The 60,948-nt window shown below is 34.3% G+C and overlaps 7 protein-coding genes across 9 annotated transcripts; 3 read left to right on the forward strand and 4 right to left on the reverse strand.

The window, feature by feature from the left end:
- Window positions 1-12,234: 12,234 nt before the first annotated feature.
- LOC105764936 (WAT1-related protein At4g19185) lies at window positions 12,235-15,606 on the forward strand. The gene is made up of 7 exons (XM_012583752.2): window positions 12,235-12,668; window positions 13,076-13,138; window positions 13,241-13,357; window positions 13,473-13,758; window positions 14,418-14,573; window positions 15,036-15,187; window positions 15,289-15,606. The coding sequence occupies exons 1-7, from the start codon at window positions 12,478-12,480 to the stop codon at window positions 15,494-15,496; spliced, it is 1,173 nt and encodes a 390-aa protein (XP_012439206.1). The 5' UTR covers window positions 12,235-12,477; the 3' UTR covers window positions 15,497-15,606.
- Window positions 15,607-16,387: 781 nt separating this feature from the next.
- Window positions 16,388-21,272, forward strand: LOC105764937 (probable apyrase 7). Of its 2 annotated transcripts, none has more exons than XM_012583756.2 (5): window positions 16,388-16,687; window positions 17,036-17,209; window positions 17,299-19,292; window positions 20,329-20,652; window positions 20,952-21,272. In XM_012583756.2, exons 3-4 carry the CDS (start codon window positions 17,366-17,368, stop codon window positions 20,628-20,630), a joined length of 2,229 nt encoding a protein of 742 aa, XP_012439210.1. In that variant the 5' UTR covers window positions 16,388-16,687; window positions 17,036-17,209; window positions 17,299-17,365; the 3' UTR covers window positions 20,631-20,652; window positions 20,952-21,272. The 2 variants fall into 2 exon arrangements, with proteins under 2 accessions (XP_012439210.1, XP_012439209.1); XM_012583755.2 differs by having other exon boundaries at window positions 17,307-19,292.
- Window positions 21,273-38,103: 16,831 nt separating this feature from the next.
- Window positions 38,104-40,238, forward strand: LOC105764938 (probable carotenoid cleavage dioxygenase 4, chloroplastic). Its single transcript, XM_012583757.2, has one exon. The coding sequence runs from the start codon at window positions 38,177-38,179 to the stop codon at window positions 39,992-39,994; it is 1,818 nt and encodes a 605-aa protein (XP_012439211.1). The 5' UTR covers window positions 38,104-38,176; the 3' UTR covers window positions 39,995-40,238.
- A 1,112-nt stretch (window positions 40,239-41,350) lies between these two features.
- Window positions 41,351-45,982, reverse strand: LOC105764941 (uncharacterized). The gene is made up of 10 exons (XM_012583764.2): window positions 45,431-45,982; window positions 45,270-45,329; window positions 45,050-45,151; window positions 44,372-44,448; window positions 43,668-43,791; window positions 43,244-43,308; window positions 42,792-42,861; window positions 42,205-42,280; window positions 41,954-42,047; window positions 41,351-41,708 (listed from the first exon to the last, which is right to left on the reverse strand). Exons 1-10 carry the CDS (start codon window positions 45,480-45,482, stop codon window positions 41,586-41,588), a joined length of 843 nt encoding a protein of 280 aa, XP_012439218.1. The 5' UTR covers window positions 45,483-45,982; the 3' UTR covers window positions 41,351-41,585.
- Window positions 45,983-46,625: 643 nt separating this feature from the next.
- On the reverse strand, window positions 46,626-50,697 carry LOC105764940 (uncharacterized). 2 transcript variants are annotated; one of them, XM_052625327.1, is made up of 10 exons: window positions 49,969-50,697; window positions 49,601-49,739; window positions 49,398-49,475; window positions 48,876-49,239; window positions 48,624-48,736; window positions 48,222-48,386; window positions 47,933-48,072; window positions 47,746-47,781; window positions 47,176-47,268; window positions 46,626-47,090 (listed from the first exon to the last, which is right to left on the reverse strand). In XM_052625327.1, the coding sequence occupies exons 1-10, from the start codon at window positions 50,040-50,042 to the stop codon at window positions 46,931-46,933; spliced, it is 1,362 nt and encodes a 453-aa protein (XP_052481287.1). In that variant the 5' UTR covers window positions 50,043-50,697; the 3' UTR covers window positions 46,626-46,930. The 2 variants fall into 2 exon arrangements, with proteins under 2 accessions (XP_052481287.1, XP_012439213.1); XM_012583759.2 differs by lacking the exon at window positions 47,746-47,781 and having other exon boundaries at window positions 49,969-50,692.
- A 1,630-nt stretch (window positions 50,698-52,327) lies between these two features.
- On the reverse strand, window positions 52,328-52,870 carry LOC128035526 (uncharacterized). Its single transcript, XM_052625309.1, has one exon. It carries the CDS (start codon window positions 52,868-52,870, stop codon window positions 52,328-52,330), a length of 543 nt encoding a protein of 180 aa, XP_052481269.1.
- Window positions 52,871-56,727: 3,857 nt separating this feature from the next.
- LOC105762253 (uncharacterized protein At4g02000-like) lies at window positions 56,728-57,249 on the reverse strand. Its single transcript, XM_012580137.1, has one exon. It carries the CDS (start codon window positions 57,247-57,249, stop codon window positions 56,728-56,730), a length of 522 nt encoding a protein of 173 aa, XP_012435591.1.
- Between the last annotated feature and the right edge of the window lie 3,699 nt (window positions 57,250-60,948).

A 60,948-nucleotide genomic window follows, 5' to 3' on the forward strand; every position in this document is an offset into this window, starting at 1 on the left:
CATTGTTTGAATTTTTTACAGGGAGATAAGTAAATTTTAGTAAGGAGAGGTCAGAACTGTCAGGCAGTGAAACAGGGGAAGGTTTAAAGAATAAACTGTACTAATTGGATAAACCAAAAATTGTGAAAATTTTATGGTGGAAAGGTATATGAGTCTAGTTTTTGGAAAAATTTACGGAACTTAATTTTGAGCCCTGTAGCTCCAGATAAAAATAAATTGGTGACTGTGATGCAGAAAAACAGCTTGCTGAAAATTGAGCAAACAATGAAATTTATGTGTGATAAAAATTATGTCACTATGTAATCTTGTGAAAAATTTATTTACTTGTCATATGTTTACTTACTAAGCTATATGCTTACTCGTTTGTATTTTCCCTTGATTATAGTGATATCAGCCAGTTCGAAACTTGGACAAAGTCAGGAAATTACTAAGCTATATGCTTACTCATTTGTATTTTCCCTTGATTATAGTGACATCAGCCAGTTCGAAACTTGGACAAAGTCAGGAAATCATTCACACTATCATCAACTTTTTGGGTATTTTGGCAATCAACACTTTTGAAACATGGCATGTATAGATGACTTTATGTAATGTGGTATAAATATGTATATATAGTATTGTTCGGTTTAATAGGTTGGTGTTTATTAATGGATAAATTGTGTATACACATATATATCTGCAATTGGTTGAAATGTTGAAATCATTTGAAATTGTGTTTTGAAAACTTGCAGGGGGTTTTATGTAAAAATAAGCAGAAATGCTGCCGAAATTTTTTTATAAAAGAAAATTTAGTAATACCTCATACTCTATTGCGTTAAGGAATACGGGTAAGGGGTGTTACATCGATATAAACCAAAACCTGTTATTTCTTTTCCAACAAACCTTACTAAATATACACTTTATACTAACTCAAGTTTTTAACCATTCATCCATGACATAAATATATTTTATCCATTATTGTCGAATATAGATATGCTTCACAAATCATAATTCACCTCACATAGTAACCGAATTAATTTTTATCATTTGTCAAATAGATTAAAAATAAGTTATATAACAAAATATATAGATACATTTTAAACCACACAAATAAACAAATTTTCATGGCATTATATGATCATCACATATCAAAGACAAATGTTCTTGACATTTCTATCACATAAACTGAATTAATCAATGCAACCTGAATGATATAATCATCCATATATCATTATTTTCACACATATAAATATCATGACTAAATTTCTTAAACATTTGATCAATTGCTTTTCAATACCGCAATAGTCCTTCAAGATCAATACATATTTACCATTCAATTTAACATTTACCGATTATAATCGGGCATATGACCATTTATACACAATTCATTCATACATTTTATTATCCTCCTCCTCCTCTCCATTCCACATCCTTTATGTATAAAACATGCTTAATTAGCATTATACATAATTTCGCTATTCACTTATATTTAAATTCAAAACTGTCTATTTGAGTCAGAGTCACTAAATCATTTTTATCCGAAGCTATAGAGCTCCAAATTAAGTTCCATTAATTTTCTCCGAAACTAGACTCACATGTCTTCTTACCATAAAATTTTTAGAATTTTTGAGTAGGCCAATTAGTACCGTTTATTCTTTAAAGATTCCCCTGTTTCACTGCTCAACATCTCTGACCTCTCTTCACTAAAAATGAATTATCTCATTGTACAGATTTCAGATGATATTTCCGTTTGTTTCCTTTGAAAATAGGCTCATTAAGAATTCTAAGCATATAAATTATAACTCATAATTATTTTTGTACAATTTTGAATTATTTTCCAAATTCAAAATTGGGGATTCCAAAATCAATCTGACCCTATCCCACTAAAATTCAAATATCTCAAAATGTATAACTCTTTTGCTTGCTCTGCTTCTTTTATGTAAAAATAGACTCATTAAGATTTAATTCCATATCTAACTCTACCACTAACTCAATTTTTATAATTTTTGGTGATTTTTCAAACTAGCGTCACTGTCACTATCCAAATCTGTTCTGTTTCAAATTCACTCATTCACATAACACTATAACAATTTATTTTGTAAGCACGGTACAAAACTTCATCACTCCAGTGACTCTTTTGCAACTCATCGCGTTTCAATCACATATTCTTATTGGTTTGCAATTTCTCATATCCTGTTAAACATGTCAGTATAATAGCGAACATTCGGTGGTTTGCACATAGTACCACTCATTTAACTATTATCATTCGATACACGTAGTAGCATTCATATAGTACTACACACGTGATCAAACTTTCCGGTTCACGTAGTAGCCTGCACATAGTACTACACACGTGACCATTAATATCAGATACACGTAGCAGCCTGCACATAGTACTACACACGTGATCGAAGCTATCCGGTACGCATAGTAGCCTGCACATAGTACTGCATATGTGACCTTTCATTCCAGTACACGTAGTAACCTACACATAGTACTACACACGTGACCAACACTTTCACTTACACGTAGTGACCTACACACAGTCCATGTCACACATGTGATCATTTCTGTCACTTCATTTGTATCCTTTTTTATTCCGAATATTCAATCGGGAAATTTCTCACTTTTTCTCATTTTTTTCTTTTTCACCAATCAAAGTCAATTCCTTACCTTTCTTGACTTATAATAACACATTTAACTTATTTTACACTCAAATTATTCAATCCAGTCCAAAAATCACATTTTGGCAAAAATACATTTTTGCCCCTAAAGTTTTACAAAATTACGATTTTGCCCCTAGGCTCGGAAGTTAAATTTTATTCCTTTTTCTTATGTTTTATGACATGTTGAACAATTTTCCCTTCTATAGAAACATCAAATTCTTGTTCTAAAGTGCACTTATGAACAATAATAATTTTTAACAATTATATTGTTTCACTCGTTTTCGCTGAAAATCGTTTAACGTAATTCTAAACTTCATATTCTATCATGAAACATCAAAATTCACACTTTTCATCTATGGGTAATTTTTCAAACATAATTTCTAGCTCGAATTAATGATAGAAATAGCTTAAGCAAGTTACCGGGATTCTAAAAATATAAAGAATAAGAAAAACGGGGCTAGAACGAACTTACCATGAAGCTCGAAAGAATGAACAAACCCTAGCCATGGAGTCCACATGATATTCGGCCGGCACTCATGGAGAAGAAGATGATTTTGGCCTTATTTTGTCTTTTTAATTTGTTTTAATTACCAAATTACCAAAATACCCTTAACTTAAAAATGTCCTATTTCACCTATTTCATGTCCATTTTTGTCCATAACATAACCAATGGTCTAATTACCATTTAAGGACCTCCAATTTAAAATTTCATAGCAATTTGACACCTCTAGCTTCTAGAACTCAACTTTTGCACTTTTTACAATTTAGCCCTTTTGACTAAATTGAGTGCTCAAACGTCGAAATTTTCGAACGAAATTTTCACGAAATCTTTCCGTGAAATTGTAGACCATAAAAATATAATAAGAAATAAAACTTCCCTCATTGGATTTGTGGTCCCGAAACCACTATTCTGACTAGGCTTAAAATCGGGCTGTTACAGGAATAGAACATGGGTCAATGATAGAGGTAGGGGTGAGCAAAACTCGATTCGACTCGAAAAAATCAAAAAGAAATTCGAATTTTGAGTTAAACGAATCGAGTTATTCGAGTTAATCGAGTTATTCGAATCAACTCAAATTTTTTTTTCAATTCGAGTTCGAATCGAGTTGAGTTTTAATTGAATAACTCGAATAATTCGAATAATTCAAATATCAAACCATAATATTTTACATTTTTACCCTAAACTCCCAAACTTTTTTACTTTTCCCTCAAAAATTTTACTCCTTCCCACTTTCCCCCCAAAACTTTTACTCTCTTCCCCTCCCAACCCCCAATCTACCCAAAATCCATTTCCCACCAAAATTTTACTCTTCCATTTACTTTTTCTCAAAATTTTACTCCCAAAAACCCTCAAAACCTTTTATTTTCCCTCAAAATTTTTACTCCCTCCCACTTTCCCCCTAAAACTTTTATTCTCTTCCCATCCCACCTCCCATCTACCCCAAACCCTCCTCCCTCCAATTTTTTTTTAAATATTTTCCCTCCAAAATTTTACTCCCCCTATTTACTTTTCCTAAAACTTTTATTCCCCAAAACTTTTTATTTTCCCCCTAAACTTTTACTTCTCACCCTTTACCCTCAAATAAAAAATTAAAATTATCCAAAAAAATCACTAAACCTAAATAGTAATAATTTTATTTATATATACTATTTATATTATTAAATTAAATTTCATATTTTATATTATTTATATTATTGAATTGTTTAGTCATATTGAATATTTATATTAAAATTGAATTCTTAATTATGCCATAAAATATTCGTGTTAAAATTTTATATTGGTATCAATTTCACATTTTATTTTTAAAATAAATTTTATTAAAAATCATATTTTATATTTAACATATTTTTTAATTCCAAAATACATAGTGACAAGAATCAAGATAATTGAAACAACTAAGCAAACAAATAAGCTAACCAGTATATAAAAAATTAATAAATAAATTATGAGGTGATGAAAGTTAATAAAAAATTTGATTAAGGTGGACAAATTTTATTACGATGGGTGACAACAGTTACAAGGACCCAAAATTATTTTTTAAAATTTAACTCGAACAAATATATTCGATTCGATTCGATTCGAGAAAACTTCAAATAAAGTTAGGATGATAAAATGAGATTCGAAAACTCGATTAACTCGAAAATTTTCGATTCAATTCGATTCGATTCGATTCGATCGAATGCTCACCCCTAGATAGAGGTGGTCATGGGTTGGGTGGCCCGGTCCGGCCCGATGGCCTGCCCAAAATATGGGAGAGTTCAGGTAAAAATATAGGCCTGAAATATGGGTTTAAGCAAAAAAACGAGACCCGTTTAGAAAACGGGCCGGGCTCGAGCACCACTTTTTTGGCCCGGACCGAATATATAATAAATATTTTTTATTTTTTTATTTTAAAATATTTTTTTATTTTTTTATTTTTAAAATAAATTTTTGGTGTTTATTAAAAAAAATAGGCCGGGTCGGGCCGAGCCGGGTTCGGGCTTAGGAATTTTTTCGGGTCGAGCCTTGATAAAATTTTAAGTCCATATTTCCGAAATTTTTTTCTAAACCCGCCCAGCTCGATCCATGATCACCTCTAGTCAATGATAAAAATAACAAGATTTAACTATCAAACCAAAAGTTACAACATATTAACGTAAAGTCTTTACTATTTAAAAAATGTTTTTCAAAAGTGCGTTCAATAGGAAGTATTTTTGTGTTCACGCCAGTAAAATTAATTATTTTTTTATAAAATCGGAGTGATAATTTTGCCTAAAAATATCATAAAATTCAGAATAAATAAAAATAAAAAAATATAAAAAACTTAATAAATACAAGGCTCATATATGATCAAAATTAAGTTTTAAAAATCTAACTCAATATAATTTAAATTTGAATTAAAACCCCAAATTTGTAATTTCTCGTAATAATCTCGTACAGAAATTCTATTCACGCAGTCTTTACTAAAAGGACCCTAACTTATGCTCTCGAACCCAAAATAAGGTGTTTCAAAGTGTGTTTCAAAACTAAGAAATAGATCTTTCTTCGGCTAGAAGACATCTCAACTCAAAAATGTTTGTATCACACCTAAAAATGTATCGCAAGTCAACTAATTTTTCAAATTTAAAAATCAACTGCTGAATTTAATTTAATAAATCTCACCCATGTGTGTATATATAAAGTGTATTATTTAAAAAATGATTCTTACAATGTACTCAACTTTTAGATTTCACACCCATATGATACAAGACAAATAATAATATAGTTAGTATTTAATATATTATTAGTAGAATATTTTAATTCCACAAGCAAAGTCTAAATGATGTTATATGTTTGTTTGTTTTAAATTTCTAAATTTTAATTTTTAATATAGTCTAAATTGAATGTGTATAATCCTTAAAATCTTGTTTGTGGAGTCTAAAAATTCTACTAGTAACGCGTTGAATATTTTTTATAATAATATAAAAGAAACAATTTCATCGGGTTGTAGGAAGCAAAGTTACGTGTATTTCAAATGAGTTTTTATTTTTTTCTTTTACAATGTAAATCAGTTGAACTTAAGGTTTTAATGGTAACTAGGGTATCTACCATCGATAGTGCTTTCTAAAGAGATAAACGACTAACTATGAAATGTGTTTCATTCCAATTAGACCTGTCCATGGGCCGGGCGGCCCGGCCCGAAATATGAGAGGGTTCGGGTAAAAATATAGGCCCGAAATATGGGCTTGGGCAAAAAAATGAGGCCCGTTTAAAAAATGGGCCGGGCTCGGGCTCAACTTTTTGTCCTGGGCCCGGCCCGGCCCGAATATAATAAATATATATTTTTTATTTTTATTTTTTAATTTTAAAATACTTTAAAAATATTTTTATTTTTATTTTTTTAAATATTTTTTTTGTGTTTATTAAAAACCAGGCCGGGCCGGACTGGGCTCGGGCTTATTATTTTTTCCCGGGCCGGGCATGGGCAAAATTTTAGGCCCATATTTCGGGTCGGGCCGGGCCCGGGCCTGAGAGTCAGGCCAAAATTTTTTTCGGGCCCGGCCCGGCCCATGGACAGGTCTAATTCCAATGAACAACAAATAAATTACTAACCACATAATTAAATAATGAAATGAATAACCAACACACTACAACTCATAGTTGAAATTAATTACAGATGAAATGGAAAACTAAGAAGCTAAAATAAACTTTTAACTAAAAGCATAGATTCTCATATCCTCTACACTATGATTGAATACATTACATTCAGCTCCAGCCCACAGTAGAAAGCGTAGAGATACAAAGTACAAATCCATAGAAAGGTCAAAGGTCGGGTTTTTTACAAAAATAATATAAAAAAATAAAAAATTACCAAAATGTTATACATTTTTTTTATTTACCAAAAAATATATAATTTTTTTATTTACCAAAATATATCAAAAAAACAGAAAAAATACGGGTGATTTGACGGTTCCTCAGGTGAAGGAACATCATTGGCGGCACCAAACAAGGGAACCTTGTTGGCGGCACCAAACAAGGATTCCTCATATGGCACCACCTTAAATATTAAGGGTGGTCGGTTGGTGGGGGAAGAAGGAGAGGGAAGAAGAAGAAAGAAAGGAAAAAAGAAAAAGAAGGAAAAGGAAAGGAGAGGAAAGAAAGAAAAGAATGAAAGAAAATGAAAGGGAGGAAAGAAAGAAAAATAAGGAAAGAAAAGGAAAGGAGAAGAAAAAAAAAAAAAGAAAGAAGAAGAAGAGGGAAGGAAGGAAAAAAAAAAAATAAGGTAATTTTATTATTAATTTAAGATTTTTGTAACATTTGTGTGTTAAAAATAATGTTAAGTACATTTTACGTATTTTATTAATTTATTTAGGATATATAATTTTGAGATATATTTAGCATGAAAAATTCATGGTATGTACATTATATGTTGATTAGGAATTTTTTATGAAATTGACTTAGGATGTTGAAATTAGTTTTGTTAGGAAAATAACATTAAAAGTAAAATGATAAAGAAATATATTTAAGAAAACATAAAATACGAAAAGGAAAAACGAAAATTATATATTCACGAAAGTAAGAAAATGCGAAAAAATTATATCTTTAATAAATTTTAAACATAATGCACTGAAAAAGTATACAATTATAAAATTTAAAATGACAATATTTTTAAAATAATAAAATGCAGAGAGAAAAATACGAACAAATGGCCAAAATAATAGTGTATTACTAACTTTTAAAAATTGAGAAATAGTTAATACAAATATTTTAAAAAATGTCATGAAATAATATAAAGTAATAAAATAAAAAATAAAAATATTTTATTGAAAGTAATAAAATCGAGAAAAAATACGAGCAAATGGCGGGGATAAGGATTTTTTCTTACACCAAATAAAAATCCGTTTTAGTAATTTTTTATTTTGGTAAATAATATATATATATATAATATTTTGGTATTTTTAAATATTTTATTATTTTTGTAATGTTTTATTATGGGTTTTATAAAAAAATAATATAAAAAATAAAAAAATTACCAAAATATTATAACTTTTTTATTTACCAATATATATATAATTTTTTATTTACCAAAATATATCAAAAAAGTAAAAAACAAAAAGAATAAAAAGGAAAAAACACACTAAATTTATAAATTAAATTTACACTAAATACACTAAATAATACGAGTAAATGGCAGGGGATAATGGTTTTTTTACAGTAAATTAATTTTAAAAACACACTAAATTAATAAATTTAAAACATTATGTAAAATTATAAAATTAGAAATGAAGATATTTTTTAAAGTAATAAAATGCGGAGAAAAAAATACGAACAAATGGCCGAAGTAAGAGTTTTTTGCTAACTTTTTTTTTCAACTTGCAGGCATCGCAATGGCTTCATTGATTATAAAAAAAAGCCACATATCTGATGCGGTTAATAACACGGTATGAGTTATTATTTATTAATCACGGGTTCTATTTATTTAAAAAGGATATACGTACAAAGAAATAATGTTATCGTAAAATTTTTCTGTAATTTAACACTATCAGGACTCGTACCGAGTTTCAAGGGGCCGTGTGAGTGTTTTGAAGAATACTCCGGATGCACGGTTGATGCCGTACTTAGAGCTAGCCGGATTTGGGTCTATAGCACAGATCCGGTACACCGTATTGCGCTTTGATTTATTATCTGCGCTAGTGGAGCGGTGGCGCCCGGAGACCCACACTTTTCATTTTCCATGCGGGGAGTGCACGGTGACCTTGGAGGATGTAGCGTTGCAGCTTGGGCTCCCAATTGACGGGAGTCCCGTAACGGGAATATATGCATTTACCGATCCGGATGCACTTTGCTATCAGCTTCTAGGAGACTCACCAGGGGACGGTGAGTCATATTTTTCGGGCGTATCATTTACATGGCTGAAAGCCAAGTATGGACAATTATCAGCGACAGCCACTAAAGGCGAGTTGATGTGCGCTGCTTGAGCGTACATCATGCATATCGTAGGGGGAGAATTGATGCCTGGTGCAAGCAACGACAAGGTGCATTTGATGTACTTGTCCCTGTTACCTGACTTGTCCAGTGTTAGCTCCTATAGCTGGGGCTCAGCTGTGCTAGCAGTCTTGTATCAAGAGCTTTGTCGGGGGACAGATCCGAAAGTTCGCGACATTGGCGGATGCCTCTCACTGTTGCAGTCCTGGGCGCTGTATCGGATGCCATTTTTGTCATCGGTTAGACACCAACCGTATGTTTATCCACTGCTGAACAGGTGATAAAATATAACTTCTCGTTATTTGTAGTCATAATATATTGACTAATGTTACCAACCAACTCTAAACGCTATATTTGTTTTTTGTAGGTGGAGTGGTCGTTCGGGTATCGGGCAGTCGTACAATGTCCCGCTATACCGCCTCATGATTGAACAGTATGCCCGGGACGGGGTAAGATGCTATTCTAATATTCATGCTATACATCTTACTTTCTATATCTTACGCACACGTTATGGCTAATTATAACCGTGTTATTAATCATGCAGTTTATATGGACGCCGTACCGAACGCCAGAAATTACCGCCGTGGTACCCTCGTCTGCGTACTTGTATTCGTACATATGGTGTACTAACACACCAATTATAAATTTCAACATGGTCGAGTGGTATCACGGGGATCGGGTGCTACGGCAGTTTGGTGCAATCCAACCTATCCCGGATCCGCCGTGTGAGGTGGGAGAAGTGCACGGCAAGAATAAGAGAGGAAAATCGGTGATAGATTGGGGAATTAAGCACCGAAAATTTGTGGCACTGTGGAATGATCGATTTCATTGAAGACCTCAGATGGTTATGGCTACCGACTCGCAACCATCAGAAGAGTATATGCAATGGTACATTAGTTGCGGAATGTCATATTTATACGGAGGCCAGTCGGTTGTAATCCCCCAGTACATACAGCGACATGGGGGATCGTCCACAGCGGCCGAGCATGATGTAGATCCCATGGCATATTATTCTCCGGAACCACCGGAACCCGAGCAGGAGCCCCAGCCAGATCCGGAACAATCTGGATTTGTCAGTTCAGATAGCTATCATCCAGAATTGTCAGGCACTGACAATTTGCCGAGCTTCTCATGGCCAGAATATGCATACGACTTTGAACTATTCGGATCCTACTTCGCCCATATCCGCAAAGATATGGGACTCCCTCAGGTGCATCAAGTTCGTCGCTGCCGAATGAGGGACCTGCTCAAAATGATTTCCTCCCTGTTTTTACTACACCACCACCTGCGCCAAATGATAATGTCGGTCGTCGCGGGCACCCAGAACGTGACCGTCGACCTCCGAATAGGTATACCCCTAGGACTACACCATCGAACCATCAATTTTAGGGGTGTATGGCACATGTTTGTACATTAACACGTTTGTACTTTTTTGTATCAATTTAATTATTCTAATTTTTACTATCCTTCTCCCACAACGCCTTAAAATTTTTGCATTAATCATTGCCTTCATTTCATCAAACGAGACATTTCTATTAAATCTCATTGCTATTTGTTGCTGACATTCAAATACACATCCAACACTTGTTGTCAAGATGACTCCGTCGAAATAAACGCATACAAAAAACTTAGCATCCATCTTCAATATTTAATCATCAAAAATAAACAAAATCTCGTAAAACATCTTGCACGGATAATAAATAACTTAAAAAAAAACTAATGTTTCAATATACAATTTTGTACATGAAAGCCATTTAACCACTAATCCTAATAACTAACACAATAATAATATTAATAATTTTATATACAAAATAATACTAACTAAAATTATTAATAACTAACTACAAAAATAATACTAATTTTTACTAACAATAATACTAAGTAACATCTTAATAATAATAATAATACTAATACTAATAATAATAATAATACTATAAATTTTTATTTTTTGTAATATTTTGATAATAAAACCCTAACTAAAACTATTAATTTGAGTTTTATTGATTTTAATCTTAATAACTAAACTAAAACAAAAAAAAAAATACAAATTATACAAAACAATAACAATAGCATAATCAAATATTTTTAAAAAAATACCTGATTTTTCTCTTCTCTTTCTCTCTTTTTCTCTTTTTTTCCGCAGCACCTCTTCTTTCTTTCTTTTTTTTCTGATTTTTCTTGTTTCAGCTGGACAGAGTTCGTGTTTATAACACGAGTGGTGCCGCCAACAGGGAATCCTTGTTTGGTGCATAACATGTTCCTTCACCTGAGGAACTCCAAATCATCCGTGTTTTTTTTCTGTTTTTTGGTTTTTTTTATATATTTTGGTAAATAAAAAAAAGTTATATATATTTTGATAAATAAAAAAAATGTATAACATTTTGGTAATTTTTTTATTTTTTTATATTATTTTTGTAAAAAACCCGTCAAAAGGTCCCTCTTAGTCTTTGGTACATTCCTACCCAACACAGAAGCTGACGCCCCAACCACAACTTTTCCTCTATTTTTCTCAACATTTTATTTATTTATTATTATCCTACAAATCGTAGGGAGAAGAAATTATGTAATTAAGATTATATTAGTTAGTCAACGAATTATTGCCATTCAAAGAAGGATGATGAATTATATGAATGACTTTTCCTTAATAAAATGTTTGGATCTATAACTTGTTTAGGAGGCAAAGGAACCGATTTGTTATGCACGAATTATAGATTTAATTTTATACTCTAATTTCATCACTTTTAATTTTATTTTTATTTTTTACAATTTTACTATCAATACTAAGTTATGGGTTTAGTTTATAATCTTTAATTTGATTGCTTTTAATTATTGTACCTTTTAAATTTTAAATTTGACTCGAATAATAATCGCTAAATTTATTAATTAAAAAAATATTTTTTAGTATTATGTCATGATATTACATATATAATAAAGTATTTGTAGTATAAGATAATCGAAGAATATAGAATTTGAAAAGTATATAGAATAAATCTGTAACTCATGCATAATAGAGGGACTAATAGACAAAATTGACCTTTTATTTTCCTGCTCCAAAGGACGCTAATTATTTTTCATTTGAGAGTAGGACCCCTTTAAATTTGCAAAATTGCGAAAGGAAAGAACCAGACCAAAATCTTAGACAACTGGACAAAAAAAAAAAAAAAACAGGCGGCAAACCAAGCTCCAAGGGTAGCATTAGTTTATACAAAAAGATTTTGTTTCTTTTCAGACACCCTTATGTTTTACTACCTAACAGGAACCAAAAACCCAGTCATATACTGACGTAGTTATACAGCTTTCCCACTTTCATAATCCAACTCACCGGAATTCCTGATTTAATTATCCCTTTGCTGTGTGTTTGGAGTGAGAAGGAAGGATAAGGCAGGAATGAATGGAGGGTTCGAGAGAGAAGCATGGAAAGCTCATGCTTCCATGGCTTTGGTTCAACTCTTCAATGGAGGCTATCATGTAATTACCAAAGTAGCTCTCAATGTTGGCGTCAACCAGCTTGTCTTCTGCGTCTTCCGTGATCTTCTTGCTCTCTCCCTTCTTGCCCCCGTCGCCTATGTTCGTGAAAAGTATGATCTCTTTTTTCTTCCATCTCATTTTTCTGGGGTTGACTCTGCAATCCTTATTACTAATTAAGAAAAAGAAATTGGGTCCTTTATTTTCTCTCTTTGTTCTAACGTTTGGTTATGCATTGTTTAAACCACAATTTGATTTAATTATCTCTTCCAAGTTGTGATTGACCTAATATTTAGATCATTGATCGATCTGTTCCCATCTAGACCCACAGCTAATTTGATTGCCTTTAGTTGGGTTGTATTTGACTTTTGCAAATATTTCATGTTATTTTTAGTCAATTTTAATCTCGCATCTCTGCTGGGTACGTTTAGCAGCAACTCTTCATTTGTAAACATATTTTTATGGTTGCTTGGATCGAGAATCAAACTTCTGGATCCTGTTTGTTCAATTTTTCCTGCAGAAGGATTCGACCTCCTATGACTAAACGCCTCCTACTAACATTCTTCTTCCTTGGGTTAACTGGGTGAGTCTTACATATCTACTCCAATCCTATTTGATTTCATGGACTGTGCCCCATGAAACTTCCTTATATTCAACATTTTTTGGATTTGGTTAATTGGAATAGGATATTTGGGAACCAGCTTTTATTTCTCATTGGTCTAAGCTACACAAATCCAACTTATGCTGCTGCCATTCAACCTGCAATTCCAGTCTTTACATTTCTCTTAGCCGTAATGATGCGGTAACAGCACAACTTTATATGCTTTTCTTTTCTCTAAATTTTATTTGATTTCATATAATTTCTATATTTATATCTGTTACTTTTTTGCCATAATTTGTATGACATTCTACTACAGTACAGAAAGAGTGAATTTGCTCAAAACTGAAGGTCAAGCAAAGGTTGGAGGTACCCTAATCTGTGTTTCTGGTGCAATATTAATGGTTCTGTTTCGTGGTCCAGCTTTGCTTGGACAGTCGAATGGAGACTTTGCCGTGCAAAATGACATAAGTGCCAGGGGTCAACCAGAGCCTGCTGGATGGCTTATGACTAGTTTTCTCGAGTTTGGACTTGACCCTTGGCATATTGGAGTTATATGCTTGATAGGGAACTGTATATGCATGGCTGCTTTCCTGGCCATTCAGGTATGGCATATTTCCATGCAAAATGAATCAGAGCAAGTCTAGTTTTCCTGTTAATATTGTTCTTTGTTTGTGGTAGATGAATGTCATATCTTATTTGCCAGAGGGAACTCAGAAGAAATCTGTTTTGAGTAAAATAAAGAGGAAATAACCTCTGTGGTCTTGAATATGATTTGAGGTTTGTTTGCCACTCTTCGTTCCTTGACCTGTTTGATATATAACTCGTTAGGTTCTTAGTGATCCTGATCCAATCCCTTCCTCTAAGAGGCTTTAAGATTATACGATTATATCATCTTGTCTATAGCCAATATCTTCAGGAAGCTATTATTTAGCCTTGATCATACATCTGGCAGTGATTTCAATTTCAGCATTTCAAATGCTTTTGGGTCCATTTCAATGCTTTGTGATGGCTATTTTAATCATTTCCTGGAGTAACCATCTTTTATGCTTTCTGGCTGTCTTTCCTTGGTCAATTCTATCTTTTGCTTAATTGCTTCCACAAGTAGTATGGGAGTGGTTCTTACAAATTTTCATCATTAACAACTATATTAAACTTCATGAATAATAGTGCTGAATTGTAACTTAATATAAAACTTTGCCTGTGTATTTTGTTGTTATTAATACTTGTTTATCTGAAACTTCACTGTTTCTAACAATGCCAGGCTCCAGTTTTAGCCAAGTATCCTGCCAATATTTCTGTCACCGCGCTTTCCTATTTTTTTGGCGCTATATTGATGGTAGCAATAGCATTTTTTTTCACCAATGAGTCAACAGATTGGAATCTGACACGGTCTGAGATTTTTGCTGTTGTGTATGCTGTAAGTTTCTTGTGGATTTTATATTATCTCAAATCTTAAAAATTTGCAGGTCCATTTAGTAGTAGCCACTATCAAAGTTCTAGGTTTACCTGAGTTTGAAATGTTATTTGATATGTGCTGGGTCAATACTTGATACGCTAGTTTAATGACAAGGCTCTGTAAGTGTTAAGAAAAGTTACTATAAAAGGTGGTAAGGCACTTTCCCTGTAGAAGAGGGAAGTGCACGATTTCTCGGAGAAAGAAGTAGTTAGGAAATGTAGGCATAATTTCAATATGGAAAGTTCAAGAAAAATGATGGTAGAAGGGGTCTCCTTGGCATTTTTTTTTCTTTTTGCTATAGGTCTTTGGTTTTCTGTTCTTTTTTTCACTCCATTTTTTTTATAAAATGCAGAAGCACCATTAAATAATGCTTTAATTTCGTTAAACTGACTTGTGCTCTCATTGGATGTTTGGGTTTGGCAGGGAGTTGTAGCATCAGCTCTTAACTACGGGCTCCTGACGTGGTCGAATAAGATCTTGGGGCCTGCTTTAGTTGCTCTCTATAATCCACTTCAACCTGCAGCATCAGCCTTTCTGTCGAGAATTTTCCTCGGAAGTTCGATTTATTTGGGAAGGTTTTACTTCCGTCTCTTCTTTCCACTACAAATTAAAACTTAATCTCTCACCTTGTACAAAAAGAGTGCTTAAATTGGTTTTGTTTCGTATGTGGTGACAGTGTTATTGGGGGATTTCTAATAATTGCCGGTCTGTATACGGTCACTTGGGCATCCTACAGAGAAAGATGCGCAGAAGGAATGATGCCTCAGAATGTTCGGTCCTCCGAACCTCTCATTCACAAAGATGAATCAATTAACAAGAACCCGTACCAGAGAGCACGCGTTTTCTCCGAACCATCTGTTTTATCACCTAAATCCAGTGATTAACTCTGTAATGAAATGTGATGTAAAGTTGTATGATTCTCTTTTCCTCAGGTACATGGCAAAAGTGAGATTCATTAAATACATGTTCAACATGCAACTTAAGCTTACTCCTATATGCTGTCTAAATTTGTTGTGGGAAAACTTTCTTTTTTTGAATGGTTTATACACTTCAGTACAATAAATAGTCTTAAATGGATGTGAATTTCCCAAATTACTACTTACCGGAACTTAAAAAACTTAAATTCTCCAACACATAGACCTTTGGAAATCGACCTTTTTGGATATTCTTCAATATCCTGATTATTCGTAGAAGGTGAGAAGTGGATGAATAATCATTAGCTCCTGGAAGAAATCAAAGATATTTTTTGAGAGATCTGTTAGGGATTGGAAATTGTTGAAGAAAGAACAAAAAGAATAGTTAATTACATATCTACAAATGTCTTATCCATTTCATCATATATGGTTCTATTTGAACCATTCTTTTAGACCTAATATACATTCATGTGTGAACATTAACTTATCTAAAAAATCAAATTGAATTATAATTATTACAAACATAATTAGAAAATGAATCATCAAATCAAACTGTAGGTTGTAAGGTTTGGTAATGAAAGATTATAAAACTGAAACACTATATCTTTTAGAAAAAGTCCATTAGGTTTAATTTGTTATTAACAATCTTATCAATCAAAATTACTTATTTATCTATAAAAAACTATAGTATACAAGTAAAGGATAGAAAATGTTATCAATAAAGAAATAAAGGAGAGAAAATAGATGTGATGGAGAAATTGACTAACAACAACTTGAAGGGGTCAATGTGGAAAATATAGAAGAAGACAGAGTAACTAATGGAAATACAAAGAAACTAATTTCTTAGAAATTGAAAACTTACTAAACAAATAAAATTTAAAAAAAGTGGGAAAGGCAGAATAAATAAATAAAAGGCCGTAACCTTTTGCAATCTTGTTTCCTGATGAAATAAGGAGAAGAAGAAATAGTGAAATACAGAAACCAGAACGAAAATAAGGAAGAAGAGAGACCCAAAGGCCCAAAAGTCTTCTGTTTTCTATTGGATCTGAGATACTGAATCCCCAACTGACAGTTTGATTTTAAACGGTTTTGGTTTTTCTTTTTTATTGTGAAGACGAGGCAGAGATCTGAGGAACTGCCGCTATCAACGCTTGCCTGCAGGTATTCTTCAAACTCGGTTTTAGTCCCTTACTTAGAATTTTATTAAAGATCAATCTATCTTCGCGCACCTCAACATCGTGAATGTATTTTGCGATATGAACATGATTTTCGTTTTACATTTTCTTGTCGATTTGCAATTCCCATGTTTGTTTGTGTCTGAACAGCGCCACAGGCTTTTTGGGTTTGTTGTTTTAGATGTATCAAAATCATCAATTTTGTAGTTTTGGGACGAACCCCAGGATTTAATAAACATTGCTGCTTAATACGTTCTGCATTTGCCCTATTGATCAAGGTGTCAAACTTAGATGTCTTGGTTTGCTGACTTGTATCGTGTACGCCGCTGATTAGGTTTCTATCATTGGATTTTGGCCATTAAGATTCATGATCACTGCTGGGTTGTTACTTTGTGATACCTTCATCCAGTGACCTTTTTTCCCAATCAATGTAATCTTCGAATTCGATTCCAATGCGACTGCAAGTTTGATGTTGGCCGTCTTAGCTAGTATTCAAGCAGCACAGCAGGTAAATTACAAATTTCAACATTGACAAAATGTGCCCGGTAAAAAGTTGTTATAGTTTGTATGCAAAATGGAATTAATGGTGTTTGGTAGAATTGCAGAAGCAATATCTGGTGCATCAAAGCTTTTATCTGCAACACGGTCTTCTGCAGCGTCATAGATGTCGCCGACTTTGTCACCACAGCCAGATAAAAATTTGCCTCATGGGTTTGGTTTTGCTAACTCTGGAATCAAAAATAATTTGCGCCTCTCCGCATCACTCCAAGATTTCTCATCATATCGCCGTCTTGATCCAGAAGCAGCTAATCTTATTTCTGAAATTGACAAGAGCATGAGCTATTCGAAACCCCCTCTACAGCGAGAAAATGCTGCAGCAAGTTTCTCGAAGGAGAAGGGTTTGCCCGGTGGAACTCCATTTCTAACGAGAAAGTGGGTGCGGTTAATCATGGCTCTTTTGTGCCTAGTTTTGTTAATTTTTTTGACATACATGGTTTGCATGTTTATTTATTCGAATTGGTCTAGGGGAGCCTCCAAGTTCTATGTTGTTCTTGATTGTGGAAGTACTGGAACTCGAGTTTATGTGTATAAGGCTTCAATTGGTCACAAGAATGATGGTAGTCTGCCAATTGTCATGAAATCATTAACAGAAGGTCTTTCTAGAAAACCAAGCACACAAAGTGGACGAGCTTATGATAGGATGGAAACTGAGCCTGGGCTTCATAAGTTGGTGCACAATAAATCGGGCTTAGCAGCTGCACTAAACCCACTTATCTCATGGGCAGAGAAGCAAATTCCTGAACGTGAGCATAAGAATACTTGTCTTTTCCTGTATGCTACAGCTGGAGTTCGCAGGTTGCCCAATGCTGATTCAAAATGGCTTCTGGAAAATGCCTGGTCAATACTAAAGCGTTCGCCTTTTTTGTGCCAGAAAGAGTGGGTTAAGATTATCACTGGGACAGAGGAAGCTTACCTTGGGTGGACAGCTCTTAACTATCTCACAAGCATGTTGGGAGCCACTCTTAAGAAGGCAACATTTGGTGCACTTGATTTGGGTGGATCATCATTACAAGTTACATTTGAGAATGAGCACCGCCAACATAATGAAACCAATTTAAACCTTAAAATTGGAGTGGTTACGCATCACCTTAGTGCTTACTCTCTTTCTGGCTATGGGTTGAATGATGCATTTGACAAGTCCGTAGTTCGTTTATTAAGGAGCCTTCCAGATGGCTCCAATGCCAATCTGGTTAATGGAATGATAGAAATTAAACATCCTTGCTTGCACTCTGGCTACAAGGAACAATATATCTGTTCTCAATGTGCTTCAAAAGGTCAAGAAACTGGAAGTCCTTTAGTTCAAGGGAAAATTTTGGACAAAGGGGGGAAATCTGGAATACCTGTGCATCTTACTGGTGCTCCAAATTGGGAGCAATGCAGTGCAATTGCCAAAGCTTCTGTCAATTTATCTGAATGGTCGACTCTATACCCAGGTATTGATTGTGATTTGCAACCATGTGCACTTCCAGATGGCTTGCCTCGTCCTTATGGCCAGTTCTATGCTTTATCTGGTTTTTTTGTTGTATATCGGTTCTTCAATTTGTCTCCAGAAGCTGCACTTGATGATGTACTAGAGAAGGGTAGGGAATTTTGTGAAAAACCCTGGGAAGTAGCCAAAAAGAGCGTTGCTCCACAGCCCTTTATTGAACAGTACTGCTTTAGAGCACCATATATAGTATCACTGTTGAGAGAGGGCTTGCACATCTCTGACAGTCAACTTGTCGTTGGTTCTGGAAGTATTACATGGACAATGGGTGTTGCACTGTTGGAAGCTGGGAAGTCATTTTCAAGCAGACTAGCGCTCCCTGGATATCAAATACTGCAGACCAAGATTGATCCAATGATTCTTATTGCCATTCTTTTAATGTCTTTGGTTTTGCTTGTTTGTGCATTATCGTGTGTTAGTAATTGGACGCCAAGATTTTTCCGGAGGTCATATCTTCCTCTTTTCCGGCATAACAGTGCATCTACATCTGTCCTTAATATACCATCTCCTTTCCGGTTAAAGCGCTGGAGCCCTATGAACACTGGTAAGATCTCTTCTATGACCTATTTTAGGGCATAACTCTGCCACTTTTCCTTGCTTTGTTTTCCATGGGAGAGAAATATCCTCTCAAACATGTTAATGAACTTCCTTGTTGGGCACCTACTATCAAATTTTTGTCACAGCTGTCCATCTGAATAAAGCCTCGTTCAAAATGCTCCAAAACAGGCTAGAATAGCAATGATGCTGATTTCTTGTAAGATTTTTAAAATGATGCATGCCTTATGAACTTACTGTTCATATGGATGCCTCTCCAATATTTTCAGGACATGCATGTGAATGATGATGAAGTTCTCAGTCTCCTGTGTCTTATTACTTGGGTACTCTAAATATGCATTAGCTTTATATATCTTTGAGCACTCAAAAGTTCTTCAGTTTCGAGGAATTTTTTGGACACAGTAATTTGGATCAGATATTGTCCTCAACTATTTATGTCGGCAAATAAGGGATACTATTTTAAATTTGCTTACTGCAGGATCCCTTTAACATACTTTTAATGAACTTGGGTGTTAGTTCAGTATATGGGCCTTGTAATTTATGTCATATATGCTCTTTAATTCTATGATCCACAGCTTCACTGTAAAGTGTTGCTTGGTAGAGTGGAAAGAAGTTTGGAAGGTGAAAATTGAAAGAGTAGAAAAATAGAAAGATGGAAAATATATTGTTTTTCTTCCCATTGCTGTGCTTGGTAGTATAAGGTGGATTGAAAGAAAATAATTTTCTTTCTATTCATTATTTGGTAGAGTTGAAAAATGAGAGGAAAGAAAATGAAATTTTTGAAAAATGCATAATTTTAAACTAACGCGCATCCCTCTCTCATTTTCTCTCCTTTTATTTGTGTTTATGCAATAGGACGGAAAATAGCCTATTTTTATACTTTTTCACTCAACCAAACACACTCTAAGGGTCTTGAATGTTGTGGCCCTAACGCACTTCTTATTACTTGGATTCATTATGATTGTTTCTATGATCCTCAATCTATCTGCGAAGGAAATATCCTCTTTTTTTTTTTTCTTTTACAGGGGATGGAAGAGTTAAGATGCCACTAAGTCCAACTGTTCATGGTAGTCAACAAACACCATTTGGCTTGGGACATAATCTTGGCAGCAGTATCCAGCTGACTGAGTCTTCCTTGTACCCATCAACCAGCAGTGTTTCACATAGTTATTCCTCAAGTAGCTTGGGGCAGATGCAATTTGACAATAGTAGCGTGGGTTCATTCTGGTCCCCTCACAGAAGTCAGATGCGGCTGCAAAGTAGGAGATCACAGTCACGAGAAGACCTTAACTCCTCACTAGCTGAGACACAAATGGTGAAAGTTTAGGAAAGGCTTTGCAGAAGTTTTGGTATGCATATATCTTCTCCTACTTGCATCTTACCTTATTAGAAAAGGACGTGAAATTTACAAGATTTGTTTTCTCTAATTAAATTCTAGGCTTCTTTTTTGTAACATTCGGAATTCATTTATCATGACCATATAACCTTGGTAGAACAACTCAACCAAGAGTAGGAATATGATTCTCATTACTATGCTAAGACCCCAAAACTAATATATCATAACATTAGAAACCAAAATATTTGGTCATCAGCATTAGTGATTTTTACTAGATATTTAAGTAATGAAGTGCATTGAATTCGTTGGCAGATGCTACAAGCAAATACCGAATTGATGTGAAGCGGGATGAGTGTAGGCAAAACAATGATGAGATGATTGGTCCAGATTGGTTAGAAGGAAGCCCTCCTCGACTTACCTGCGTTTTAAATTGCATATTTCTTGGGATTTCAAGCATTGGTTACCATTCATTCATATTTCACAATGGTAGGTGCTGTGCTGACTTATTGTTTAATTTGAGTCTCTTGTACCTCTTAGAGTTTTATATTGCACAGCCTATACCTGAAGCATCATCTGTCATCACACAGACACAGCTAGATTAATAGTATTACTCTTCCCTTTTTCTTTTTCCTACCTAAGACCAGAAATGATTTTGATTTCATTGATTATCAGTAAATCCTAATATATATACATACTGCTATCTCCATTTAAGCTACTATTTTGGCAGGATGTTGAACCAGGAAAACCCATTAATTGTGTTGACACACCTTTTAGGGCATCTTAAATACTAAATTAAGCTTCATAACTCCCATCCCAATTATATTATAAAAAAATAAAAAAAGGATGTTAAATGGCATATATATCTCAAAAATAAGTTTAAAAATATTTTTGCAATAGATTCTCATAAAGCGTTCATTTACCATTTCAGAGCCTTTAAATATATTATTATATATAGTAATCTAATTTTTTCCATCGAAAATTAATACGGCAAATATATAAAACATAATATTTAATGTAAGTAATATCTGCTCTAGAATAAAATAATATAGTATATGTCATAAAATCGAAAATCTTTAAAAGTCGAATATTTCTCTGCTTGAGCAAATATTAAGCTAGAAATATAGATTTTTGAATATTGTTTATTTAATGTAAGTGATGTTACATTGTTTAAATATTACTTTATTCTAAAAGTATTCTATTTTTATTTTAATTAATATAAATTTTATTATCATATATTTTAAACTAATATTATATACAAAGAGTATTTTGATAATTATATTAAGGTGGGATGGGTGGATTTTTCCTAAACCATTTTTATCTAAATCTTATATATATATTTTTATAATATTTTATTTTATTAAATATTTATAATTTTTTACAATTATAATGATACCCTTATTGATTCTTTTATTTTCTTTTATAAGTAATTTTAATTTTAAAATTCTAATTACCTGATTTTTCATAAAATAAATATTTATTCAAACAAAGTAATTACAATTGCAAGCATTTTGAAGTAATGACTTTTAAAATGTTAATATTTTAAAAATATCTAAAATTTTAAAAGAATTCATCCAAACCCAGTCTAAAATTTACTAAAATTCCTAAAACTTTTCTTGAAGGTCCTAAACTCAACTATTTCAACATTTTAGTATACCATAATTTATAAAGTTATATCAAAATTTCTATGGTTTTCCATTGAAAATTTTAATATATTTGATTTGCTTTACCAAAATTCCTATGAAAGAACCCTTAAAATTTTGGGTATTAATTTGTAACCTGGTAGAAGCTTTCCCTAACTTTTTTTTGTAGTAAAGAGTACAGTAGAATTACCGGATTTAACTGAGCTCCTGAAACCCATTCTTTTGCCCATTAAAACAACTGTCCCTTAAATAATAATAATAAAGTAGTGGATATAATGGATCAAATATTGGCTATCCTTTGCTGCAGGGTTTCTGAAATGACAACGACTGAGATTATTATTACTTGTTGATAGCTAAAGGAGCAAATCATGTTGGCGCGTTACAATCAATATATCCGATATGTCAATTCATAGCCCTCGCACCTCCACCACTTATTCAATAATCAACCGCACCCTAAACTTATATCTCGGCTAAGGGTGGGTTTGGATGGGCGATTGGGTGCGGTGCGGTGTGTTTAGTTTACTTTTTGTCTCACGCTACAGTATCTAATCTCACCGCCACTGCTGTTTTTACACTAACCACAGGTAAACGCACCGCCCATCCAAACTCACCATAAATTTGAAGCATATATCGATTTTGAAAATAAAAATTGAGTTCTAGGTCGATTTTTTTTTGATATTTTAGAAAATAGGTTGTTTTTGAAAATTTTGAGAGAAAGATTTATTTGTGTTTATATTTGAGGCAGACATTATAATAGTTTTAACATATATTTGAGTTTATGGTAATACGATAGTGCTCATAGACCCACATTTCATCTGTCGTATCGGGATGAACCATCTCCTTAAAAGCCCATTATATTGCAACTCAGGCTCTAAGTTTACGGTGCTTATACGACCACCAGTTGAAGTATAACTAGAACTCCTAATTGACGGTGGTTATGCGGTCACGAGTTAAAGTATAACTCGGGAGCCCAATCTACAGTAGTTATGCGGTCACAGGTTCAAGTTTCATGATACAAGAAGATGATGTTTTATAAACCCCATACATAAGTTTGATATCATAACCATAAGGAAAAACAAAGGGATTTTCCAATATAATCAACTTATTTTTTTTCTCAATCTCCATAAAAAACAATATCCTTAACCTAATTGTCTGAAACTTGTGGTAGAGTTGGATGCAAGAGGACTTTTATGGGGGAGTAACTGTGACGGTGGAGAGAAAATAAAACTCAAGTCGGGAGGCAACGATTGTAGCTATTAACGAGTTCTTTAATCACAGCAACCGTTGTGGCCTGAAAGGACTTTCATATTTTCTCCACCGACATAGTCATTCCTCCCCTTGAAAGTCCTCTTACCCCTAACTCCGTCACAAGTTTCAAACAAAGAGGTTAAGGATACGGCTTTGGTCAATATGAAGAAAAAAATAAGTTGATTATATCGGAAAACCCCTTAGTTTTTCCCTGTGATTATGGTCTCAAACTTATGTATGAGGTTTATAAAGTATTCTTTTCTAGAGGCATTAAACTTGAACTTGTGATCACATAATCATCGTCAACTGGGCTCCCAAGTTACTCCAACCTGTGATCGTATAACCACCGCCAACCGAGAGCCCTAGTTATACTTCAACCCGAGTTTCCCTGCGATAGGCTTCTAAGGTAATAGTGCGATCCCTACACCGTAAATGAAATGTGGGGGTTTTCGAGTGTCACCACATCACCATGAACTCAAACACACCTTAAACTATCACACTGTCTCCCTCAAACACAAACAAAAATAAATCTTTCCATCCAAAAATTTCAACAATCAACCAAAAAGAAAACAATTTAGGAGAGAATTTTTTATTTTGTAAGAGACAGTGGCCGAGAGTATTGGTGGAGGAGGTGGAGCAAAACCCCCTTTTATATAGGCAATCATGAGGGAAATTAAAAAAATAATAATGTGGGAGCCCATGATCAGGATTGCCGAGATAATATGTCTGAAAATTATCCCGAAATTCTCAAGATTCCCAGGTTTTGAAAATTTTTCACAGGTTAGGGTTAGGGTTGAAAATGGGTGTTGAAAGGCGCACTTTCAACCTGCATGGCAACCACCTCAACTGAAAACACGTCTTATTGCTCTTCTGCCAAGCCAGCTAATGCATTTTCTTTCTTTTAATTTTCAACCCTAACCCTAACCCATGCAAAAATTCTAAAACCCTAAACCTAATCTTAAACTAGAGATTCTCGAGCTAGAGAATCCCGAATAAAATTCAAACATCACTACTCAGACTTTTCAGGAAAACACTTCTTTTAGAAGTGATTTTCATACTTGCCATGTCTAATATTTTCTAACATTTTAAAGTTATGTTTGATATTCGGGGGTAGTATTTTCTATAAAATGAGCCACCTTTCTGTTGGAGAACTTTTATACTAAAATTCCAAGCATATTGTTTTTATAAGGAGATTTGCATAAGAAGAAGGTTGTTTATGTTAAAGACCTAAATTTCAAAAATCGACCTAATAAAGTAAATTAGTTGAAGTAAGTTTTGTTGTTATTGTTTTTCGATAATTCGTATTTTTTTTTTTTGCATAATGTTTTCGTTTTAAACATGAGAAACAAGTTATTTGGTTGAAGATGAGTAGACGAATTAAAGCCGTTATTTATTATGACAGTCAAATTTGTGACACCAAAATTGGGGTCGTTTTTGCATCAACTCAATCTATAGAATTGGCTTTCAATTAGAGCATAAAATTGCAGGAGCTTCAATAAAAAAATTAGGAGAAAAGTGGCGAGTTTAAGCCGGAGAAAAATTTCGAGCTTGAAATATAGATACCTAACGTCATTAAATCCCATTAGATATGATATAATTAAGCTCAGAGGTGACATGAAGGTCAAGGTGATGCTCGATTCGCATTGCTATACTAGAGTTATGTGCCCACTTTGTCGACGTTGATGAAAGTGGTCAGAGTTTGACAACAATTCCAGTTAATGCCAGAATGAAACAAAAAGCAGAAAGTCCAACCACATGTTTGTGTGGTGGGTTCACATCATTGTTACAAAACTCCTACCATGAAATGTTGAAATCATCAATGGGAAGACATTAATCAGTTTCAGCCCTTGATTTCAACTTTGGTGCACAGTCCATCCAGCAGTCGGGGTTTGTCAGTTACCCAAACTTTGATACCTCAACACAACATTTTGTGAGTGCGTTTGATTTCAACTTACAAATACTGATGTTCTATGCTAAAAACACTTGTACGAGCATGCCATCAAGTTACACCGGTGGGCAATCCGCAAGTGGTTTTGGTTTTAATGTAAGGTTTACAAGAACGGATGATGTGCTCCCTACAATTTGCACTGGCGAAGGGACATCGAACCCTGAGCATGCAACTGGGTTGATAACGAACAAGAAGTTGATAACGAAGAGGGATCTAAATCCAATAATGAGAAAAGTTACCTGTAATAAGGCCCAATTGGCCCAGACCATTACAAAACAAAAATAAACTAAACCTAGGCCCGAACCCTAACAGCCCACTAACTAAATTTCAGCAGAAACCCTAAGCTTCCTAGCCACCAACAATCATAGCAAGTCGCAACCGCCCAAGATATTATACCTCGCTCCCAAGACGTCAGATCTGCTTGTTCCATGCACGTCGCGCGCATTCTTCTCCAAGCAATACCTGCAGCAACAAACAGAATAACAAAAATTGGGGGAACAATATTTATATTTTTTGTTTCGGCTATAAAGCTGAAAAGATTGTAAAGTAATGGGGGGCATTCGAAAGGAGACAGAAATAAGAAATATCAAAAATCATTTTTCAAAGGTGAATCGAGTTTCGGGTTTTCTTTGCGTTTTCTATTTTCTATTTTATTTCTATTTTTTTAAGAAAAGAAATAATAAAAAGAAAGGGGGGAGTTACCTTCGTTTTCAAAGTGCTCGGGAAACCTTTGGAGACCATCACGTCGCATCTCCGATCGGCGAAACCACGGCGGCGATCGCTTGCGGCGGCGTTGCGAGAAGGGGTTCAAAAAAATAAACCCTAGCAGAGGGTTCTTAAGTTTTTTTATTTTTTCTTCCTTTTTCTGCTGACATTTGTTTTTTTAAAACAAAAATCTGTTTTAAATAATAAAAGTGAAACGACACCGTTTCAAATGGCCAGGATCCGCGCGTCGACCCGACCCGCAGGGGGATCCGCGCGTCCTGACCCTGAATGGTAGAATTCGCGTTCAGTCCCTCTCTCTTGCGATGCGTTTCAATTAAATCCTGTTTTATCCTTTTTTAAATTGGGTCGCAGATTTTAATTTTTGCTGCAATTCGGTCCCACGCTGCGCAGCGTTTTGGGGGTGGGATTAATTTCCCTTTCAGTCCCCCAGTGTTGCTCGAGCGTTTGATTTGGGTTTTTTGTTTATTGCGGATTTTCTCCCTTATTTTAATTTTTAATTCATTTTGGTCCATCTTTTAATTATTTTTATTATTTACCTATATGCACGCACATGCATTTTATAATATTTATATATATATATTGTATATATTTTAAATGTTTTATATATATGTTATACGTTATTATTATTTATTTGCAAAGTTTTATACATATATATATATATTTAAACTTTTATAAATACATACATAAATTTTGTACATACAAACATTTTAGTATATATATACTTTTATATTTTTTTCTCTTTATTCCTTTAGTAAATGTATATACATACGCATACTTTGATTTTTTTATTTTCATAATTTTTTTACATTCATATATATATATATATATATATTTATACATACATATATTTTAATTTATATATATACATATTTTATTTTCTTTTCTATGTATTTAATAATTTATATACATCATGTATACGTTTTATTTTCATAAATATATGTTTCTATATACATACTTTGTGAATATATGTACATATACTTATACATTTTATTTTTCTATTTTGTAAATATATACATATACATACATTTTTTGTTTTAACGTTTATATACTTTATATTATACACATATATACTTATACATTTTTTTATACACATATGCATATCTGTATATTTCTATTTTATTTTATGATCTTCATATACTCATATACATGTATTTTTTATTTTTTAGAAGTTATTATATGTCTTTTATTTTATATGTATACTTATATATATGCTTTAATATATGCCCACATATTTTCAAATTTACTTATATATTGTACTTGTATTTATATATTTTGTAAATACATATACATATGTAGTTTAAATTGAAGTAATCGTTTCATGCTATGCATTAATATTGACAACATTTCTAAAGAAAATATATTTTGGTCTTGACAAAGTGATTAAATCATCGTCTTTTATAAATTTTCAAATATTTGGCATTCATAATTCTCGAGAAAAACCGTATCCTAACTTACTGGATTGCGATTATTTCTTGGTGAATTTAGAAAACCAGGTATTCATTTTGAAATAAATTCATGCAAATTTCAAATAGAAGCTTATTCTCGAGAATCCAAAATGTTAGGTCCTAACTTACTGGTCATGATATTTTGACTTCTCGAAATAAGAAATTTCAAACAAAAGGCACAATTCGGTATTTGGAATTCTAAGGAAATTGAGCCCTAACGTATTGGGTTCCGATTTTTTTTGTTAATCTTAAATAACCGAGAATATTTTTTATTCAAAATGCATGAGTGTAAAAATCACTTTTTGGAACTTAACTTGTCGTGTCCTAACGTATTGGGTGTGGCATGTTACTTTCCTCAAAATGAAGATTTTCGTATAAAATGAGAATGATATTCAAAGTTTGAGAATTTTGAGAAATTGTACCCTAACGTATTGGGACTCGATTTCTTTACATGTCTTGAGCAATTGATTATCATTTGGGTTTTTTAAAATTTTTTAGCCCACGACACTAAGACATTAAACAATCGATTTGGTACCGATTCTGGGCGTTACGAGGGTGCTAACCCTTCCTCGTGCGTAACTGACTCCCGAACTCATTTTTCTTAAAACTCGTAGACCAAAATAATTTTTAAGGTAGGCCGATCACACCTTAATAAAGGATCGGTGGCGACTCCAGTTTTATTTTCAAAGTCGACAACTAAATTTTTGTTTTCAAAAAAACGGTTTCGACATTACCGTTGGCTGAAAAGAACTTATTTTCTATTTCTCTCCAAAATGGATCAATTTCCTTAAATATCCAACAAAATCGAACTTAAACCTTAATTTTATTTTTCTAAAAACGACATATATATAAATTTTTCCCCTTCAATCTCATCCAACCAAAATAACAAATCAATTTTATATCTATTAACACATTCTTTTCGATTGTAAAAATTCAGTTAATATTTGACAATATATGATTAAAATATTATAATATGCAAACATTTTGATGAGTAGAAGTGTATAATATCATGCATTCATTGGTTGGGGGCTGGGATTGGCATTAAATAGCGGTTAGTGCTTTTGCAGATATTAGGCGCAATTGCAAGGTTCGACTTTGTAGCGATTTGGTGGGGAGTGGGGCCTACTAAAATAATTTTAGTCCATTGCTCTTTCTTGTGGGCAATATTTTATCTTGGATTCTACCATCTAATCAAAAATAATCCGTACAACCAAACCTTTCTCTCTTTTTCTTATTCCCTCTACTTTTTTCCCTTCTTTTTCTTAATGACTTAATTGACCCTGAAAAGTAAGAACAAGAAATTCATACAAAATAAGTTTACATTTTTTGGAAGGACATAAATTTTATTTCTTTTAAAAAAAATCATCAAACTAGAATTATTAGAACCATTGAATTAAATAATTAACTCATCACATCCTCCTTGTGAGTATCATTCATTAATGATTTCAGAGTTTTGTGGCTGCGTGGCCTCTCTCTCTCCTGCAATCAAGGAAGGATTGAGAGACAAATTGAAAAAAATCTGGTTCCAGTCCCAACCATGTGTTTCCACGTCATATGGCCTGCTTCGTGATGTGGGCACTCATTCAAATTGGGACCATAAATTTCATTTTATCCACAGAAAACAACAGCACAAGCTTTACTTTTAAGCAAAGACAGGTTTAATTAAAAACATATAGGTTCATGATGCACAATTACTGTTCGCTAATATCATCACTCACTAAAATAAATTCCTTAAATGATATTTATAATAATTGAAACCATTTAGCAATTATAAAATTGTTGCTTTTCATCCCATCTCCATCCCATTGCTACAGATATTCTTGGTTTGGACCTGGATTGTGTGGGTGTTTTCACTCATCATATCATTCACTTGTACAAAATATCCTCTCTCTTTTTTTATTTTTTATTTTTTAAAAGTAAAAAATTATTATTTTGTTTCCAATGCCAATCTCCACTAATTCCTAAAACCATCGAATTACTTAAATTAATTTATTGAATAAATTGTTATATTTCAATATCCCGATAGTATAATTTCCTCCTCGATACTTTTTTTTCTTATGGATAGTCATTTATCCCTTTGAAGAGTACCCATGACGAGAAGGTTAATTATTACCGTCGAGTTTCAACAAAAGAAAACACTATTTAATGGAAAAGTATGTGCATAAATAAAAATTCGTTATACTTTCTTTGTAAGCAATGGCGGTGTCAATAATTTACTTTTTTTTCTCTGAAATTTGTGATACTATTTTTATTTTTAGTTTTAGTTTCTTTTAATTGCTGTTCAATTCCGGTATGTTGGTTTTGGTTTTCAAAATGATGAGGAGGATGTTGGGCTATATGAAATTTGCTTCTGTGCATCATCAATGTAAAAGGGTCTTTTGGGAGCTTTTGGCATTGTCATGGTTGATTGGAGTTTGTTGCCGACATATCCTCACAGTGATGAGGCTATGATGTAGATATTAGTGATTGCTTAAGGTGATGCATCTTTTGTAGCTTCTGACATTGCCGATATAATGGTTATTGTGAACTTGTATCACTTTTCCACTAGGCTATTCATGACGAATGTGGCTTAATATAGTAGTTACTCTCAATTTGTTCAAAAGGGAAACTATTTCGAAGTAGTCGAGGAAGATGTTATCTTTTCACTTGATTATAACAATACCAAATGTAAAACTATACAATGTAGTTGTTTACACTATATGAGTGTGAAAAGTCACTGAAATAAAGGTGGTTCACATTGTAGACGGTGCAAAGAGCAATTAGAAATGGTGGTGTAGGGGTGTTGAGGTCGTATTTAAGTAGAGTGTAGACACTATATCTTACTTATCCATTTATAGATGAAGGAGGGTTTGAAATGAGCCCTCATCCCTTAATTACCTCTTCGGTAAAGTCTAATTTAAACCCGATTTAAGGCATGATTCGATTGTAATCACCTTTTAGATTAATGAATCTGAATTTATATAATTGAATAACCTATGTTTTAAAATAAAATATTCGCATCCTGAATAAATTTTATAAATGAAATGCACTATAAAATTTTATTTAAATAATATTATTGCATTATAATTTATTGTGATGCATGTTTAAAAAACCAATTACCTTATGACATGAATAAATGAATTAATTAGTTGTGATCCTGGAATCATATTGTTAACAAAAAAAAGACAACAACTTAAATAATAAAATCTTACATATGATATATAAAACTAATGCCTTTATGAAAAATTGAGATAATCTTATGTGAAAGGCTTAATTTTTTACACATGAATGCCTTAAAATTTTACTTAATATATATTTTAATTTTAAATTAATCATAAATCCAAATTGAGTAAGTTTTCATCTTCTTTTTATTTACGTTAAATATATTTCAATGAAATTTATATTAAAGGTAATAAAATATTAATTTTCATATTTTTTAAATTATAAATATTCATCCACAAAGAGTTACATGTAATAATTGTACGCCGCTAAAACCTTAATTTCCTATAGTGATGATAGAATTCAAATTCAAACCTTGAAGAAAACAATGTTGGAAGGAGCAGTCACAAACTCCGGAAGGATCAATTTTCAATACTTCGGGAGAAAACAATACGTTTTTCAACGACGTTGGAAACAGTGATTTCGGGATCACAATTCCGACGAGTAAACTCATAAATATTAGTAATTAATATTTATGAGTTAAATATAGTATTATGGTGAATTTTGTTTGGATAGATTTTATTAATTGATTAGTTGTCAGTTGTCAAGGTGCAAGTAGTTTAACCCTAAAGTTAATGGTTTTAAAAAATAAGGTATCATGACCTCATTTTCATAAATCGAGCCCATAAATATTTTTATTTAATATTTACCGAGTTATTGTATAGGTGAATTGAATTTTAGATAAGTAATTTTGTCGAATTAGTGACCAATTAAGGTATAAGGACTAAATTGTAAAAGTAATAAAAATTAATCATTATAAATTTTAATTAATTGAAGGACTGATTGAGTAAATAAGCTATTAGTATAAGGCCAAACGGTGGTGGGTAATGATTGGAATCCACCAACTTTAATTAAAATGGCTAATATTAGTTTAATCAAGGTTTTATTAATTAATTATAATTAGATTAATTTAACTAAAGTATAAAAGTAGTAAAATAAAATAAAACAAACCCTTCTCTTTTTTCTTCTTCAACTCGTTTTTTCACCGAAACCATAGAAGCAAAAGCGGGTTTTGAATATCAAATTTGGGTCCTCCATTGTTGGTAAAATTTGTTCTTTCTTTTGTAATTTTTATATTTTTGAGATCGTTGTAATTAGGTCCAATTAACTTACATCTCCGATTTCAAAATTATTAAAGATCCCTAAAGTTGTCATTGATGAAAATTGAAGTTTTGATGTTTAATAGTTTGATTTTAAGCTTAGATATGTTTAAAGATTAATTTATTAAGTAAATTTTGTGTATAAGAGTCAAATTGTAATAATGTAAAATTTGTCATGAAATTTCTGAAAGTTATGTTTTAGAGGGCTGTACAATGATGGAATTGTAATTGGATTAAAAATCAAAGCTTGAATTTGAAAAATATAATAGTTTCGGTTTTAAAGACTAAATTAAATAAAATACAAAACTTTAAGAAAATTGTACAAAATGAATAAAAATATTATATTATATAAATATAATATGAAATGAAATGAAATATTATATAAATATTTTCCAACATTTTAAAAATATTTTATATTTAGCAAGAGAGCTTGCTATAAATCAAGATTGATATAGAAAGATTTTCACAATTAAATTTCGAGTAGAAGATTTGCATGTTGAGGAGAAGATTGTTGATGTTAAAAATCTAAAGTTGAAAAATCAACCTAACAAAAGTATTAGTTGAAGTAAATAAATTTGGTGTCGTTGTTTGAATTTGGTTAATGAGTTTTTTTTTGTATAATGTTTTTATTTTAATTTTATATTAAACTTGTTGTTTTGGCGAAAATGAGTAAACAAATTAGATTTATTATTTATTATGACAGTCAAATTTGTGACACCGAAATTGGGGTCATTTTTGTATCAGCCCAATCTACAGAATTGGCTTTCAATTGAAGCATCAAACTTAACAAACTTTTGTCAAGAATTTTTGAGCTTGAAATATAGATATCTAATGTCAATGAACCCTGTAAGATATGATACATTTGAGCTTAAAGGAAACACGAATGTCGAGTTAATGTTTAATACGCATTGCTCAACTGGAAATTTTATACTAAAGTTATATGCCTAGTTTGCCAATGTAGAGGAAGTTGGTCCAAGTTCAATAATAGTTTCAGTTAATTTATTTCAAGAACATGAAGTAGAAAGTCTAACCACATGATTGGTGCGATGGTTTCATGGCGTTGTTGCAAATCTCATACCAAGGAATGCTGGAATCATTAATAGGAAGGAATTCATTGGTTTTAGCCTTTGATTTCAACTTTGGAGAACAATCACAGTTAGTTGGGAACCTGAACGCGAAGACCTAAATACAACATTTTGTAAATGCCTTTGATTTCAACTTCGAAATGTTGATGTCCTATATTGGAAACACTTATGTGGGTATGTCATCAAGTTGCATGAGTGGACAATCTGTAAGTAATATTGGTTTTAACGTAAGATTGATGAGAAAGAATGGTGTTGGCCTACAACTTGAATCAGCGAAGAGACATCCAATTCGATACATGAAACCGTAACTGGGTTGATAACGAAGAGAAAGTTGGAATTGATGATCCAATCCGAGAGTCTTGGCCCGATAATTTAGAAATTGTATTATTTTCTAAATTAGCGGTCATTTCTATTAAACCAATAGGGAGTGATTCTAATGGTGAACGTCTAGACAATGTTGGAGGACCCAACCAAATTTTACGGTGTATAAACCTCCACCCCACATGCTTAATATCGACATTGATACTCAAAATGAGTTAGAATATCCAAAACTTCATCATAGAAAACCAGGTCATGCGAGTTCTTCTACAAATTTTGGCAATTACAAGTTGGAATGGAGTTGTCTTCCAAATATGTTGTCGTAGTTGCAGTTAAGCGGTATAACATAAAACATGAGGTCAATTTCCATGTTACCAAATCGCAAGTAAAAAAATATGAGGCGAAGTGTGCAACCAATGACAGTAGATGTTCTTGGAAAATTATGACAGCGATGAGAAAGAAGACGAGATTCTAAACAATAAAGAAATATGACATTATCTCTGACATTATCTTACTTATGGTGAAAGACAATCCTAAGATTCTCGTGCCAGTTTTGATTGCTAATACCCATAGTACGATTACACCATGAAGTACTACAAGGCATGAGTTACAAAATAGAAGGCAATGGAAAAAATGCATAACAGGTAAGATGAATCATATAATGATTTGTGACAATGGTTGAAGTTACTAAATCAATATGTCCTAGGTATCGCCATCGATTTGCAAACAGAACCTACGTATCATAGATTTGAATGGTCCAAGGAAAAAGAATCTCCTATCGTCTTTTTTTTTTTTTTTTGACATTCAAGTCATGCATTGAAGCATTCTGATACCGTAAGCCACTAGTCCCAATTGACGATACATTCATGTACGAGAGATATAAGCATCACTTGTTGTTCGTTGTATAATATGGTAATTGAAAAATCCTGTCAATAGCTTTTGCAATTGTTGAATAAGAAACCACAAATGCCTAAGACTTCTTAACTAACTTGAGAAGGCATGTCGTGCTGCAACCCGATATATTTATCATTTTTTATAGGGCACTTGAAATACAAATTGCGATTGGTCGATGTGAAAGCCTATGAGATCATGCATACCATAGGTGTTGTATATGTCATATCGAGGCAAATTACATTGGCCAATTCTACAAAGATGAGGAACGACGATATGTTATTAACATAAGTACATCATAAATATTATTTTCTATATCACTATTTAACATATACATTGTTTGTTCATGGATATAATCTTTATTTTCTTCAACAGGGTACATGCTTGTCCAACATTGATTCCATTAAATGTTGGAAAATTTGATGATAGTAAACAATAATGGTGCTAATTACCTCAATGAGATACTCAATGAACAGTGGACTCAATCATATGATAGAGGTCTATGATATGAGCATAAGATAACAAACCTAACGAAATGTATAAATTTCGTATTGAATGGCATACGCCATTTGTTGATAACGTCGGCAGTGAAAAAAAACATATTTTCACTTATCAGCCTTGTTTCCGAAGCAAACAGAAAAATATGTTGGATAGATAAAATGCGGACACATTTGGTGCGAGAAAAAATATGGCAGAAAATGCAACAAGAGAGAACCCTATGATGGCAGTTTGTCACTCGCGTCCAAATGAAATATTTTAGGTTATAGAGTTCTACAGACCAGACAAAGGTATCATCGGAGGATCATATCGTGTATACTTGAAACAAAAGCCTTAAGAGTGCAAGAGATTTCAAGCACTTCATTTTCATGTGCACATACAATTGCTACATGTGCCTCGACACATCTTGATTGCATGAAGTATATTGATGAAGTGTACAAACTAAAACAGATATATAAAGTATGGACGTTTGAATTCCCACCGGTCCTAAATAAAGGTAGATGGTCGCATGTTTCGAGCGATCCATTCGAATTGCTATCGAATATTGAATTGCGTCGCAAGCCAAAAGGTTGAATAAATTCTAGTCGAATATGCAATAATATGGATATTCGAGAGAAGATAGACCAATCAAGGTTATATATGTTTTGTTGGAACCTAGGACATAGTAAGAAAACATGTCTACATTTGGCGGACACGTTGAAGCGAGGATCATAGACATGTAATCTACTCTAATATTATGTTAACGAATTTTAAAAATATTGGATAATTATGTAATCTATTTTAATATTATGTTGACTAATTTTAAAACTAGTGGATAATTCAAAATCTTATTGGACATACAAAAAAATAAATAAAAATTTTGATAAAATGTAAATAAGTAGATTAATGGTGTAAAAATACAATACAAATATAAATGGAAACATTACATATATAAATTTAAAAAATTACAAGTTAACAAACTAAATGATGATGTACATGAAAAAATTAATATGAAAAAAACATCTCCGTTATCGGGTCGAATGTCTGTCACAACCCGATAGGTGTCGGTTATGAGGAGAATTTTTTATGGTTAGGGTTTCAACTCATCATCGCCAGATTCATCGTCCCCTTCTTCGTCATCGTCATCATTATCATTATCCTCATCTTCATCTCCATCTCAATCTCAATCTCAATCTCAATCTCCATATTCATCTACTTCTTGATCTTCATCTCCAATGTTATATTCATCTTGTTATTTTGAGCTAGACTTCATTTGCATCCTAGGTTGTCATCGTATACCGTCAGTTTTATTAGTAGGTGGTTGCAAAGATAATTTGCCTTTGAAGAACCATGGTTTTGGTGGTGTTTGTGATACTATTGACAAACAAATATATGGTGTTGTTGACGGTAGTAACAAGTCATATGCTCTTGCAAATGGAGGTGATACAAAAAAATATTCCTAGGGAAGGTGTTGATGCATGGTGTGATGGTAGAATAGATGTTGAGGCATATATCGATGATGGTGCATAATTTGTTGCTTGTGTGAAAAGCATGGGATTTTTAGTAAATACACCAAAAAAATATAAATTGTACTAACTGGGATGTGCACCCATTGGTATAGGATTTGGGGTTGGATTTGATGATGATGAATTTGATGTGTGTACTCTTAACCGCGGCCTCATATGGTATCGTGTTGGCCTGTTATAATGAATTTGTCTACTTCTTTCCTCTCCCGGAAATAGATATGACTAACCATTAAGGCTAAAGCATGTTATCTAATCCAAAAACGTTGCCAAATTTGGTTTGACAATTTGTTTGCGTACAGGTATAAAATCATACCTATGTTCCCACAAGTTGATATATTTGGCATGGAATTTAGGTCAATCTTCATCAATTCTGCCCCACAAGTCAATTTTGTAAAGTTCATCGAGGTTTTGAGGAGAGGGTGAAATATTTTGCACAAAGCCAAACTGACGCATCACTCGATCAGATTTATACGTCTCAACTGTTGTAAAAACTATCAATGGCACTTTGACATGCCAAATTTTACGATTCATCAAAAATTTGAACGGGACGCATTCTTCAATTCTTGAATCATAGTATGATATCCATTCAAAATACAGTATGAAGTTATAAATTTCGTTACGTACCTAATCTTAAATTTCAAATCTTTATGTAATTATTATGTAACTGAAAAATTAAAAAACTAACCTCAGCCTCTTACCGTTGATCTAACAATAACCAGATATCTTCAAGCTCATTCAGTATTCTCACATGACTCACGTCATTGTTTCACTTATCCAAATAATATGTTATTCCAAAAATATAATAATGAAAAAGTAATATGATAACGATATTATTAAATGAATCTTACCTCATTACGAGTGGAAATTGTTAAGAGAATTTTACTCGGGGACATAAAAATGGTAAGCAATATCATGCCCATGACCGAAAAAGGAGTATACAACAACCGATTTTAAATTTCTATGCTTTAGTTGCCTGACACATCTCTTGGTACAATGTGGCCAAGACAAAATATCCCTAACTAAATCGCTCGATTTCTTTTAGGTCGATTTGTAGGAGTTATCTTAAATGCACTAGATTTCGAGATTTATCTGGCATTAGAAGACCCCCGATCAACTTCAACTGCACTAAAAGAGTTGTCAAGATGTGAGAAATTATCTTCTAACCATTTTATATATATTTGGTTACCATTAAACTTGTTTGGTACATTGCCTTATAGTTAGGGCAAATTGGCCTCCAATCCCCAACATGCACTACCCCGTAACAATTGTCCCAGCAATCGAGTTATAATGTCAAATCCTCAAGTGTAATCATACATATCATACATTCACCCCATAGAAGATGGAATGTATGTGTTTCAGGTCTTCATCTCTCCAGCAATGCACTAATAAGTGTGGCTCCAATTTAGTCTCGTCGAGCATACAGGACACGTGTAAGAATCCCGCCTCTTTCAAGTATTGTTCAATAACACATGGTGCTCTTGCCCTTAAATTGTGTATATATGTTTCAATAATTTGATCTTCGTCTTAATTATATAAACATAAAAAACTAAAAAAAACATAATAATATTAACAACTTAATAATGATATTAATTAAAATAAAAAAATATAATAATATTTTCTTACCATTTTTAATTGAACAACATATATATGTTTGTGATCCAAACGGATTGAGACGTTGACGTTTTTATAATTTGTAACGTTTATCAAATTAAATAAGATAAATTAATTTACACAAAAAAAAAACTAAAAATTTATAATATTATTAAATTGTCTCTAAATTAACAATTTATCTAACATAGCATACAACGAAGGGTCCCTTTCTCATTATAGTTATTACGTTCTCTATATATTCTCCATGTGGGATGAGGCAAAAGCCTGCATTGTTCACAATTCGCAAATCAAATTAAAGCAACTCAACACTGTGAATGAGTTGTGATGGATGCCTTTTCTTCCTCCTTTCTCTCCACCCTAACACCTTCAACAAAACTCCTTTCTCCCGTTATCACCACCACTCTCAGATCAACTTCCCCATCACCTTATTATGCTCCTCTCCCCTACATTTCCTCTGTCAGAATTGAAGAGAAACCTCCTACCTCCACAACCACCACCAAAACATCACATCCACCACCACCCCAATCTCCTAAAGCTTGGCCTCCACCAGCGCCATCCTATGCTTCTCCATCAGTTGGAGCCAAGAAAAGAGTAGAACCAAGGCTGTCCACCATGATCTTCAATACATTTGACGATATTATAAACAACTTCATAGACCCTCCACTCAGGCCTTCTGTCGACCCCAAGCATGTCCTGTCCCACAACTTCGCTCCTGTTGATGAGCTTCCTCCTACACCCTGTGAAGTTATACAAGGATCCCTCCCGCCTTGCCTTGACGGTGCATACATTCGTAATGGCCCCAACCCTCAGTTCCTCCCTCGTGGACCTTACCACCTCTTCGATGGTGATGGTATGCTTCACTCCATTCGAATCTCCAAGGGCAAGGCCACCTTGTGTAGCAGATACGTAAAGACGTACAAGTACTCCATTGAAAACCAAATGGGTTCTCCCGTTTTCCCCAATGTTTTCTCCGGCTTTAACGGCCTAACCGCCGCGGCCACTCGCGGTGCTCTCTCCGCTGTCAGAATTCTATCCGGTGAGTTCAATCCTGCAAACGGTATTGGTCTTGCAAACACTAGTTTGGCCTTGTTTGGGAACCGTCTCTACGCGCTTGGTGAGTCAGATCTACCTTACTCTATACGCTTAACATCCAAAGGGGATATACAAACATTGGGTCGCATTGATTTTGATGGAAAGTTGTTCATGAGCATGACTGCTCACCCTAAGATAGACGATGACACCGGCGAGGCCTTTGCTTTCCGATATGGGCCTGTGCCTCCATATCTAACTTATTTTCACTTTGATGCTAATGGAAATAAGCAACCAGATGTCCCTATATTCTCTATGACCCGCCCATCTTTTCTTCATGACTTCGCAATTACAAAGAAGTACGCTATATTTGCGGACATACAAATAGGGATGAACCCCATGGACATGATCATTGGAGGTGGATCTCCGGTGGGAACGGACCCAGCTAAGGTACCTAGAATCGGAATCATCCCTCGATATGCAAAAGACGAGTCGGAAATCAGGTGGTTTGATGTGCCTGGTTTCAACCTCATACATGCCATCAATGCATGGGATGAAGATGATGGCAACGCCATAGTCTTGCTGGCACCCAACATTCTATCAGTAGAGCACACCCTGGAGAGAATGGACCTGGTTCATGCTTTAGTGGAGAAGGTTAGAATCGACTTAAGAACAGGGCTGGTAACAAGGCACCCCATTTCAGCAAGAAATCTGGATTTCGCAGTACTAAATCCAGCTTATGTTGCAAAGAAGAACAAATATGTGTACGCGGCGGTTGGGGACCCAATGCCAAAAATAGCAGGAGTGGTGAAACTGGATGTGTCTAAGGGAGAGCGGCAGGAGTGCACGGTGGGTAGTAGAATGTATGGGCCGGGCTGCTTTGGTGGGGAGCCATTCTTTGTTGCCAAGGAGCCACAAAATCCTGAGGCAGACGAGGATGATGGATATGTGGTTTCGTATGTCCACAATGAAAACACAGGAGAGTCAAGGTTCCTGGTGATGGACGCACAATCACCCAATCTTGACATAGTGGCAGCCGTGAAGCTGCCCCGTAGGGTTCCCTACGGTTTTCATGGACTATTTGTGAGGGAAAGTGATCTAAATAAGCTGTAGAAGTAGATTCACTTCCTCTCGGTCGGGTTCAGGTGGATGATCATTCATTAAACACATATAATAGCAGTGAATACCATAGCAGATGAAAGTTACAAGGCGTTTACAACATATTGTATAAACATATAGTATTCTGTTACAGATGATTGAAGTCCCAATATCATAATCATTGCATGTAATACTTGTATTTACATTTTACCTTTCTAAAATAACCAATTATATAATCCAGTGAATTATTTATCGGTCATTCATACACTATGCTGTATAGATTTAGCTGTTAACCAACCTCTATCCCTCACAAACAGTGGCTTGTAAGAATCTATCTTTTTTTTTTTCTTTGCTTTTGCTTTAATTGTTGCCTAAGGGTGCCTCAGCAATCCTTTGGATTGCAAACTTCAGTTCAGTTTATTCCCTTTCCGACGCACTGGCTTTGATTTTTCTGACGGAAGCTTTATGGTACAGCGGAACTTCACAACATTCGTTTATGCCGCCCACTTATTACTTTCCTGTTCTTTTGTCCTGTACCGTATGTTTACCCCTTTTTTTTCTCATACGCTACATGTGCTATTTATTTTATTTGAAAGTTCTAAATACTTTTAAATTTAATATATATTTTCTGTTTTTATATAAAGTTTTTCAATTATTTCGAGTTAAAAGGTTTTCAATATTTTTAATATAATAAATGTACATAATTATTTATTAATTAATCAGAATATTTAAATAAACATATATAACAAAGTACCTATATTTTTCAATATGTTATAAATTCTACAACACAAATATTACTATCCTCAATAATCATTTTTCATTCTCATTATGATTTATTGAATCCAAAAATTAATTTTATCATTGTTATATTTCCATTATTTTTAATTTCACTAAAGCTACGTGAAACCTAAAAAAGGAGAAGAAGAAATTACCGCATGGCAAATGACGGGTGACAAGGTGGGATAAGCACACGGATGTTTTAATTTCTCAAGACAATATTGATTGGCACGTACCATCTCTCTTTAAAAGGAAGTTAAGAGATGTAACTACCAGCCCCATCTCACCTTGGAAGTTAAGAGATGTAACTCGGAAAGCTGTAAATAGATATCTCCTAGTACAGTTGGTAAGGATGTGGTCCGACTTTCTAAACAAACCACTACGTGTTGCAGACAAATACAACTAGGGTTTAGGCTCCTCTTGTGGATTCACAATTCAAACTGTTGGCTTCTTCAAAATAGTCACTTTATACTTTTAGTCAATGCAATCCTAATTGGTCCTGAGACGGTCCCTGGAGACGCCTCATCTACAATTTATGCCACGACTGTCAGTAGCATTTATGGGAAAGAGAAAACACAATGCTGAAACACATCATTAAACAAGCGGCACCTTCATATCTACTACTAAAACAGTCCTTAAACCACCCACAATCAAACAAACAATTTTCTATCCTCCTCCATTTTGCCTTTTAATCCACAAGCCCACCCTTTTGGATTACATTTTACAAACAGTGTGTTGTTGATCTCTAATTTCTCTTATCAAATTTTACCAAATATTAAAATCTGAAGATTTAATGGATGTTGTTCGATCCTATCCATCCCACAAAACTTCAATTCCTCCTCCGTGAAGCCCTGGTGAACATTTCTTTGATGTTCCTTGACTCTGTCTCAACTTTAACCTTTTTGGCTTGCTTGACATTTCTTCCCGTCTTTTTCTCACTTGGATTCTTACCCTGCTTAATTCAATTCATAAAAACATTAACTTATATATACGGAAGAAGAGTATCAATCGACAAGAATTGCAAATGTAAAAAGTTTACTCTGACAAGCATTTATGGTATAAGCCATTAGCCTAGCCTAGTGGTAGGCTGGTAGCCACACCCCACGCTCTAATGAGGGGGCCAAAAGTTGAAAAGCAATACCAGCAACATCCCCAATTTAAAGAAAAGGAAGCAATTGGCAAGCTTTATTAAAATACCTGTGAGAAGTTGGAAGAACTAACAGGGCTTTCTATAGCTGATGGACAAACTTCAATATCTGCTGCTATTCTTTTCGCCTCCGGTAAATTCAACCTGCAAACAGCTCAGCGATATACAACTCGAATGCATCAAGAGGGGAAAAAAACTCTGCATAGATTCATTTGATCTCCTAATTTCTTAGAACGGAATAAACAGAGTTGAACATAATATACATTTAGAATTGAAATTTTCAAAAGGTTTGAGACGATACTTAAAATGGTCACACAAAAGCTTCAACCAAGGGTCATCTTTCAAATACTCCCCTAATATTGATACTGAATCAGCCACTGCATCAATAAAAGAGGTAAATCAAATTGTGACATATGTTGTTAAATCAACATTAACTTCATGCCAAATCAGGCACTCCACAGCTTTTCTAAGATATGGATATTAGAACCGTTGTTTATAGCTTTTACTCAATGCCAGTGACTACTGAAATGAGCTGATCAGGCACATGCTTGTGAGCCGAACACACAATAATAACTATTCCATATATGCAATCCCTTGGGCTGATAGCTTTACCACCCAAGCTTACTGTAGTCATCATATACTTACGGCATAAGAAATTGGAATTTTAAGCGGAAGTTACTGGAAGCAGTCTTTACATATTACATAGCTTGGCCCCTCTAAAAATTTAAGCCTACACTTTCTTGCACTTATCTATCCAATAAGACTAAGAAATTTTCATTTAAAATTTTTATTACCACATACATGTCTATCGTGTGTTAAGGTGAATGGTTGCATGTCACAAATATAAATAGATGAATATCATAGCCTATTTTCTCAGAGAAAATATACATGTATCCTTCTCTTCACGTGCAGCATAGTTTTGATCCAATGCCGGTAGAGTCTGTTTCAACTGGCATACCTGCAGTTCAAGAGAAATTATAAAACACTAAACAGTTGACTTATAGAATTTGTATAATCATGGAAGCAGCTAGCACAAACTAACATATAACGTTGCAATGAGTTTAAGAACAATGATGTAAAACAATAGTGGTAGCCATTTAAAACAGAAGTGTATTGCTTTCCCAAGTGGATATTTGATGCACGTATTATGTTCAATTGACCTATAAAGGATAGTTATCTTCTTTCCAATTGAAGACACCAGAAATATGTAATACAAGATCTCACACTTGGGTTCTCTACACATCCACAGTAAGATAGCTACACAACCAACAAAAACTCGGTTTTAAACGTTTCATAGATGAACACAAGAAAAAAAATAATTACAACAGAAGAAGACCAACCTTGTAATGTAACCAAGCAAAAACCTTCTTGTCATCAAGCCTGAAAAACTTTGTGGATCCAATTTCTGCATATTTACAGAGCAGGTGAGGATAATTAATATATGCTTATTTGCAGTAGTTAGTTATTGCGGACGATTTGACATATAGTTAATGGAACAATTTGTAATGCAGTTATTAGCATATACGCTCCACGAAAAACAGGACTAAACCCTTGCCACCAGAAGAAAATAGTAGAGACAGGATCCCTTAACCACATGCTACAATTAGATTTATGACAAGGTAATTCATGGAAAAAAAAAAAAAAAAAAAAAATCTCTTTCCCTGTAACAAATACAAAAACTGACAGGACAGAATGACTTAAAAGAAAGCATCCTGGAATTATTCTGAAAGAGATGTTCACAGGAATATGCAGGTGGTAGGAAACCTTTGCTTTCACAAACAATTTCCATACAGTCCTTCGCAATGGAGAATAACTGCTGATATCCAGGATAGTCATTAACGAAGAGGATCTCATCTAATTGCCTAAACTTTCCAGGATCATCCCCTTTCTGCATTTACATCAAAATTGAATGATTACAGGTGAAAGATAAAAACTTCAAAGATTTGAAAAACAAGAAGACCAAAAAATGAAATCAACGGTAAGAACCAGTATTGAAGCACACAATCTAAGCTAATCAAAGACAGTAGGCTGGATAAAGTGAAAGAAAGCGGGAGATTGATTATTATTATGATAATGAGAATATCCTAATATATAGTTGAAACAAGATAATGCAATACAGCACAGAGACTAAAGAATCTTGCAATCCTTACAACTCAGAAGTTATTGTTGAAGGATTTTAATTTGTTTTAGTAGAGATCAAATAATCCCCCCCCCCTGTTAAAATTAAGAATTGACGAAGCAAGAACCATCAACTAATTTCATGTAGGACTTAACGTTTCAATGGCGCAGTTTCTCAAGTGTCTTTTCTCTTAGCCTCTTGAGACACTTGGCTACGCTAAAAGGGAGAATACGTTCTTGAAGATGCCTTGCATTGAGGCTCTAACTTCCAAGGTGCTATTTGAGCGATTGGTTATGTAAAAGTAACTAGGCAAGCATCTCTAGTTAAGGGAAAGTAGTAAGGATCATACCTTCATTCTTGCATCTTCGAAGAGAGGCAACATGATGAAAACAGGATCAATAGGAGTAGCAGTATATAGGCTCCCATCTGCGTAGTAATAGAAAAGGAAAGTAAGAATAATAAAAAAAGCAAGGTAATCAGAGGGACTGCCTACTATTGGGGATTATAAGAAACATGTGCAACCAGCCATTCAGCTGTGCTCAATGTATAATCAACTAAACTGAATAAAATTGTCTATGATTGAATGTTAGTTTATAAGGTTAAGAATTAAGGTTTGCAAATAATAATCCCACTAAGGTCCATCAATTTTGGATTTACGTATAATATATTCAGTTTGACATACATAGTTGACATACAGTTTATTAAAATTATTGTTTAAGATTTACAAATTATACCCTTTCTGAAACATTGTGTGTAAACCATAGAATAGCTGGATATCACAACCTAAATCAAACCAATACCCCAAGCAACTCTAAGAAAATGAGCCACGAAACGCTAAAATTAGTGGGCTTCTTCTGCTCATAATTAAAACAGAAAACTAAGTTTCTTTTCCTTTCATAGACCACAAGCATCATATGAGTGCATACATGTATATATACGTTCATACATATATACACGTATGAGCTTGGGAAATAATAATCTCTTGCCTAATGACACATGATGAATGTTATAAGAATAGAAGGGTTACCTTCCGAAACATAATCTCCCAAAAACCAAGACCCATACGGTTGCTTGAACCAGTGAAGTTCTTGGAGCAACCTATTACATAAAAGATAGGATGTCCTGACTCCTGTGAAGAAAAAAACAGAACTTTGTGTAGAAATCAGGAGGATCAAGCTATAAAACAAGATGAGCAAGAAGTCCAAAAATCAGAGTTCCATATTCTGAAACATAGCGATGAAAAGTACCAGATTTGGGGTGACGAAGTGATAGAAAACGAGCGGAACCATCCCCATTAGCTCCAGGGACTGCAAGGAATGGGAAGAAAACCTTAAGATAAATTGCAAAAGGAAAGACACGAATAATTCTAAGAGAAGAAAAAGAAATGCAGGCAGAATGGGGGGGTTACCCGGAGCAATTAAAAGACGGGACTCATCAATGCCTTCCCAGCAAGACCCCATTAGTCAAAGAACAGAGACAATGCAGATGCAGAGCAAAGAATGACTACAAACTGGGACTCTGCTAGCGGGAGAATAAATTAGGGGAAAGGAGTGCTGAAAAGTGAAAAAAGGCAGATAGATTGGCGGGAGCGAACGAACGGTAAAGATGAAGAGCGCCCCCACAAGAAATCCGGAATCCGGGTATTGGTTTCAAGCCCGTACCCTACCCGACTTTGAAATATAATCAAGCCCAATATAGTCCAACTCCAGCATGACCCTTGGGTTGGGTTACATCAAGGCACGGAGCTTAATCGGCTTTCAATCTCCATCGAAGTATTCGGCTTGGGTAAACAATATTCAATGTGGAAGAAAATCCAAACGCAGTGGACTGAATGGAAGCCTGGACTAGGATTTCCGACTTCCATCTCTGGTCACAGTTAACCAAATGATCCATTGTTTCTGATAAATGAATAGTAATATATTATGCCAATTGTAATCAAGAAGTCTCAACCCCAGATCTCTTCCATGAGCTGCTGCTGCTTCAATTACCAAATAACCAGATTGCCATGTCAATACTTATACACACTAAAAACACAATAATGTCTCTATCACATGAGTTACTACCCCAATTGCCTATCCAATTTTCATTACAGACCTTTCATCCACGATGTTTCACCTACAACCTTCTCACGTTTTCTCCATGGAAATCAGAATACCCATTAAAACTAGAAACTATCGTTACAAAACCATTCTACTCTATTTGGATTTTTTTTTTACTTTCGGAAGTAAATGAAGTTAGTATCTCTGTTTTTCTTTGAAACACCTAATTTTTATTGCACAGCTACCCTTTAGATAAATTATTTTTATTCAAAAAATATATTTGGGAATAAATAAATCATTATAATGATACATCTCCGCTCACTGTAAAGATTATAAAATTTCTTTTTCATACACAAAAATACACTTCTTTCCTCACTAATTTGAAGTATATTTCTTCCCTTATCCATCAACATGGTTCATATATATTAAAAAGGAAAAGGTTTTTATTAGTTCAAGGAATAATATTGGAATCTCCATTGTATTCAGTATCCAGTTCTCCCAGGCCCGGCTGCTCATTAGCGATTTCGTCAATAGACTCTACTGTAAACCTACTTCCAGGAGTGATTTAGATAAATGCTATGCCATCAATTCATAAAACCCAGAATACAAATATAATATGCCAGCACCATAAAATGTGGGATCTAATTGCTCCATAAACAGCCATTCCGACTAATAATTAGGTTCCTAATTCCTCCATGTTCTAACAACATATGAGACACCGGAAATGAAGACAAGTTCAACTTAGGATTTGCTTACATCTCCAATACATACGACTTCATCTGTTCAACCCCCCCATTCTGATCACAATCGCAGAATTCATCCCTTAATACAAGGAGGATTTCAGATGGACAGAAGGTTATGTACAAAATTCAAGGCACAGTGAGTCGACCTGTGTGTCCCAAAGACTTCCATGATGACTCCAGCCGCATCAAATGCAATTTCTCAACAAATGGTTCAAGAATCTCTGCCTCTTCTTCCGGCGCAAAGGCCATGCAAATGCTCAGCTCTTGCACTGCCTTTCCATATTCCCTGCCATTTTTTGTATTACCAAATTTAATACCATCTATCACCCAAACCTTCTTTTTCAAAACACTAGATTTTTCAGAATTTATACCTATTATAATACAGCATCATGCCATGGTCCCTCCTCAGCGCCCAATTATGTGGCTGCAGAATCAACAATCTTTCTGAAGCCATGATAGCTAGCCTGCAAACAAATCCATCATTTTTAAAATTCCATTTACGAAGCAAAGTATAAACCAGCTCAACTGACTTCAAGCACGAGTTCAGCACAAGTTTTAGCTGTCAAACTTGCACCAATACTAACCGAGGTACCAAGAATAAACCCATAACAAAGACCAAACTCACCCACATGAAGCAAACATTACTACATAATTTAAAGAAAGGTGTCAAAGGGGGAATCAATTTTAAGAGCAACCTTCAAACTTACTTTGCACCACATATCACATTCCTAGTCCCTACCACATTAATATGGCACTAACATTGTCAGCGTGGAAAAGTATATAACCGGAAACATATTTAAGATACCATCAGGTTCTGATTTTTCATAATCAAGTCAGATCAGCATATCATAAAGAAGTATCTTCTCTACATAATGCACGAGGATCAATGATTCTTCAGTAAAAATTGTCAATGAGCTATCTTCAATACTGCAGCTCTTTACCAGTCATTCATTAAGCGGAACAAAGGCCTAATCCCACTACCAAGCATAACACAAAAGAAAAACAGAGGTTACAGTTCATTCAGCTTCATATGCATAATGAAATTGCTAAGCGGCAGTTCAAAACAACCACAGAAAGGAAAATTTTGGGAAGTTATGCTACTAATCATAAAAATAAATTTGAATTTACCTAAGATCTTGCGGGCGCAGCAGAGGGACATTGGATTTATCCATCATGTTGGGTTTCTCACCGGCATCATTAACATGCCTAAGGGGAGAAGTCAGCATCAATCCATGATTTGATCTTGAAGCACGTTTCCAGTGAAGCCTCTGCAGGTTTTTTTTCACCCTTTAAGATTATTTCATATGTAGAAAAGAAATTTTGGGAGTATACTTGAGGCATGGCATGAATAGTTCAGAATAAATTTATAAAATGTCAGCATATGGTATACAACTTGATGATAAAGATTAGGACTTACAATCAAATTGGCTAATGCAATCCCAATAATATCACGGTTTGTAGCTATCTCAAGCCCTAACAGTGAAGTACCAGTTAAATCTGATGCCATTGATCTAGGGTCCTCCACACACCTTCCATTGACAATAGCAAACAAGCTGTGTCCTGAAGTCACTTTGAAGAGTTCCTACAGAGAGAAGAGTAGAAGTTAAGTGCATTTGAAGTCGCCTTTAGCAAGCAGCATGCATTTAAAGTCACCTTTGGCAAGTAGCCAAAAGAGAAGAGACTCACTTGCAATTTTCCTAAGCAGGAAACATTACAACGGATTGGTTAAGACATAAAACGTACCTTTCTACAAGTATGAAACACAGAACTATATACCATGAAAATAAGATAAAGAAATAAAATTCCGAGATCGAAGTACCTCTGGGTACCCTGTCTGGGGCCATATCAAAAAATCTTCCCCAACTCGAGATCCCACAATGGTTAGACCAAGCCGCCGACAAACTTCAATGTAAATTATGCTAAGCAAAATTGCTGCAATTACCAAAATCATATAAGTAGACTGCCTAAAATGACAATGAAATGCTGAGGAAGCATATGTTCTGCGGCAAAATTTGGAGGAAAAATATTTTGCAGTGTGTTACTGCAAAAGGGAAGTAGAATAAGGCTTTACCACTGCCACATCTGGAGCTCAGTACTGAGTGTAAGTACGAATACTTAGAATCTACAAGAACGGGGGATCTTGTCAAGCCTCTTGACTCAAAAAGAACTAAATTGACTGCTTCCAGAACTTCAACCAGATGGCAGCCTATGTCCCTCGAAACCAGCTCAGCTTCAACTTCTTTAGCAATTGCATCCAACTCACTTAACCATTCAGGTATGGTCTTTCCACCCAAAGGCATTTGCTCCAAAGAATCCCAGTCTATGGCCTCCGATGGGGAAGAAACATTTCTCCTTTCATTCAGGATAGAGCAAGCATCCATCTCTCGGTTGAAAGACATGAATGCCTCATCTTCAGCTGCAACATAAAGTAAAGCCTACACCAAAAGATATCAAGCAAAATAAAACTTCCAACTTATAATAATCAAAAGCATCTCACTCCTCATCAGTCACCAATAAACAATGAAATAGCCAAACATTGTAAATATCTAGTGGGTAGACCATTTGACAATGTCATTAACCATTATATTAGTACCTTAGCAAGAGAGATGTTTTTATCCTTGGACTGGAAGGAGATCTCCCGAGTGAACTTGTCCCTTGAAGTCTTAATAGCCTGTGGATTATATTTGAATATTAGAAAATGGAAATGGAATATAGTGTAAGTAGTAAAACTAATGATGGGTGATCTGGATATCCAGAGTGGAAGAACATATGTGTACACATTGTTTATAGATCAACCTCCTGATACAATTTGTGACGGGAAGAAGAGTCTTTAGTTAGCTGAATCTGATTGGAAAAAAGAGGGTAAGCAGCAGCAGTGGTCCTAATCCTCCACCTCCTCAGGTCCTTGTGATCATTACGATGGTGATGATCATACCTGATGATCGTAAAGAATAAACGGATATTCCAGGGTTTTTTCCAACTACAAATCCTTCTTCCCTCTCTAATTCATTATACTACTGCTAAAATATCCTAGTTCCCACACCTTTGATGATACCCAACAGTCAAATTATAGTAAACCCACTTACCAAAATCAACTACTAAGTATTAAAAAAAAAAAGCGAAAAGAGATAAAAGAGAAACAAGTTCGATTATCGGAAAATCACCTGAAAAAGCAATGATCTGGAAATGTTGGAAAGGCCATAGCTGCCGTTGGCACCCAGTATGATGTGGACAACATTGCTCTGGGGGAAACGCCAAAAAAATAAAGCTAAAAGAAACAGTATATACCTACAGCAAGAGAAAAGAAAAGAAAAGAAAAGAAAAAGGTAAAAAATGGAAGAAGATCAAGCGTCTTCTCTAAAGGGAGACGAAGCAGCAGTGAATTTAGAAGAAGAAGAAGAGGGTTTCAAGATCTTGGGTTCTACATAACTACTTCCAATTGTAAAACACAACATATACGGCCTTGAAGACGAATTAAAGCAAGCATAATCAGATGAACCAAATGAACAACACTGATTTAAGGAAAAGAAACCAGAATTCCCAAAATCCATGATCAGTTGGAGCTAAATTCCAAATTAATTTTTTTTCCTTTTCCTTTTTTTCCCAATTGTCTAAAATGTAAGTTGTGCCTAACAAAGGAGAAAAAGGGTTGGTACAAATTTGGAATTTACAAGCCAAGGAGGAGGTAGAGAAGATTGGAAGGCAAAGTACTCCTCCTTCTACCTCCTTAAACTGAGAATTTGATGATAACTGGCATGGTAGTAGGAGCAAATAAATAAATAAGCTAAAGATAATGCCAAATTTTATGGATGGATCACAAAATGTAGAATAAAGTGTGGAATTCAGTCACTCTTATCTTCTTCTTCTTCTTCTTCTTCTTCTTTTTTATTTATATATTTTCATTATTTTCAAATATGAACATAAAGTTAACAAATATATATTTTCAAATCACACTGCAATTTGGGTTTTTATAAGCTCTTTAAATAAAAGATTATCTTTTGATTGGTAAATCTCTTTTAACTTTTTAAAGAAAGGAGATGAAGTAAATAAAATTGAAATGGAAAAAAGAATGCATGATAAAAAGAAGGAAAATTATTGGGTAAACGGTGGAAACTTTATTAAACGTGATGGTTAAGTTTTAATATAATTTTTCACATTTTAGTTTACTTTGACGGGTATTTTAATTCATTATAGATATGGGGTATGACCGATTGACTACAAGTTCCAAGTTCCAACGTTGGCTTACAGAAATGAAGTGCATATGAGATAGAAGTTAATATAATTATTGGACATCGAAAAATTAAAATAATATAATGCAGGGATAGATTAGATGGGAACGGAGGGAGATGCTTTAGTTGGTGTAGTGCTTGCTAATCCATTGCTTTCACAGTCATATTCCATTTTCTTGAGAAAATAAACGGCAGTGATTGGATATATGATTGGACCCAAGTTGGGGTTACCCATTGCCCTACCTGACGTTTAGGGTCACACTTTTTCTTCTTGTCCTTGTCCTTTCTTACGACTGCATCGCCATATTTATTTCACCCTAACTAGCTAGCTTTGCTTTGGATTCCCGCCATCTTCTCCCATGCAGCACATAAACAGTAATACAATGCACTCAAAATGTAATGCCATCTATAGAATATTTGCTGCTAAAAGTTTTGGAAATGGAATCTCATTCAGAGAAGCAGCAGCAATGGGTGCATGCATCTTCCTCCTACTCTGGATCTTCATTATGTTAATTCCGTTCTCTTTTTTTCCCCCCCTAATCTTACCTACCCCGCCATATGTGGAAATGGATAGCATATGGTTGAATTCATTATACCATAATTTTTTTTTACACATATGACCAAAAACAATTTCAATGTCAATTATATTGTTTATAGCTTTATTTGGTTTTGTGAAGACAATTGTCAATAATAGCAGCCTAGACTAATGAATTCTGACAACGACAACCGTGTCGTGGCGCCTTCAAGGCGGTGGTCCATTGACCCCTTCTACTAAAAAGTAAGGCACAATTGATACCTGGCTATAAGCATGCTGCTCAATATTCTCTCTTCTTATTTCACATTGTAACGTATATTTTATTTCGTCTTACAAGAGGCTGTCTGTGTTCTTTTCTATCATTTGGTGGTTGTGGCCCAAAATTGATGGCTCCATAAAATTTGGTTTTATACTACCATTTCATATTGGGCTGTCTCCTTTTCCTTACGATTGCCTCTTCATCTTTATCGTTACTCATTTTAAAATTGCAAAAATATTAAAAAGTGTAAATGTTTTTAAAAAAAAAATTTGAAGGGTAAAACCGTGATTTCCATAAATCAAAACAAAAAAACAGAGTACAACTTTAATCAAACAAATCCATCTGAAATCAACAACAAAAAAACAGGAAACCCGGTAGAAAAACTTCAGTGCATTCTTGGATCTTCTTCAGTGAACTGAATCCTAGCCTCCAGTTAAATAATCAGGCCAGTCCGAATGAACCCATCCAAATCATTCATCCGTTTGGGAGGCCTCTCTCGTCTATTCTGCAACCACCAAGTCTCTTACTGCCGACGGGAAATCCTCCATCCAAAAGGTATTTTCCGATCTGCAACTCCCCTCCCTTGCAATAAAATGTGCCACCCGATTCGCTTCCCTTCTTACATGTTTGAACCTAAGTTGGTGAAAGAAACTCCCCATCGATTTGATATCCAAGATGACAGAATCCAAGTCTGCTCGACCAAACCCTTCCTGGTTAATTTTCTCAATTACCGTTCTGGAATCTCCTTCAACCTCCACTGTGGTAAATCCCGTCTCTTTAGCAAAAAGAAGCCCTTGATAACAAGCAACACCTTCTGCCATGAACGCGTCTGAGATATGGTCATGATGAGTAACTCCACTTCCCATTACCTTTCCTCTTCCATCTCTAATAATAAAACCTGAACATGATTTGTTTGTTTGGGTTTTGTAGGCTGCATCAAAGTTCAGTTTAACCGACGGCTCTTGTGGTGGTCTCCAACAGTCTGAACCCACCGCCTTTATTACAGGTAATTTCTCATTCAACACTTTCAATTCTTCAACCATGCTTAGAATTTTGCTATTGAACTCACTTTGTTGTTGAGATACCTTCCATCACTTGTTTGTTACGAGCCCACCATATTGCCCAAATCGCTATGACCACCTTCTCCCATATCCTCTTTTCCTTATGTTGAACCAGGTGAATAAACCAAAGCCAAAAAGTCTCCAAATTCAAGTTACTGTCCCAGGAAATGCCTATTCCATCCTAAATTTCTTTTACATTATTACATTCTACGACCACATGAAGCAAAGATTCTGAACCCATATTGCATCGAGAACAAATTGCAGAGTTTCTAATCCTTCGATTAAACAGTACCTGGCCTGTTGGCAAAAATCCTCTTAGAGCTCGCCACATCGTTTTGATCTTAGCAGGCACAGATAAAGACCACAATTTCTTAAACACCATTTGGATATCCTCTGATATTTCCGTAGTGTCGCTTTGAGACATTAGCTCTTTATAACCACTACGAGCGATGTCTTGACTGTTTTTTCCCCTCGCCACACTTGACAGTCATCACATCTAGTTTTAGATAGAGGAATACATTTGATCGCTTCCACCTCCTCATCAGAAAAAAGACTGGAGATTAGCTCTTCTTTCCATATCCAATTTTCCTGATCAATTAGATGGCTCACTGTTTGAACTGAATCATGACTAGGTCGTGTGTTAATCTTGTTCCCCCCCAATTGTGGTACCCACCGATCTTGCCAAATCGATATGTTCTCACCTGTTCCAACCCTCCATCCCAACTTACATTCCAGTAACTCTCGTGCCACATATATACTTTTCCAAGTATACGACGGATTAGTCCCAAGTCTAGCTTCCCAAAAGCTTGATCGAGGGTAATACTTAGCCTTGTAAATTCTGGCTAACAATGAGTCCGGATTAACCACTAATCGCCATCCTTGTTTGGCTAACAAAGCAATATTAAATTTCCCCATGTCTCGAAAATTTAATCCACCCTCTCTTTACCTTTACATAATTCAGCCCAACAGCTCCAATGTAAACCTCGGTGATTACCTCCCTTGCTCCACCAGAATCTATTCAGAACTTTTTCCATATCGACACATAACGACTTCGGAAGAAGAAAGCAGGACATGGCGTAAATCGGGATAGCCTGTAGCACTGCTTTGATGAAAACCTCTTTACCCCCTTGAGAAAGCATCCGACTTCCCCACCCATTCACCCTTTTCCTCAATCTATCAATGATATTTTGGAACGCCTCTTTCTTCTTTCTCCCCACCATCGTAGGCAATCCCAAATACTTTTCTATGCTCGAGACTGTTCTAACTCCCATCCTATTAGTTAAAAAATCTCGACTGTCTATAGAGCAATTAGAACTAAAGAAAATTTGAGACTTTTCCATGTTAATCCTCTGACCTGACGCTTTCTCGTAAGTCTCAATGAAATTCATCACCGGTCGACATCCATCTTCATTCGCTTCTCCAAATATTATGCTATCATCTGCGAAAAATAAGTGAGATACCCTCGGACCTCCCCTACACACACGGGCTCCCTTAATCAAACCCGTCTGCATAGCTTTCTTCAGAATAGTTGAGAAACCTTCCGTACAGATAAGAAACAGATAGGGACTCAACGGATCCCCCTGTCTAAGCCCACGTCCTGGTTGGAAATACTCACTCAATCTCCGTTAATCATCACCGATCTTGCATCAAGAGATACAATGGTAAATCAGCTCCACCCACTTTTCAGCAAACCCCATATTTCTCATCATCCCTACTATAAAATCCCACTCGACTCTGTCGTATGCTTTACTCATGTCTAATTTTAAAGTAAAAGAGCCATTCGTCCCTTTTCGTCTATTTTTAAAAGAGTGAAGAATTTCATAAGCTGCAAGAATGTTATCAGTAATAAGCCGACCAGGAACAAATGCTCCTTGGGCATCATCAATACAGACTTCCAAAACTCTTTTAAACCTGTTTGCAATAACTTTCGCAATAATTTTATACAACACCGTACATAGACTTATAGGCCGGAACGACGTCATACAATCCGTCGCTGATACTTTTGGGATTAAAACAATAATTGTAGAATTTACCTCGTTTAAACTAGCCTCCCTGTTAAGCACACCCAAGCAAAATTTTGTGACGTCCTCACCAACAATTCCCCAAAATTTTTGAAAGAACACCGCATGAAAGCCATCAACTCCTGGTGCTTTAGTTCCTCCCATTTCCATAACAGCCTTGCTAATTTCTTCAGTTCGAAAATTTTCCACTAGCATACTGTTCATCTCGTCAGTTATTGTTTTCTGCACCCCTTCGAAAATTCTTCGTGCCCCCCTGCAACCCTCACTGGAAAATAACCCTTTGAAGTAATCAGTAGCAATCTGAAACAAATCCTCTTCCTTGTCTTTCATTGACCCATCTGCATCCTTTAGTCCAACAATCCTGTTTTTACGATGTCTACTTGAAGCACAATCATGAAAAAAACTAGTATTCCGATCACCATATCGTAACCAATTCGCCCTACCCCGATGTTCCCAATATAATTCCTCCTTATCCATTTCTAAATTCAGCTCTAGTTTGGTTAGAATTGTCGCCTCAATGATTTCATCTGAAGGTTCTTCCGCCGTTAAATTCTGTAAACGCCTTGTTAAGATATCCATAACCTCCCCTCTCTCATTCTTCAATCTGCTTATCCACCTGTTCAGTCCCTCCCCCACCATAGTAAGTCTTTCAGGTACAGTCACATTTTTATTAGAATCCCACAACGTTTGAACTTGTTCAACACATGACTCTTCTAATAACCACGCCATTTCAAACCGAAAATGACCTCCCACTCTGGATGAAGTACCTGAGCCAGATGATAGCTCTGTATTTAAAAGCAAAGGGCAATGGTCTGAAATTGTATTATCTATATGAATAAGACTATAGGATGGGAAAATCACTGACCAAGCACGGTTCGACACTCCCCTATCAAGGCGTTCCCTTATATTATTAATCCCAAAGTTTCCTCTCTCCCACGTATACCAGCGACCCTTATATCCTAGATCCACTAAATCACAATCTTCCAAAGCTATCCGAAAAGCCTCCATCTGCCTATCATCCCTTAATCGTCCGCCCTGTTTTTCTGAACTAAACATAATTTCGTTGAAATCCCCTATAACAACCCAAGGCAAATCGTTATGCTCACCCAACTGTCTTAATGTGTTCCAAGATTCAAATCTCCTTCTACTATCAGGATTACCATAAAACCCCGTTATCCTCCATTTTGTACCATCAGCATTATTGTCAACAATAGCATCAATGTAATTTTCTGACCAACTCAAAACAGAGACATCCACCATTTGACACCAGCTCAACGAAATTCCCCCTCTTGAGCCCTGGGCTGAGACATCAAACCCATTCTCAAAGTCGTACCTTCTTCTTATCCTTTCCATCCTATTCCTCTCCACTTTCGTCTCCATAAAGAAGACAATTTGGGGATAATATTTTTTTCAGCACATGCTGAACTCTTCGAACAGACCGTGGATTCCCCAGCCCACGGACATTCCAGCTGAAGATTTTCATAATACTCGGCTGACTTGCCCAGCAGGTTCAGCCGTTTGAATGATTTGTCCTTCCTCAATCCCCTTTGTCCACCTCAACTCTTCAGTAGGAGACCCAAAAATATCATTATTGGGCCTAGGTCTCTTTTTCCCATCTCCTACAATAATGGGCTCAACTTCATTCACGATACCAACCTCCATCAAATCTGTTTTGCATCTTTCCTCATACAAAATCTGTTTAGACTTTCCATATAAATTTAAGCCCAAATTTGCTCCATCATTCCTCATTAAATTACTGCCAAATATATTCTTTCCTTCCTCCTCACCCACATTTCTAGCAACACCTTGATTTCCTCCCTAAAATCTGCTTGAATCCTTTAACCAGATACTACTTCCCGCCGCCCGCCGTGGTGGAGCTCTCAGCGAAATATCCCATTCTAGTGGAAGCTCCTTCCTCCCTTCCAACAGTCTTTTGGGACAACAGTTTTCACTATGTCCTAATTTTCCACATAAGAAACAGAAAGTTGTTAGCCTTTTGTATTTAAAAATTGCGAAGAACTCTTTTTTCCCTGCAACAATTTTCTTCTTCCTCTTCAGAGACTGCCGAATATCTATTTTAGCTTTGATTCGCATATAATTTCTTAACCTACCCACAATAGCTTTGCTATCATAATCCACAAAAACACCAATGAATTCTCCAAACTGTCTAGCTATTTTTTCTGTGAACATTCCAGGAGGTAAATTATGAATTTGAATCCAGAACTCTGTGAATAGTAGGTCCACTTCTAATGGGTCATCACCACATTTTAAATGATGAAAGACAAGTAAGTGATTGTTAAAGGTCCACGGAGCACCCTTAACCACTCTGTCAAAATCCATTTCACAGTAAAATTGAAACACAAATCATTTCTCCCCCACCTCCGAAATAGAGATTCCCGCCAAAGGGTGCCACAGATTTGCCATCACTGTCCTCATAGACTGGAAATTGATTGTCGTTGCTGTTAGAAAACATCCTACAAGTCGCAACTCTGAGAAAGGTTCTCCCTTCTTCACCTCCTCTTCAATCTCCCAAGCCTCCATCTCCCTACTGTCCTCCTCCTCCGTTAACCGTAAATCTGCTAGCGCCTCCTCCATTCAAAGTGAAAACACAAAACTCACAGTAGAACACTCGAACAAACAGAAAACAATGCTACACAAGGAGCATACTATCAAAACTGTACGTTAGGTCATGTTTTTTAAAAAAAATTTAAATTATAAAAATTATGACTAGTTAGAAATATAAAAAATATTTTAAAATCAATGTTTTTTATTAATAATTATTTAATTTTGTAAAAATTATAAAAATTTCACTAATTTTTTTAGATTTTACATAAGCACATAATTAATAATAATATTTAAAATTTAAAGAAAAAAAAAGGGTTGGCCACAACTTCGGTGACTTCTATACCCATTCATCTTCCATTTGATTTTCATCCCAGAAGGAGCTTTCCCCCGCAAGCTCTGTGACAAAAGAAATAACATATTGACTTACCATACCGGTCATTTTAAGCGTATGTATATATATAGCATCAATGAATGTAACGGGCAGGGAAGAAAACAATACGTGGAAGGTCCCATGGCTCGACATCATAAATGTTGAGTAGCTGAACTTACAACCGTAAAATTTTAATATAGATTTTAGTAAATTATATTACATCATCAAAAATAAAAATTAGATGTTAGAAATTTATTTAAATTCATTGATCTCTTGAAATTTTTGAGTCTTGTGGTTTTATTTACTCGCAAGTATTTTAAAAAATGTGACTCTTTATTTTTTGAATATTGGATGTCAAAATGGTTAGATATGTGTAGACCTGTTCAATGGTCAGGTTATTCGTGTAAGCTCAAAGGCTCACCCGAAATTTTGGAGAGTTTGGATAAAAACATCAAGCCCAAAAAATGAGTTTGGGCAAAAAAATTAACTCATTTAAAATATGAGTCGAGCTAAGGCTTGAACATTCAATGCCTGAATCGGCCTGACCCACTTTTAAATTTATAATATTTTATATTATGTTAACTTTTTATATATTACATATTTTATAACACATAAAAATTAAATTTATAGTAATATATAATACTACTATAATGTAAACATTAAAAATGTTAAGATAAATGGATTAAGTTTTAACTCAATTGACATAAGCATTGTTGCCAACACAAGAAGACCTAGGTTCGAGTGTGCTCAAGTGCATTATCCTCCTATTTATGAGTTTGGGAGGGACTATGGGTCATTATATGCATTGTGTCAAAAAGAACATATATGATCAGAACTTATAATGAATTTGTTAAAAAATATTAAGCTAATTAAATATAAAACTTTAATAATATAAATATATATATATTAAAAATAATATGGGTGGGCTTAAAATGGGTTTGGGTTAGCTATTTACAAATATGAGCAAATTTGGGTAATATTTTAAACCAATATTTTGGGTCAGGTCGGGCTTGGGCAAGCATAATGTATGTTAATATCATGAATAGGCCCCACTTGACCCACGAACACCTCTAAGTATGTGTAACCACGTAATCAAAATCGTAATATATAACATTGGCACATCAATCTTAATTTCTAATTAGCCCATTATAAATTAGAAATTAGTTACTCCAAGTATCTGCACATATATTACCCGTACTTTATTTAATAACTAGAGTCCAATGAGCCTTAACCAAATTAGATTACTTTTAATTTGGTTCATTTATGATAGTAAATAATACATGTAATTTTATTATTATATATATACATGTCATTATATAACTTTATAAGCTCAAAACTTGACTATCATATTCGTAAGTTATTCGAATAATACTTGACTATCATATCCATAAGTTATTCGAATAATTTCATCTATTAATTATGTTAAAATAGAATCAATGCAACTTTATAACTAAGACCATCACCGACCATGTATATATATATCAACACGACCAAATGACATATATTAGGTATGAATGCATAGAATAGAAATTACATGCAATATGATCTAAATATGTTTATTTCAACTGGTACTCCTTAATCTTCTTGAGATCAAACCTTACAAAAATTAGAGTATGAATAAATCAAATAAACTTTATTTAATAGAAAATAACCTTAAAAATTGTAAACTGAAATAACTGAATATGTGTCTATAACAAAAAAGTATTTAAAATTACAAATTCCTATTAAAACCGAATATCCTCAAATGACATTACACCCATATGAGCAATGTGTTCATGAAAAACCTTGTGTGGTAATCCTTTAGAAAGTGGATCCACAATCATAGAGTTTGTCTCGATATACTTTATAGACGCCTAACCACTTTGAGCTCTTAGTTTAACAACCAGGAATTTAAAGTTTATGTGCTTTGACTTTGGTGTGTTACTGTTGTTGTTGGAATAAATGTTTGTCATTTATTGTCACAATTTTCGCAATTTGCACATTAGTGACAAAATTTTGCATTCATATTCCATAAAATCGGAGTCTGTAAACCTAATGATCTCTAACTTATTCGATCTTCGATATGTGAGCATGTAATGTTTTGTTTTCTGAAGATAATGTATGAACGTTTTGGTTGTTTTTCAATGATCCGTCTAATGTAACATAAAATTTGTTGGTTGCACCATATAAGTTGTCTCATCAATGTCACCATTGAGAGACACATGCTTAACATCCATCTAATGTAGTTCAATATGAAAATATACTACTCAAATCATTAAAAATTTATAGAAAATCATAAAATACATCAAAATTATTAAAAATATAAAAATATTAAAGTGCAAAAATTTATAAAATATAGAAAATTATAAAATGATTATAAATGATCAAAAATATATTTTAAAAATACCAAAAAGCATTAAAATAAAATATAATTTACAAAAAATATAAATTATGAAAAAATATTAAAAATATATAAAAGTTGTTTTCAAATATAGACAATTATAAAGAGTATTAAAAATAATAAAATATTATAAGAAATAAAATAAAAATAAAATAAAAATTAACTTGTTTTTTCATTTGGACACTAACCCTTGTTAACACTACAACCCCAATTAAAATTTATAAAATTAAAAATATTTATTTGATTTATGAAGCTATTTGTTGTGCTCATCCACCGTAGACCTTTCAAAAGTTTGCACATCATTTATCCATCTAGGAGAGTATTTTGAAATGTAAACTAAGGCTTCATTTGGATAGATAGTGAGTTTGCTCTCGGTGAAGTTAAAAATAATGGTAACAGTGAGATTAAAAACAGTGATGGGTGTATATTTCGGTTCAAACGCAACTATAACGGTGAGACAAAAACAAAAAATTATTATTATGGACATTAAATTAAAATGTGTATTCATATATAATAAAAATAATAAAATCATATTTATATTAATATAATATAATTAAAATTTACTTAGACTTTATTTATATTAATAAAATAAAAGTAATTAATTTAAAACTTTAGAAAATAAAGGGGTCATAATAGGTAGTATCTTTATATATGGTTTAACGATAGTTGTAGTATTAAATAATCTTAATAAAATTATTAATACATATCATTTACTTTTTTTTTT

The sequence above is a fragment of the Gossypium raimondii genome, chromosome 12, assembly GCF_025698545.1.
Source record: "Gossypium raimondii isolate GPD5lz chromosome 12, ASM2569854v1, whole genome shotgun sequence".
NCBI classification, from domain to species: domain Eukaryota; kingdom Viridiplantae; phylum Streptophyta; class Magnoliopsida; order Malvales; family Malvaceae; genus Gossypium; species Gossypium raimondii.

Bases quoted from the DNA above. Each gene is read 5' to 3' on its own strand.
- LOC105764936 (XM_012583752.2), top strand. From the start codon at position 12,478: ATGAATGGAGGGTTCGAGAGAGAAGCATGGAAAGCTCATGCTTCCATG. The intron at 12,669-13,075 runs GTATGATCTCTT...TTTTTCCTGCAG, and splicing joins GTCGCCTATGTTCGTGAAAA to AAGGATTCGACCTCCTATGA. The intron at 13,759-14,417 runs GTATGGCATATT...TAACAATGCCAG, and splicing joins CTGCTTTCCTGGCCATTCAG to GCTCCAGTTTTAGCCAAGTA.
- LOC105764937 (XM_012583756.2), top strand. From the start codon at position 17,366: ATGTCGCCGACTTTGTCACCACAGCCAGATAAAAATTTGCCTCATGGG. The intron at 19,293-20,328 runs GTAAGATCTCTT...TTTCTTTTACAG, and splicing joins CTGGAGCCCTATGAACACTG to GGGATGGAAGAGTTAAGATG.
- LOC105764938 (XM_012583757.2), top strand. From the start codon at position 38,177: ATGGATGCCTTTTCTTCCTCCTTTCTCTCCACCCTAACACCTTCAACA.
- LOC105764941 (XM_012583764.2), bottom strand. From the start codon at position 45,482: ATGGGGTCTTGCTGGGAAGGCATTGATGAGTCCCGTCTTTTAATTGCT. The intron at 45,330-45,430 runs GTAACCCCCCCA...CATTCCTTGCAG, and splicing joins CCGTCTTTTAATTGCTCCGG to TCCCTGGAGCTAATGGGGAT. The intron at 43,792-44,371 runs GTATGATCCTTA...ATGTAAATGCAG, and splicing joins TCGAAGATGCAAGAATGAAG to AAAGGGGATGATCCTGGAAA.
- LOC105764940 (XM_052625327.1), bottom strand. From the start codon at position 50,042: ATGTTGTCCACATCATACTGGGTGCCAACGGCAGCTATGGCCTTTCCA. The intron at 47,782-47,932 runs GTAAATTCAAAT...TATGCTTGGTAG, and splicing joins CTGCGCCCGCAAGATCTTAG to TGGGATTAGGCCTTTGTTCC. The intron at 47,269-47,745 runs GTAAAGAGCTGC...ATTTGTTTGCAG, and splicing joins TTCCGCTTAATGAATGACTG to GCTAGCTATCATGGCTTCAG.
- LOC128035526 (XM_052625309.1), bottom strand. From the start codon at position 52,870: ATGGTTGAAGAATTGAAAGTGTTGAATGAGAAATTACCTGTAATAAAG.
- LOC105762253 (XM_012580137.1), bottom strand. From the start codon at position 57,249: ATGGATTTTGACAGAGTGGTTAAGGGTGCTCCGTGGACCTTTAACAAT.